Genomic DNA, 60,948 nt, shown 5'->3' with positions numbered 1-60,948 from the left:
TGTTCCGTTCCTCTTCAATAACGTTCAGGTCCCCTAAATGCCATTTTCTTTAGAAAATGAGACTTAACATTGCCTTATTTTCTAGAGTTGATCTTTGGTGCTGCAGGTCCACGGATTAAGCAGAATACCGGGGTGCGTGAAGGATGGGACAGAAGCTAATTCTCCAAATGCCACAATGTTGTTGCAGAAACCGGCGGGACCATCTCCGAAGGCCGCATTCAGCTCTGATCATTTTGACTCAGAGGTGGATAGGGCCGACACAGAAGGCTTTGAGCCAGGTGATGAAAGCATTTAGCGACTTGGAGATGAAAGATTGAAAAGAGTGGGGCAAATAGATGAAGGGAGCTTAAAAATAAACATTCAATATTGATTATTTACCCTTTCATGCAGAAGAAGAAAGGAACATCTATGTGGTTAAAACCATTTAAAGAGAGAAACCATGCACTAGAGAGAAATATTTTGACACAAGGCATAATTAACATGTGAAACTCTCTGCCAGAATGTCTCATCAAGGGCAAAAAGCGGAGAAGAAAGACAGAAGCAATTGCTATGAGAGAACCCCAGCTATGTAAGTCTAGATAATTTTATTTTTAGTCTGTTTTCATGGAAATAGGGCTTATGCAATCAGCTGTCTGGGTGCAGGAGGTAACGATAGTTGGTGTCTGCAAACTCAAAATTGAAATCACTTCTTGCAGCCAGACAACTTCTTTTTAAAGTCCCACCGCTGCAGATCTCTGCAGAGGCAGTAGCCGACAGCCCCTGGCTCTGGCGACTTGCACAGGAGAGCCGTAGGCCAGCACAGCTGGGGGAGCAGAGCCCAACCCGGCCCCGGGAGCACTGGCCACGGGAGCACCGGCCCCGGGGCGTCCCTCCCGTTGGGCGCAGGGCGAGGGACGGGGCTGCAGGCACAGGAGCCAGGGCAGGCTGGGGGCCTGGGCCGGGGGCGAGCACTGCGTGGGACCGGGGGGGCTGTGGGTGCTGTTTGGGGGAGCCAGGGCAGAGCCCAGCTGGGTTCCCAGTGGGGCAAGAAGGTGCCCCCGGGCTGGCAAGGGAGCTCCTAACCCAGGCGTTTCACTGTGCCTTGTGCTCAGTGGGGGAGCGTGGGAGAGGGTGAGAGAAGCTGAGGCTGCAGCCAGCTCTGGGTGAAATGCATCCCCCGGGGTCTCTAAGCTCTCCGGCGTGGAGCTGAGCATCCCTGGGGTCTGGTAGAGCTGTGCTGGGCGGCGGGCGGGCGTCAGGCACATGTTGAGCCCCTGCGCTCACCGAGAGGAAAACCCTGGGGCCGATGCTCCCCAGGGCCGGTTTGGGCTTTGCAAGAGCGCGCGGGCTCTGCCCTCCCAGGCGTGCTGACCTGCAGCTCTGCGGCGCAGTTTGCCAGGCCCTGCAGTGCCAAACTCCCCCCCTTTCGCTGGACCTTACTAATCCCCTCGTGTTTGCCTGTAATGCCGGCACGCGTGGGTGTGGTGCGACCTCCTCCCTGGGCAGAGATTATTTCTGCTCTTACCACTCTCTTTCCCTTCAGCCTGGTGTGGAAGTCACTCAGGCTGGGGGGAGAAGACGTCTGCCTGATCCAGGACCACAGAAAGGTCCCTGTCCTGGGTTGTGGGTCCTTGTGCAGGGCATGGCGCAGGATGCTCTGAGGGGGAAGGGGCCTTCAGGAATTTGAATTAAAAAGGTATCAGTGGGGACTGGTTTAGGAATTCCACTTTGAATGCTGAGCTACTCTCATAAAACAGTATATGCAAGGGTCAGTGCCAGCTCACCGCAGGGTGAGACTGATGGCTGATCTGTGTTTTCCTTGAAACCTCTAGCCACGGGACCCCTTTGCATAATTTTTATCAATGATGAGTGTCGCTTCCCAGACGGATGTTGCATAATGCCCTGTGGTTTTCTCTACACTTGCATGGGATCGTGGTGTTGGCAGTTTCTTTCTTTTCTTTCTGCCTGTGGTTTTCTTCTGGCTTACGCTGGTGCATGGTGAAGGCAGGAGGGCGGCTGTGGTCCCTTCAGTGCTGTGAAGCACAGGGCCCCGCGCGTCTGGCAGCCGCTCCTGAAAGGGGTGCAGAGAGCATCCCTCTGCCCTGCCGCAGGCTCGGAAATACAGCCTGCCTCCGCCAGCCAGCAGGGATTTGCCCTCAGGGTAGACTCTGCAGCTCCGGGAGGCTTTCCTGACGTCGGCTGCAGGCTGAGGCCCTTGTGTCCCAGCTTTCCTTAGCAGGCTGGGGGACCAGAAGCAATGCCGTCCTCTTCCAGTGACCGAGATCGTCCCTCCTCTTCTAGCCTAAATGAATCCCGTGACACTGTCTGGCTGCCCTGTCTGGACACAGGATTTTCTTACTGCTCTTTTCTCGCTCTTCTATCACTTATTTCTTGAAATGCGAGGCCCTAAGGGGCAAGTTCCTCACCAGCAGCAGTGACCCCAGTACTGAGCAAATCTGGGGGTCTGCTCCGACCGCGCTGTCCCGGCTGTTCCTGGCTGCTCTCCCAGTGCAGCTCTTCGCACGTCGCCATGCCTCGGCTTGTCCCCCTCTGCCTTGCCCGCTGCCTGCCCCCAGGCCGGTGACGATGGGATCCCTCTGCTCTTTTAACTCTGCTCTCAGGCCCTGGGGGCAATGTGGTTTTTAGACTTTAACTCCCCTGTTTTCTTAAGGAGACACATGCAATGCCGAAAGCATCTGGTAATGCAATACCAGCGTCATGTTTGCTCACCACTGGCTTTCTAGCACCTCTCCCCCTCCATGTGAGTTTGTCCTGCTGGTCAGCAGTGATTCAGAGATGGCCGCAGCCTGGCTCGGGAGGGAGCTAGGGGAACCTTGGGGGCCTTTTTGTTTGACTACATCTGCCTTATCTCCCTCTTCCTTACTTATTTGTTCTCTTTTCCCTTTTCTCACCTGTGTGCACTAAATTTTGATTGTGTTGAGTACTTGACCATAACCTCTTGTTTTGTTTATGCAAATACAAGCCCAAAAGAGGTGGCATCCTTGGCTACTTGCTCCCCTTCCTAACTAACGGGGTTTTACTTTCTTTGGTTTTTCAAATTTGTAATTGTAAAGCTGGGTTTTCTGGCCTCCTGTGCTTCCTCCCCTTCTCCTCTCCTCCCCCCGCCTTGAATTTCTCTTGTGTTTCTCTGCTGGATTAGAAAGTCATCTGCTTACAAGGCCTGCCACGGCAGGAGAAATAAAACCGTAAGTCATTTCTTCACTCTCCCTTTACATCAGTTCCTGATATTTAATTCCTTAAACACACTTGAACACAAAATATCTATTTTTGCTGAACTGCACTTTTGTGCAATTCATTGAAATATCCTTGATTCCGGTTAGAATGGAAAGTATTTCATCAGCATCCAGTAAGAAGTCCCATCCGGCTCTCATCTGAATGGAGAACTGAAAGCTTGGCCAACCGCTTCTGCAGCAAAGAGGAAACATTTTCGCCGTTTCCATCAGAAATAATCTTTGCAGTTGTGAGATTTTGTGGTTCCTACTGGCTGACAAGCTTTCCTCTGGTAATTGCTAAAGCCAGTGCCCATGGATCATCACGCTTCCGCTTGTCATTGCGATGATCTCAATTTCTAATATTTGCTGGGTGTTGGATATTTCTTATCGCCATCCTGGCATTCGTTGTTTCCTGTTGCTATTCTCTTGCCTATCCCACCCCTTTTCTCGCTGCTTGGGCAGGCAAAGGGGCTCCCCCCAAGCCAGCCTTGCCACTGCCATTGCTCATCCCCATGACTCGGTTCTCCTGCCCAAGCCCAGCTCAACCCTGGCTCAGGGCTGCTCTCCCCAGAAATATCCTGCCCTGGGGTTCGGGTGGCTCAGCGTCTTGTTCCTACAGTTGACCCAGAGAGCTGTTGCTGGTTGCCTTCATTGTAACAGCCTGTTGCATGCCGATGTCCTGCCTCACGCTTCTCCTTGTTAAACAAAGCAAAGCTGGCTCTGGTGAGGGCGGGAGGGCTGCTGGAATGGGGTGGCTGGGGGGCAGAGGCCTGGGGCAGGTCTTTGTGGGAGACACGGGGGTTTGCAGGCAGGGAGGTTCATAAAAACACAAAAGGCTTCTGCTGGCTGACCGCCGAACTTGGGATTCCTCTGCACACAGAGGACGCTTTGAGGTTAAGAGAAACCTCTTAGTGACTCTGCAATGGCATTAACAGAAAAACTCATGCAGATCTTCAGTCCTCTGAGGAACTGAGCCTTTTCCTTCTGCTTTTGTGTATCCAGTGACATTCGTCAAGCAGGAGCATTTACAGCAGGTGCTACCTCTCCTCCAAGCCCTTCTCAAATGCCCCGGATGAAGACCCTGGTCACCATTAATTACAAAGGATTTATTCATTTGTAGCCCCAGGCACAGAGCGGCTGAAGCAGAAATAGCTGAAACATAGGAAGTTGGAGAAGGGAGCTGGAGAGGTGGTTTCTGTTCATGCCACTGCCCTGAGGCCAGAGCAGCGCTGCCCAGCTCCTCCTGAAGGTCTCCAGTGAGATGATTTACACCCCTTCTCACCTCTACCCCATCTTTTCTAAAAGAAGCAATCAATCATAGCCTTTTCTCCTATTCCTACACCCCCTTTCGAACAAGTGCTGGCTCGGAGGGATGCGTCCTTCAGGCAGGGACCTGTTGGCAGGGGAAGGTTTTCTGGGCAAGGCCATTGCAGCCAGCGTGAGGTTTATCCCTGCGCGTGAATGGGGAGCATCGCCCCTGCCACGCGCTGGGGATGGGCGGACGGGCACAACCTTTGCTCAGCGTCCCGGTGAGTTAAACTTTTCCCTTGAATCAGGGCGGCAGGAATTAGTCATACCCGAGCAACGGTCAGGAGGGAGGCGGTGGGAGGCCAGAGGTTTGCATGGCAGCTGGCAGCCGGGTGGCAAACCTTTTGTAACACCACGGGGCAGCATCGGGGCAAGGCCAGAAAAAGGAAAAAAAGGGAGGAAGTAGCAGGACTGGCAGCTCGCTCTTCCTGGGTGTGCACCGGCGGGGGGTTTGGGAATTACCCTGGGGGACTGCAAGTGCTGCCTGCCCCTTTCAGGCATGCCACGATCTCCTCGAGGTTTCCTCTGCGAGGCTGCAATGAGCTGATCTCAGTGGGCACCAGCAGAACCCGCTCCTCCCTCCAGCTCCTGCTCTTAATGCCCTATCATCTCCTGACACAGATGTATTTGCTTTTTGGGGGCTAAGCCAGTAGAGAGAGCTTAAATTGGATGAAATTATCCTGCTTGGGAAGAAGTGGGCAAGCAGTAGTTGCAACAGCTTGACTGTCAAGAGGCTGCAGACTGCAGCCAAAACTAAAATCCTGAGAGAGGTGTCAATCCTCTGTTCACCCTGGGACAGGGAGGGTGGCAGGGTAGGCTGAGCCTGAGCCCACTGCTCCAGCCCTGGACCAGGCCAACAGAGTCCAGTCCCCCCAGGCCATCCAGCCCTCCATGTCTCTGCAACCTTTCCAGCATGAGAATGCTGCTTTTGACTGTATTACCAGCAAAAAGGGACAAATGTGAGAACCCCAGTGGCTTCTAGCTCAACACAACCTGTTGAGCTAGCTCCGGCTGGGGCGTCTGCACCATCTGCCCCAGCAGTGGCCGATGCCCCCACGCAGAGGGAGCTGCTGATGGGAGAGGCCGCGGGGCAGACCTCAGACTGCAGGACGGGCCTGGAAAAGCTGTGCCCGGGCGGAGGAGCCCCTGCAGCGGGTGGCTGAGCTGCGGAGGCGGTGAGAAGGCTGCGTAACATCAGGGAGGCTGAGAAGGAGTTCGATAGCTGGTTCCAAGTGCAGTCTGCAGTGGACCCACAGCCAAAAACTCCCCCGCTGGCACATACAGAAGGGAGGGGAGGCAATAATGCAGGAGAATGGACGGTTGCAATGGCAAGGACCAGCAGGAGGAAGAGACTTCCCCCAAAGCCTGAGGTGCCCTTGCAGAACCGCTTCACCGCTCTGCAGACTGAAGAGGAAAGTCCCAACACACCAGGAGAGATGCCGGAGCTGAGTGGGGCCGCCTGATCTGCTCCCTGTACAACAACCAGTGCAACTAAGAAAAGGCAACGGGTGATAGTAGTAGGCGACTCTCTTCTGAGGAAGAAGGAAGGAAGGAAGGAAGGAAGACCTGGGGAACTACAGGCCAGGCAGCCTCACCTCTGTGCCTGGCAAGATCATGGAGCAGATTCTCCTGGAAACTATGCTAAGGCACATGGAAAATAAGGATGTGATTGGTGACAGCCAACATGGCTTCACTAAGGGCAAATCGTGCCTGACAAATCTGGTGGCCTTCTATGATGGGATTACAGCATTGGTGGATAAGGGAAGAGCAACAGATGGCATCTACCCGGAGGCAGATGTGCAAAGCATTTGACGCTGTCCCACACGACATCCTGGTCTCTAAATTGGAGAGACAGGGATTTGACGGATGGACCACTCGGTGGATAAGGAATTGGCTGGATGGTTGCACTCAGAGTTGCAGTCAACAGCTCAGTGTCCAAGTGGAGATCAGCGATGAGTGGCGTTCCTCGGGGTCGGTATTGGGACTGGCGCTGTTTAACAGCTTTGTCAGGGACAGGGACAGTGGGACTGAGCGCACCCTCAGCAAGTTTGCCGATGACACCAAGCTGTGTGGTGTGGTCAACACGCTGGAGGGCAGGGATGCCATCCAGAGGGACCTTGACAGGCTGGAGAGGTGGGCACACGTGAACCTCATGAAGTTCAACAAAGCCACGTGCAAGGTCCTGCACATGGGTCAGCGCAATCCCAAACACAAATACAGGCTGGGCGGAGAATGGATTAAGAGCAGCCCCAAGGAGAAGGACTTGGGGGTGTTGGTTGAGGAGAAACTCAACATGACCCAGCAATGTGTGCTTGCAGCCCAGAAAGCCAACCATATCCTGGGCTGCATCAAAAGCAGCGTGACCAACAGGTCGAGGGAGGGGATTCTGCCCCTCTACTCAGCTCTCGTGAGACCCCACCTGGAGCACTGCGTCCAGCTTTGCGGCCCCCAACATAAGGAGGACATGGACCTGTTGGAGTGAGTCCAGAGGAGGCCACGAAGATGATCAGAGGGCTGGGGAGCCCTTCTCCTATGAGGACAGGCTGAGAGAGTTGGGGTTCTTCAGCTTGGAGAAGAGAAGGCTCTGGGGAGACCTTATAGCAGCCTTCCAGTGCCTGAAGGGGGCCCACAAGAAAGCCGGAGAGGGACTTTTTACAAGGGCACATAGCGATAGGACAAGGGGTAATGGCTTTAAACTGAAGGAGGGGAGATTTAGATTAGATACAAGGAGGAAATTCTTCACCATGAGGATGGTGAGCCACTGGCACAGGTTTCCCAGAGAAGCTGTAGATGCCCCATCCCTGGAAGTGTCCAAGGCCAGGCTGGATGGGGCTTTGAGCAACCTGGACTGGTGGAAGGTGCCCCTGCCCATGGTGGGGGGGCTGGAACCAGATGGTCTTTAAGGTCCCTTCCAACCCAAACCATTCTAGGATTCTATGTTTGACTCCTGGCAGTGGTTTTTTGCCAGCAATAGTGGCAGTGGCTGGGGATGTCCATGCCATGGCACCTGAGCTGCGCTGGGCTGCCGTCCGCAGTGCAGCTCCGTAGCCCCCCGACACAGGGGTGCTGCTGGGGCCGTTGCAAAGCAAAGCCCTGCCTGGAGCTTGCTGGTGTCGCTTCACGGCTGCCTGCTTGGGATTGCCGTCAGGGCTCTGGCCGTGGGGCTTCGTGCCCCAGCCTGGCTCACGGCCACTGGGGTTCTTGGAGCAGCGGCAGGGTCGGTGTCAGGGGGGTCTGGGCGCTGGCCGGTCCCTGCCAGGCACCCAAATGGAATCTGAAAGTCGCAGCCCCATGGCCGGTGCTTCTGCTTCTGCGGTTTCCTTGCCTTCTTCCAACTCAGCAAAACTGCGGGATCCTGACATCATTTCCTCGGTGTGATGCACTCCTTATTTCTTTCCTTGAAACCCTGTGCCCGCCCAGCGGCTGGGGGATAAAAGGAGGGCATCGCCACCGGGGCCGAGCATCGTGCAGAGGAGAGCCCTGCAGCCCCCAGCTCCAGCCCCGCTTGCAGATCCCTCGGCCCCCGCAGCACCATGAAGGTCCTCGCAGCCGCCCTGGTCGCTCTCCTCCTCGTGGCCACCTGCTCCCCGTCCGAGGCCCATCTCGGTGAGTCCGGTGTCGCTGTGTCCTCCCCAGGGCTGGGGGTGCCATCGCTCCGCCGGGGCAGCTGGAGAGCCCCATCCCCGTCAGCGGGGACCCTCGTGGCTGTGGCGAGGGCTGGGAGCAGGGACCACTGCCAGTGCTTTGACTCTGGCTTGTGGCCAGGGGTCTCCTGGGGGGACCACTGCCAGGGAATATGACATAAGGGGAGGGATGGGAGATGGCAAATCCCTGGGGAACCCCAAGTGCTGGTGGGGACAGAGCCTGTGCTGTAGCCTGGGGTCTCACCAGGGCCATGTGTCTGTCTCTCTGCCCTCACAGACGGCGTCCCCACCACCTGCTGCTTCAGCTACCAGCAACGCCCTGTACCGCGGGGCCTCATCGCCTCCATCTACATCACCAGCAGCAGCTGCACCCAGCCAGGAGTGATGTGAGTACCCACCGCTGCAGGGGGCTCGGGGTGCGATGGCCGGGGCAGTGCCCTGAGGGTGGCCGGGAGGGGGACATGGTCAGGGACACCTGGGGCGCTGCCGGCGGGACCAACGCAGTCACCCCACTGCCCTGGCCGAGCGCCCTAACACGGGTTTTCTCCTGGCAGCCTGGTCACCAAGAAGAAGAAGGAGCTGTGCGCGGACCCCCAGCTGCCCTGGGTGCAGGCGCATCTGAAGTACTTCCAGACCCTGAAGAACTGACCCTTCCCCGCCGCCATCCGCGATGCCCCCAGCGCTACGCCCCGCGGGCTTGGCTTCCAGCCCCAGGCATACAAGACAGTACTTGAACTGCAGCCTTCTTCAACGGGAAAAATTATTCTATTTAACTTATTTAAGTTAAACTAAATATTTTTTGCTAAGAGAAAGGAAAATACAAAACTAATTTAAACTATATCAAAATAATAATTTAAAACAAGATAATTTAAACTGTATCAATATTCCTGTTAACGAAGAGTCAGGAGTTTTGATGCCTAAATAAAGTGTTTGTGCTATCAAACCCTTTGGGTGTCTCTGAAGTCCCTGCTGGAGCCCCGTGGTGGGAGAAGGGACCCACGGGGACCCCCTTGCCCTCCCCACGCCCTGGGTTCGCTGCTCCCCCCTGGGCAGGGCGACCTTGGCCCCACGGCAGCTGCTGCGGTGCTTCCCCCTCCCCAGTCCCCGGGTTCAGCTCCGGTGCCACCCAGCACGTCCCCACGGGGCGACACCAGCATCTCACCTGGGGCTGCCAGTGCTGCTCCTATTTGGGAAATGGCCTGGCAGCACCCGCGGTGCCAACAGCAGGGTTGGGGCCACCGCGGAGGCTCTCGCCCTGCGATGCTCAGGCACATCAGCAAGCCCACGTGTGAAGTTCCAACATTTATTAGTGAGGATCTGCAAGGTTCTGGGATAGGGGCTGGGAGGGCAGCAGGGTGCCAGGGTGTCCTGCAAGGATCCTGGTCTCTTCTTCCTCAGCCAATCTTTCGTTATATTCCCACATTCCAGCCCCTCACTCAAGAGACCACTTCTGCTGGGACTGGCAAAGCCGGAGGTCTCCATTTGGTCTTGTGGGGTGTAGGGCAAGGTAATTTACAGAGGACCACAATAAACATACAGAAAAAGGAATAAACATATCCCTACAATAATGCTTTGAATCAGGCGTCCCACCCATCCTGTCAGGGAATTAAACCACAGCCAGCCGGGCACCACCAGTAGATTGTTTCATTTAACGTATTGTCCTGGAGATCTTGAATGTTGTCCTCTACGCTGGCTGATTCAACACTCGCCTTATGTTGACGCAACACATGCCTTCAAATTCAGAGCAGTGTTTATGGTGTTGAAGAAGGAGATAGTCCACCACCGATGGATTTTATAATATGTTCCTTGGTGTACAGCCATAACCTACTTGGAAAAATAACAATATGAGGAACATTAATATCAAAAGCACTTAGCGTAGTATAATTCTGTAATACAGCTACTGGGGTTGGCACGCCAATGAAACAGGTTGTCAAAAGAGCTGCAGCTGCTAATCCTCCCTCGATACAAAAGGCAGATGAGTTAGTTACAGCAGAGGCCTACCAGATCCAAGTATTTACATGTTGAGCTTGCAGAAACGTATCCAGGGCACGTGCTTGTAGTACAAGGCTACAAAGCACGGTGAGCCAACCCGTGATAAGGGAGGACAACAGGAGTGTCACCTCCTTCCAGTAATACATAGGCCGTTGCTCCAGCTCCTTCAGCTAGTACCACTCCGGGTTTGATAACCTGATGTGGGGTAATTGCCCACACAGATTGAAGAGCTATGGCTCGCGCTGTCTCAGATTGAACTTCAATTCAATGTTGGGTTCGTGACACCAATAACACCGTTCCTCTAGATAAGGCACAGGTGTTTGTCGAAGATACCTGAAATACAAGAACTTGAGAATCTGATATCAACAGAGGATGTAAAATAAGAAGAGAAGTCGGGGTACGGAACCATATGGCTTTCTCAGGGTTATTATATGAATCTTCACATCTAGACTAATAGGTCGTGTCCCACCACACGATCTGTTGGTGTAAACGATTCCGTTTCCCCTGTAGTTAGTATTTTGGGAGAGAGACCATCTGGAAGAATTTCAGTCCTCACCATGTTTTGTACTGGAGGTGGTGTAATACGATCACAGGGTGTTTGATTATGAATATTCTGGCTGTTTAACAAAAAAAACCCCTGCTTTAGAAAGATGTGAACTCCAACGTTGTAAAGTTTTAGTACGGCAGTAGTCGGTGGTGTGACTTCGTTCAGGCCCCAATAGTCTACTGTTAGTCTCTGCTCTCCATTAGACTTTGGCAGTGGCCATATGGGATGTTACGGGGTGAGCGAGCCTTGCTGGTCACTCCTTGGCTCTCCAGTCGATGAATCGGCTTATGGGTGGGAATCAGGGAGTCTCGGTTGGCGCGATGTTGCTGCCAGTGCACTGTTGTCGTAGTGATTGGCACCGGTTGTTCTTTGACCCTCAGCAACCCCACAAGAGAAGGGTCCTTCGAGAGACCGGGCAGGGTAGACAGCTCTTTAATTTCCTCCAAGGCAGCTATGCCAAAAGCCCCCCTGGTACCCTTTTGGGTCCCTGAAATACCCTCTCCGGAGGTAGTCTATGCCGAGGATGCATGGGGCCTCTGGGCCAGTCACAGTGGGGTGCTTCTGCCACTCATTCCCAGTTAAGCTCACTTCAGCCCCCAATGCAGTCAGCTCTTGGGATCCCCCTGTCAACCCAAAAATAGGGATGGGTTCTGCCCCTGTACAGCTTGATGGCATAAGGGTACACTGTGCACCGGTGTCTGCTAAAGCCTGATACTCCTGTGGGGCTGATGTGCCATCGAATCCACGCAGTCCAGTAAAGCCGGGTGTCCCTTTCCTCCACCTGGCTGGAGGCAGGGCCCCTCTAGTCCTGGTCATAGCATTCGTTACTCACATCTTGTAAATGCAAATGAAAAGTCTCTTTATTAAGATCGGAAGCAAAATCATTAACCTTAGACAAAACCAAAACAATATTCCCAAGAAATACAAATAGATGTATCTTAGATATCCAAGGATGTTCAAGATGATAGTGAAAAGTTGTTGTAATGAAGGAGGAAACATCATAGAAGAAGGTAGCGAAGGTGCCAACCTGTATAAAAAACCTCTCAGAGGAAGAGGTGTAATTGCTGAAGGCCTCCATGAGGTGGTACCCGAAGTACAGAAATGGCTTCAGTACAAACCCCCAGTAACCAGCTGCTGCTCAAGGCCAGTGCTTCAGTAACAAATCTCCCAGGCAAAACATCACCAGTCACTGCAGAGCACAGCAAACTGCACAAACCACCACCAGTCTTTAACCCGTACAGCAAAAACAAGAGCATGGTGCAGATCAGGTAAACTAATATCCAGAAGAGAAGGATCAATATTGTGACCGGCAAATGTTAACAGATATAAATTCCTTAATACACTTGGGTTAATCTGTCATTATCCCAAAACCTTCGTGCCCCATGTTGAGCACCAAAAAGGACTGTTGTGGTTTAACCCCAGCCAGCAACTGAGCACCACCCAGCCGCTCGCTCAGTCCCCCCGGTGGGATGGGAGAGAGAATCGGAAGGGTAAAAGTGAGAAAACCCATGGGCTGAGATGAGAACAGTTTAATAACTGAAATAAAATAAAGTAGAATAGTAGTAGTAGTTGGAATAATAATAATAATAATAATAATAATAATAATAATAATAATAATAATAATAATATACAAAGCAAGTGATGCCTGATGCCATTGCTCACCACCCGCCGACCGATGCCCAGCCCGTCCCCAAGCAGCAGTAGCCCCTTGGGGGCCCTTGGCCCTTGGGGTTTCCCTGCCCTCCCAGGGGCTCCTGGACTATTCCCAGGTCCCCGCGGCGATGCCCAGCCCTGCTGGGACCCACGGCTTCTCCCGCAGGTTTGCCCTTGTCTCACTCCAGCTGCAGGTCAGAACAGGGCCTTTTATTAAACCCATCGAGGGATGTAGAGTAGCGTGGCGAGGGCGACAGCAGGGGAGGGGACACAGCCAGCTCCATAACTTAATGAGACGAGAACATACAGACAATTATGGGATGCCAATAAATGGGGCTTATGGAGAAGGCAGCTTCACGTGGAGGCGCTGGTCGGTGCTTCCAGCAGAAGGACTTGTGGGATGGAGATGGCAGTTCAGCCCCAGCCTCGGCAGGCAGCTATGCTCAGTTGAACTCCCCGAAGAGTCCAGGGGCCGGAGTCTGGGCCGGCTGCAGCGGAGGGCACCGCAAGGGGCAGGGAGATGATGACCACAACAAGCCCATGCCGCGCTCCCTCCCTCCCTGGATCACAGCCCCGCGCCTGGCCCCAGGTCCCAGGTGCCGGCAGGTGCTGACTGGGCGTGGGGACGTTTGTGACACGGCTCCGCACACGCGGGACTGTGTTTGTGACCATATGCGTGTGCGGACCTGTGTCACAAACGCCCTGGGCTGGACAAATACCCCCGCGCAACTGCCCCCAGCTCTGTGGCGCGTTTGCCACGGATGCTGGAGGGTGGGAACGGTCTTTGACCACACCGCTGTCCCCACGCCCAGCCACCCCCTTCGCTGCAGCCACTTGCGGAGATGGAGCTGAGGTCACGGCGCTGCAAGGTGCCACAGTCCCGCCGTGCCCAGCGTCGGGCAGCGCCGCCGGAGGAGCAGGCAGGACCCTCCTGTGCGCCTCCCCCGTGCAAAAGGAAGCCTCAGGCCCCCCAGGAGGAAGGTGAGCACAGAGCATCCCCCCGGGCACCTGCCAGAGGGGATTTTGGCCGGTGCCCGGCTGTGCGAGCAGAGGCTCCCATGCCATGGGAAGGTGCTCCGGCCTCTCCCCCATCCCACTCCTGGCGTTACCCCAGCTGGCACCCCGGTGCGGTGCTGGGGGTGACGGTGCTGCTGTCCCCCGGCAGTGTGTGGGCTGTGTCAGCGGGCAGACTGCGACCCCCAAGTCGTTGGGCAGCTGTGCCGTCAGGGTGGGCTATGTGTCCATGAGAACTGCCTGGTGAGTCCCTGGGGCTCGACACCCCCCCGGTCCCCGACACCCCCGGGTCCCTAGCCCCGCACCGCCGGCAGCCCCTGGCACGCGCCTTCTTTTCCCCTCTCGCAGTACCACGCCGGCAGGCTGAGCCAGAGAGGGGCCGATGACGAAGGCTTCTATGGCTTCCTCTTCCCAGACATAGAGGAGGAGCTGAAGCGGGTGGCACAGAAGGTGAGGCCGGGGCGCACGTGTCCCCACCCTGGTCCCCATGCCCCGTGTCCGGCGCTGCACAGCCCAGCAACCCCCCAGGGATGCTCTGGCAGCTGGCTGCAAGCAACCCCCCAGATCCTCCTTCATGCAAGGAGGCCCATTTCTGCAGAAATTGGGGATTTGGAGAGGGCCGGTGGCTTTATAAGCAGCCTGGCGTCACCGGCCAGGCGGCCCACCGAAATGTTGCGGGGCTGTGCTGGGTGAGGGCGAACCAGGGTTCCCGGGGGCGTGCGGCGCTGACGCCGTCCACCTCCGTGCTGTCCCCAGAGGTGCTGTGTCTGCCGGCTGCGGGGCGCCTCGGTCACCTGCCGGGGCCGGCGCTGCTGCCGAGTATTCCACTTTCCCTGCGGCATCGAGCGAGGCTGCGTCTCCCAGTTCTTTGGGGAGTTCAAGTGAGTGTTGCCGCCCTGCGGGGCCGGGGCCGGGGCCGGGGCGGAGGAGGGCTGGGGCTGAACTGTCCCCTCCGTCCCGCAGGTCCTTCTGCTGGAAGCACCGGCCGACACAGCGGGTGCGGGCGGTCCAGCAGGACCAGACCGTCTGCCTCATCTGCCAGGAGGCGGTGGCGGAGCGGCCCTGCTATGGCACCCTGGTCTGTCCCACCTGCAACAGCGCTTGGTTCCACCGCCGCTGCATCCAGGTGGGCAGCATTGCCCCTGGCATGATCACCCCTGTCATCACCCCATTGCCCAGCTCCGGGGGGGGCGAGCGGTACCCCCCGCCGCTGATGCTGGTGCCGATGCCACCTCTGTGCCCCAGGGCCAGGCGTTGTGCTCTGGCCTGCACCACTTCCGCTGCCCGCTGTGCCAGGACATGGCGTCCTTCCAGGAGGAGATGTTTCGCCTGGGCATCAAAATCCCCGACAGGTCGGTGCTCTCCCCCCGCCTCCCTCCCCCTGTACGATGCTCCGGCCGATCCCCTCCTGTCCGCCTGCGTGCCGGCGGGGTGTCCCCCACGCTCCCGGGGCTGAATGCTCCCCGGCTCCCGCAGGGATGCTGCCTGGGAGGAGGAGGGGGCCTTCGCAGACCATTATCAGCGGCACAGCTCCTGTGACGCCAGCCAGTGCCTGTGCCCGGCGGGACGGGAGCAGGCGGAGGTGAATGGGTGAGTGCCAATGACCCTGGTGCCCACAGCCCCGGCGAGGAGACGATGCCTTCGTCTCCTCCTTTGGGCAGGGATGGAGGTTCCCTGGGATGCTGAGCCGGGCACGGAGGGGAGCAGGGTGGAGGTGGGCTCAGCACAGCGCCGGAGCTGGCAGCCCACAGCTCAGGGGCCTTTGGTGGCAGTGGGTCCTGTTGCTCCCCCAGGCCCTGGAGGCTTCTGCTTTGCAGCTCCTGCGGCTCCCGTGGGACGCACCAGCGCTGCTCTGCCCTAGGAGAAGGTGCCAGCTCCTGGGAGTGCAATGACTGCAGCGACACGGGCACTGGTGAGCACTGAGCACTGCAGGGCGAGAGCCTCCGCGGTGGCCCCAACCCTGCTGTTGGCACCGCGGGTGCTGCCAGGCCGTTTCCCAAATAGGAGCAGCACTGGCAGCCCCAGGTGAGATGCTGGTGTCACCCCGTGGGGACGTGCTGGGTGGCACCGGAGCTGAACCCGGGGACTGGGGAGGGGGAAGCACCGCAGCAGCTGCCGTGGGGCCAAGGTCGCCCTGCCCAGGGGGGAGCAGCGAACCCAGGGCGTGGGGAGGGCAAGGGGGTCCCCGTGGGTCCCTTCTCCCACCACGGGGCTCCAGCAGGGACTTCAGAGACACCCAAAGGGTTTGATAGCACAAACACTCTTTAGGCATCAAAACTCCTGACTCTTCATTAACAGGAGTATTGATAGAGTTTAAATTATTTTGTTTTAAATTATTATTTTGGTATAGTTTAAATTAGTTTTGTATTTTCCCTTTTCTTAGCAAAAAAACGCCGTTTAACTTGAATAAGTTAAACAGAATAATTTTTCCCGTTGAAGAAGGCTGCAGTTCAAGTGCTCCCAGCCCTCGCCACAGCCACGAGGGTCCCCGCTGACGGGGATGGGGCTCTCCAGCTGCCCCGGCGGAGCGATGGCACCCCCAGCCCTGGGGAGGACACAGCGACGCCGGCCTCACCGAGATGGGCCTCGGATGGGGAGCAGGTGGCCACGAGGAGGAGAGCGACCAGGGCGGCTGCGAGGACCTTCATGGCGCTGTGGGGGCCGAGGGATCTGCAAGCAGGGCTGGAGCTGGGGGGCTGCAGGGCTCTCCTCTGCACAATGCTCGGCCCCGGTGGCGATGCCCTCCTTTTATCCCCCAGCTGCTGGGCGGGCACAGGGTTTCAAGGAAAGAAATAAGGAGTGCATCACACCGAGGAAATGATGTCAGGATCCCACAGTTTTGCTGAGTTGGAAGAAGGCAAGGAAACCGCAGAAGCAGAAGCACCGGCCATGGGGCTGCGACTTTCAGATTCCATTTGGGTGCCTGGCAGGGACCGGCCAGCGCCCAGACCCCCCTGACACCGACCCTGCCGCTGCTGCAAGAACCCCAGTGGCCGTGAGCCAGGCTGGGGCACGAAGCCCCACGGCCAGAGCCCTGACGGCAATCCCAAGCAGGCAGCCGTGAAGCAACACCAGCAAGCTCCAGGCAGGGCTTTGCTTTGCAACGGCCCCAGCAGCACCCCTGTGTCGGGGGGCTGCGGAGTTGCGCCGTGGACAGGCAACTGTCATGGTTTAACCCCAACCAGCAACTGAGCACCACCCAGCCACTCGCTCAGTCCCCCACGGTGGGATGTGGGACACAATTGGAAGAGTAAAATTGAGAAAACCCGTAGGTTGACAAAGACAGTTTAATAACTGAAATAAAGTAAAATAGTAATAATAATAATACAAAGCAAGTGATGCCTGATGCCATTGCTCACCACCTGCCAACTGATGCCCAGCCCCAAGCAGCACTACCCCCTTCCTGGCCAGCTCCCCCAGTTTCCATACTGGGCACGATGCCATAGGTACGGAATGGCCCCGGGGCCAGGCTGGGTCAGCCCCCCTGGCTGTGCCCCCTCCCAGCTCCGTGTGCCCGGGCAGAGCAGGGGAGGCTGAGGCGGCCTTGACCAGTGTGAGCACTGCTCAGCGACAACTGGAACCTCCGGGGGTGATCAACAGGGTTCTCATCCTAACGCCAAACCACAGCACTAGAGCAGCTACTGGGGAGAAAATTAACTCTGTCCCAGCCGAAACCAGACAGGGATTTGCTTTGCAACAGCCCCAGCAGCATCACTGCGTTGGGGGCTGTGGAGCTGCGCTGTGGATGGGCCGCCCAAGTTTTAGCTCATGTTCAGCTGGAACATCCTGTGTTTCTGTTTGTGCCCGTTGTTCCTTAGCCTGTCGCTGGGCACCACTGAAGAGAGCCTGGCCCCATCCTCCTGACACCCGCCCCTGAGCTGTTTGTAAGCGTTGATAAGGTCCCCTCTCAGTCTCCTCCAGGCTAAAGAGAGCCAGCTCTCTCCGCCTTTCCTCATAAGAGAGGTGCTCCAGTCCCCTAACCATCTTGGTGGGCCTCGCTGGACTCTCTGCAGTAGTTCCTTGTCTTTCTTGAAGTGGGGAGCCCAGAACTGGACACAGCGCTCCAGACAGGGCCTCACCAGGGCAGGGCAGAGCAGAGGGGGAGGATGGCCTCCCTCGGCCTGCTGGCCACGCTCTTCCTGATGCAGCCCAGGATACCGTTGGCCTTCCTGGCGGCAAGGGCACGTTGCCGGCCTGCGGTTAACCTGTTGTCCACCAGGACTCCCAGGTCCTTCTCCACAGAGCTGCTTTCCAGCAGGTCAACCCTAACCTGTACTGGTGCATGGGGTTATTCCTCCCTAGGTGCAGGACCCTGCCCTTGCCTTTGTTGGACTCCATTAGGTTCCTCTCCCCCCAGCTCTCGGGCCTGCCCAGGTCTCGCTGAACAGCAGCACAGCCTTCTGGTGTATCGGCCAGGCCTCCCAGTTTTGCCTCATCAGCGAACTTGCTGAGGGTACGCTCTGTCCCCTTCAATTTCTTCTTGTCTTTAAGGAAATGATTGACACGAGCGAGAGGCCTGGTATGGTCCAATTTCCTTCGTTTGCCATCCCCATTGCTGCTGGACGGGCTCCAGGGCCTGCGTGAGGCTTTTCCCCATGAGACGAGGTGATTCCCGGGGACCTGGAGCCCCCCGGCACCAGCAGGGTCACCCCCATGGGCGCCCATCTCTAGGGTCTGGCCAGGGCTGAAGGACAGTGCTAAACCTCCAAGCACCTCTCCTTCTGCAGCCACCCCTGTTTAACCCCTTGATCCCTCTGGGATAAAAACCAACCCAACCCCCAAAACCCCCCAAACCCAACCTTTCTCCCACTGCAGGGCTGTGCCTGCCTTTATCCCTGCCTCAATCTGCATCCCAGCTGGCGGGCAGCTGCCCAGGCCGTCCTTAAACCCCACGCCCGGGCAGGGGCTGCTTCATCCTGGGGGGGAGCTGGGGGCACCAGCCTTGGCCCTGGGGGGCCGGGGCGCAGGAGGGCTGGGGCTGAACTGTCCCCTCCGTCCCGCAGGTCCTTCTGCTGGAAGCAGCGGGCAGGGAGATGATGACCACAACAAGCCCATGCCGCGCTCCCTCCCTCCCTGGATCACAGCCCCGCGCCTGGCCCCAGGTCCCAGGTGCCGGCAGGTGCTGACTGGGCGTGGGGACGTTTGTGACACGGCTCCGCACATGCGGGACTGTGTTTGTGACCATATGTGTGTGCGGACCTGTGTCACAAACGCCCTGGGCTGGATAAATACCCCCCCGTGCAACTGCCCCCAGCTCTGTGGCGCGTTTGCCACGGACGCTGGAGGGTGGGAACGGTCTTTGACCACACCGCTGTCCCCACGCCCAGCCACCCCCTTCGCTGCAGCCACTTGCGGAGATGGAGCTGAGGTCACGGCGCTGCAAGGTGCCACAGTCCCGCCGTGCCCAGCGTCGGGCAGCGCCGCCGGAGGAGCAGGCAGGACCCTCCTGTGCGCCTCCCCCGTGCAAAAGGAAGCCTCAGGCCCCCCAGGAGGAAGGTGAGCACAGAGCATCCCCCCGGGCACCTGCCAGAGGGGATTTTGGCCGGTGCCCGGCTGTGCGAGCAGAGGCTCCCATGCCATGGGAAGGTGCTCCGGCCTCTCCCCCATCCCGCTCCTGGCGTTACCCCAGCTGGCACCCCGGTGCGGTGCTGGGGGTGACGGTGCTGCTGTCCCCCGGCAGTGTGTGGGCTGTGTCAGCGGGCAGACTGCGACCCCCAAGTCGTTGGGCAGCTGTGCCGTCAGGGTGGGCTATGTGTCCATGAGAACTGCCTGGTGAGTCCCTGGGGCTCGACACCCCCCCGGTCCCCGACACCCCCGGGTCCCTAGCCCCGCACCGCCGGCAGCCCCTGGCACGCGCCTTCTTTTCCCCTCTCGCAGTACCACGCCGGCAGGCTGAGCCAGAGAGGGGCCGATGACGAAGGCTTCTATGGCTTCCTCTTCCCAGACATAGAGGAGGAGCTGAAGCGGGTGGCACAGAAGGTGAGGCCGGGGCGCACGTGTCCCCACCCTGGTCCCCATGCCCTGTGTCCGGCGCTGCACAGCCCAGCAACCCCCCAGGGATGCTCTGGCAGCTGGCTGCAAGCAACCCCCCAGATCCTCCTTCATGCAAGGAGGCCCATTTCTGCAGAAATTGGGGATTTGGAGAGGGCCGGTGGCTTTATAAGCAGCCTGGCGTCACCGGCCAGGCGGCCCACCGAAATGTTGCGGGGCTGTGCTGGGTGAGGGCGAACCAGGGTTCCCGGGGGCGTGCGGCGCTGACGCCGTCCACCTCCGTGCTGTCCCCAGAGGTGCTGTGTCTGCCGGCTGCGGGGCGCCTCGGTCACCTGCCGGGGCCGGCGCTGCCGCCGAGTATTCCACTTTCCCTGCGGCATCGAGCGAGGCTGCGTCTCCCAGTTCTTTGGGGAGTTCAAGTGAGTGTTGCCGCCCTGCGGGGCCGGGGCCGGGGCTGGGGCGGAGGAGGGCTGGGGCTGAACTGTCCCCTCCGTCCCGCAGGTCCTTCTGCTGGAAGCACCGGCCGACGCAGCGGGTGCGGGCGGTCCAGCAGGACCAGACCGTCTGCCTCATCTGCCAGGAGGCGGTGGCGGAGCGGCCCTGCTACGGCACCCTGGTCTGTCCCACCTGCAACAGCGCTTGGTTCCACCGCCGCTGCATCCAGGTGGGCAGCATTGCCCCTGGCATGATCACCCCTGTCATCACCCCATTGCCCAGCTCCGGGGGGGGCGAGCGGTACCCCCCGCCGCTGATGCTGATGCCGATGCCACCTCTGTGCCCCAGGGCCAGGCGTTGTGCTCTGGCCTGCACCACTTCCGCTGCCCGCTGTGCCAGGACATGGCGTCCTTCCAGGAGGAGATGTTTCGCCTGGGCATCAAAATCCCCGACAGGTCGGTGCTCTCCCCCCGCCTCCCTCCCCCTGTACGATGCTCCGGCCGATCCCCTCCTGTCCGCCTGCGTGCCGGCGGGGTGTCCCCCACGCCCCCGGGGCTGAGTGCTCCCCGGCTCCCGCAGGGATGCTGCCTGGGAGGAGGAGGGGGCCTTCGCAGACCATTATCAGCGGCACAGCTCCTGTGACGCCAGCCAGTGCCTGTGCCCGGCGGGACGGGAGCAGGCGGAGGTGAATGGGTGAGTGCCAATGACCCTGGTGCCCACAGCCCCGGCGAGGAGACGATGCCTTCGTCTCCTCCTTTGGGCAGGGATGGAGGTTCCCTGGGATGCTGAGCCGGGCACGGAGGGGAGCAGGGTGGAGGTGGGCTCAGCACAGCGCCGGAGCTGGCAGCCCACAGCTCAGGGGCCTTTGGTGGCAGTGGGTCCTGTTGCTCCCCCAGGCCCTGGAGGCTTCTGCTTTGCAGCTCCTGCGGCTCCCGTGGGACGCACCAGCGCTGCTCTGCCCTAGGAGAAGGTGCCAGCTCCTGGGAGTGCAATGACTGCAGCGACACGGGCACTGGTGAGCACTGAGCACCGCAGGGCGAGAGCCTCCGCGGTGGCCCCAACCCTGCTGTTGGCACCGCGGGTGCTGCCAGGCCGTTTCCCAAATAGGAGCAGCACTGGCAGCCCCAGGTGAGATGCTGGTGTCGCCCCGTGGGGACGTGCTGGGTGGCACCGGAGCTGAACCCGGGGACTGGGGAGGGGGAAGCACCGCAGCAGCTGCCGTGGGGCCAAGGTCGCCCTGCCCAGGGGGGAGCAGCGAACCCAGGGCGTGGGGAGGGCAAGGGGGTCCCCGTGGGTCCCTTCTCCCACCACGGGGCTCCAGCAGGGACTTCAGAGACACCCAAAGGGTTTGATAGCACAAACACTCTTTAGGCATCAAAACTCCTGACTCTTCATTAACAGGAGTATTGATAGAGTTTAAATTATTTTGTTTTAAATTATTATTTTGGTATAGTTTAAATTAGTTTTGTATTTTCCCTTTTCTTAGCAAAAAAACGCCGTTTAACTTGAATAAGTTAAACAGAATAATTTTTCCCGTTGAAGAAGGCTGCAGTTCAAGTGCTCCCAGCCCTCGCCACAGCCACGAGGGTCCCCGCTGACGGGGATGGGGCTCTCCAGCTGCCCCGGCGGAGCGATGGCACCCCCAGCCCTGGGGAGGACACAGCGACGCCGGCCTCACCGAGACGGGCCTCGGACGGGGAGCAGGTGGCCACGAGGAGGAGAGCGACCAGGGCGGCTGCGAGGACCTTCATGGTGCTGCGGGGGCTGAGGGATCTGCAAGCGGGGCTGGAGCTGGGGGCTGCAGGGCTCTCCTCTGCACAATGCTCGGCCCCGGTGGCGATGCCCTCCTTTTATCCCCCAGCTGCTGGGCGGGCACAGGGTTTCAAGGAAAGAAATAAGGAGTGCATCACACCGAGGAAATGATGTCAGGATCCCGCAGTTTTGCTGAGTTGGAAGAAGGCAAGGAAACCGCCACAGAGGAAGCATCGGCCATGGGGCTGCGACTTTCAGATTCCATTTGGGTGCCTGGCAGGGACCGGCCAGCGCCCAGACCCCCCTGACACCGACCCTGCCGCTGCTGCAAGAACCCCAGTGGCCGTGAGCCAGGCTGGGGCACGAAGCCCCACGGCCAGAGCCCTGACGGCAATCCCAAGCAGGCAGCCGTGAAGCAACACCAGCAAGCTCCAGGCAGGGCTTTGCTTTGCAACGGCCCCAGCAGCACCCCTGTGTCGGGGGGCTGCGGAGTTGCGCCGTGGACAGGCAACTGTCATGGTTTAACCCCAACCAGCAACTGAGCACCACCCAGCCGCTCGCTCAGTCCCCCACGGTGGGATGTGGGACACAATTGGAAGAGTAAAATTGAGAAAACCCGTGGGTTGACAAAGACAGTTTAATAACTGAAATAAAGTAAAATAGTAATAATAATAATACAAAGCAAGTGATGCCTGATGCCATTGCTCACCACCTGCCAACTGATGCCCAGCCCCAAGCAGCACTACCCCCTTCCTGGCCAACTCCCCCCAGTTTCCATACTGGGCACGATGCCATAGGTACGGAATGGCCCCGGGGCCAGGCTGGGTCAGCCCCCCTGGCTGTGCCCCCTCCCAGCTCCGTGTGCCCGGGCAGAGCAGGGGAGGCTGAGGCGGCCGTGACCAGTGTGAGCACTGCTCAGCGACAACTGGAACGTCAGGGGGTGATCAACAGGGTTCTCATCCTAACGCCAAACCACAGCACTAGAGCAGCTACTGGGGAGAAAATTAACTCTGTCCCAGCCGAAACCAGACAGGGATTTGCTTTGCAACAGCCCCAGCAGCATCACTGCGTTGGGGGCTGTGGAGCTGCGCTGTGGATGGGCCGCCCAAGTTTTAGCTCATGTTCAGCTGGAACATCCTGTGTTTCTGTTTGTGCCCGTTGTTCCTTAGCCTGTCGCTGGGCACCACTGAAGAGAGCCTGGCCCCATCCTCCTGACACCCGCCCCTGAGCTGTTTGTAAGCGTTGATAAGGTCCCCTCTCAGTCTCCTCCAGGCTAAAGAGAGCCAGCTCTCTCCGCCTTTCCTCATAAGAGAGGTGCTCCAGTCCCCTAACCATCTTGGTGGGCCTCGCTGGACTCTCTGCAGTAGTTCCTTGTCTTTCTTGAAGTGGGGAGCCCAGAACTGGACACAGCGCTCCAGACAGGGCCTCACCAGGGCAGGGCAGAGCAGAGGGGGAGGATGGCCTCCCTCGGCCTGCTGGCCACGCTCTTCCTGATGCAGCCCAGGATACCGTTGGCCTTCCTGGCGGCAAGGGCACGTTGCCGGCCTGCGGTTAACCTGTTGTCCACCAGGACTCCCAGGTCCTTCTCCACAGAGCTGCTTTCCAGCAGGTCAACCCTAACCTGTACTGGTGCATGGGGTTATTCCTCCCTAGGTGCAGGACCCTGCCCTTGCCTTTGTTGGACTCCATTAGGTTCCTCTCCCCCCAGCTCTCGGGCCTGCCCAGGTCTCGCTGAACAGCAGCACAGCCTTCTGGTGTATCGGCCAGGCCTCCCAGTTTTGCCTCATCAGCGAACTTGCTGAGGGTACGCTCTGTCCCCTTCAATTTCTTCTTGTCTTTAAGGAAATGATTGACACGAGCGAGAGGCCTGGTATGGTCCAATTTCCTTCGTTTGCCATCCCCATTGCTGCTGGACGGGCTCCAGGGCCTGCGGGAGGCTTTTCCCCATGAGACGAGGTGATTCCCGGGGACCTGGAGGCCCCCGGCACCAGCAGGGTCACCCCCATGGGCGCCCATCTCTAGGGTCTGGCCAGGGCTGAAGGACAGTGCTAAACCTCCAAGCACCTCTCCTTCTGCAGCCACCCCTGTTTAACCCCTTGATCCCTCTGGGATAAAAACCAACCCAACCCCCAAAACCCCCCAAACCCAACCTTTCTCCCACTGCAGGGCTGTGCCTGCCTTTATCCCTGCCTCAATCTGCATCCCAGCTGGCGGGCAGCTGCCCAGGCCGTCCTTAAACCCCACGCCCGGGCAGGGGCTGCTTCATCCTGGGGGGGAGCTGGGGGCACCAGCCTTGGCCCTGGGGGGCCGGGGCGCAGGAGGGCTGGGGCTGAACTGTCCCCTCCGTCCCGCAGGTCCTTCTGCTGGAAGCAGCGGGCAGGGAGATGATGACCACAACAAGCCCATGCCGCGCTCCCTCCCTCCCTGGATCACAGCCCCGCGCCTGGCCCCAGGTCCCAGGTGCCGGCAGGTGCTGACTGGGCGTGGGGACGTTTGTGACACGGCTCCGCACATGCGGGACTGTGTTTGTGACCATATGCGTGTGCGGACCTGTGTCACAAACGCCCTGGGCTGGACAAATACCCCCCCGTGCAACTGCCCCCAGCTCTGTGGTGCGTTTGCCACGGACGCTGGAGGGTGGGAACGGTCTTTGACCACACCGCTGTCCCCACGCCCAGCCACCCCCTTCGCTGCAGCCACTTGCGGAGATGGAGCTGAGGTCACGGCGCTGCAAGGTGCCACAGTCCCGCCGTGCCCAGCGTCGGGCAGCGCTGCCGGAGGAGCAGGCAGGACCCTCCTGTGCGCCTCCCCCGTGCAAAAGGAAGCCTCAGGCCCCCCAGGAGGAAGGTGAGCACAGAGCATCCCCCCGGGCACCTGCCAGAGGGGATTTTGGCCGGTGCCCGGCTGTGCGAGCAGAGGCTCCCATGCCATGGGAAGGTGCTCCGGCCTCTCCCCCATCCCGCTCCTGGCGTTACCCCAGCTGGCACCCCGGTGCGGTGCTGGGGGTGACGGTGCTGCTGTCCCCCGGCAGTGTGTGGGCTGTGTCAGCGGGCAGACTGCGACCCCCAAGTCGTTGGGCAGCTGTGCCGTCAGGGTGGGCTATGTGTCCATGAGAACTGCCTGGTGAGTCCCTGGGGCTCGACACCCCCCCGGTCCCCGACACCCCCGGGTCCCTAGCCCCGCACCGCCGGCAGCCCCTGGCACGCGCCTTCTTTTCCCCTCTCGCAGTACCACGCCGGCAGGCTGAGCCAGAGAGGGGCCGATGACGAAGGCTTCTATGGCTTCCTCTTCCCAGACATAGAGGAGGAGCTGAAGCGGGTGGCACAGAAGGTGAGGCCGGGGCGCACGTGTCCCCACCCTGGTCCCCATGCCCTGTGTCCGGCGCTGCACAGCCCAGCAACCCCCCAGGGATGCTCTGGCAGCTGGCTGCAAGCAACCCCCCAGATCCTCCTTCATGCAAGGAGGCCCATTTCTGCAGAAATTGGGGATTTGGAGAGGGCCGGTGGCTTTATAAGCAGCCTGGCGTCACCGGCCAGGCGGCCCACCGAAATGTTGCGGGGCTGTGCTGGGTGAGGGCGAACCAGGGTTCCCGGGGGCGTGCGGCGCTGACGCCGTCCACCTCCGTGCTGTCCCCAGAGGTGCTGTGTCTGCCGGCTGCGGGGCGCCTCGGTCACCTGCCGGGGCCGGCGCTGCCGCCGAGTGTTCCACTTTCCCTGCGGCATCGAGCGAGGCTGCGTCTCCCAGTTCTTTGGGGAGTTCAAGTGAGTGTTGCCGCCCTGCGGGGCCGGGGCCGGGGCTGGGGCGGAGGAGGGCTGGGGCTGAACTGTCCCCTCCGTCCCGCAGGTCCTTCTGCTGGAAGCACCGGCCGACGCAGCGGGTGCGGGCGGTCCAGCAGGACCAGACCGTCTGCCTCATCTGCCAGGAGGCGGTGGCGGAGCGGCCCTGCTACGGCACCCTGGTCTGTCCCACCTGCAACAGCGCTTGGTTCCACCGCCGCTGCATCCAGGTGGGCAGCATTGCCCCTGGCATGATCACCCCTGTCATCACCCCATTGCCCAGCTCCGGGGGGGGCGAGCGGTACCCCCCGCCGCTGATGCTGATGCCGATGCCACCTCTGTGCCCCAGGGCCAGGCGTTGTGCTCTGGCCTGCACCACTTCCGCTGCCCGCTGTGCCAGGACATGGCGTCCTTCCAGGAGGAGATGTTTCGCCTGGGCATCAAAATCCCCGACAGGTCGGTGCTCTCCCCCCGCCTCCCTCCCCCTGTACGATGCTCCGGCCGATCCCCTCCTGTCCGCCTGCGTGCCGGCGGGGTGTCCCCCACGCCCCCGGGGCTGAGTGCTCCCCGGCTCCCGCAGGGATGCTGCCTGGGAGGAGGAGGGGGCCTTCGCAGACCATTATCAGCGGCACAGCTCCTGTGACGCCAGCCAGTGCCTGTGCCCGGCGGGACGGGAGCAGGCGGAGGTGAATGGGTGAGTGCCAATGACCCTGGTGCCCACAGCCCCGGCGAGGAGACGATGCCTTCGTCTCCTCCTTTGGGCAGGGATGGAGGTTCCCTGGGATGCTGAGCCGGGCACGGAGGGGAGCAGGGTGGAGGTGGGCTCAGCACAGCGCCGGAGCTGGCAGCCCACAGCTCAGGGGCCTTTGGTGGCAGTGGGTCCTGTTGCTCCCCCAGGCCCTGGAGGCTTCTGCTTTGCAGCTCCTGCGGCTCCCGTGGGACGCACCAGCGCTGCTCTGCCCTAGGAGAAGGTGCCAGCTCCTGGGAGTGCAATGACTGCAGCGACACGGGCACTGGTGAGCACTGAGCACTGCAGGGCGAGAGCCTCCGCGGTGGCCCCAACCCTGCTGTTGGCACCGCGGGTGCTGCCAGGCCGTTTCCCAAATAGGAGCAGCACTGGCAGCCCCAGGTGAGATGCTGGTGTCGCCCCGTGGGGACGTGCTGGGTGGCACCGGAGCTGAACGCGGGGACTGGGGAGGGGGAAGCACCGCAGCAGCTGCCGTGGGGCCAAGGTCGCCCTGCCCAGGGGGGAGCAGCGAACCCAGGGCGTGGGGAGGGCAAGGGGGTCCCCATGGGTCCCTTCTCCCACCACGGGGCTCCAGCAGGGACTTCAGAGACACCCAAAGGGTTTGATAGCACAAACACTCTTTAGGCATCAAAACTCCTGACTCTTCATTAACAGGAGTATTGATAGAGTTTAAATTATTTTGTTTTAAATTATTATTTTGGTATAGTTTAAATTAGTTTTGTATTTTCCCTTTTCTTAGCAAAAAAACGCCGTTTAACTTGAATAAGTTAAACAGAATAATTTTTCCCGTTGAAGAAGGCTGCAGTTCAAGTGCTCCCAGCCCTCGCCACAGCCACGAGGGTCCCCGCTGACGGGGATGGGGCTCTCCAGCTGCCCCGGCGGAGCGATGGCACCCCCAGCCCTGGGGAGGACACAGCGACGCCGGCCTCACCGAGACGGGCCTCGGACGGGGAGCAGGTGGCCACGAGGAGGAGAGCGACCAGGGCGGCTGCGAGGACCTTCATGGTGCTGCGGGGGCTGAGGGATCTGCAAGCGGGGCTGGAGCTGGGGGCTGCAGGGCTCTCCTCTGCACGATGCTCGGCCCCGGTGGCGATGCCCTCCTTTTATCCCCCAGCTGCTGGGCGGGCACAGGGTTTCAAGGAAAGAAATAAGGAGTGCATCACACCGAGGAAATGATGTCAGGATCCCGCAGTTTTGCTGAGTTGGAAGAAGGCAAGGAAACCGCCACAGAGGAAGCATCGGCCATGGGGCTGCGACTTTCAGATTCCATTTGGGTGCCTGGCAGGGACCGGCCAGCGCCCAGACCCCCCTGACACCGACCCTGCCGCTGCTGCAAGAACCCCAGTGGCCGTGAGCCAGGCTGGGGCACGAAGCCCCACGGCCAGAGCCCTGACGGCAATCCCAAGCAGGCAGCCGTGAAGCAACACCAGCAAGCTCCAGGCAGGGCTTTGCTTTGCAACGGCCCCAGCAGCACCCCTGTGTCGGGGGGCTGCGGAGTTGCGCCGTGGACAGGCAACTGTCATGGTTTAACCCCAACCAGCAACTGAGCACCACCCAGCCGCTCGCTCAGTCCCCCACGGTGGGATGTGGGACACAATTGGAAGAGTAAAATTGAGAAAACCCGTGGGTTGACAAAGACAGTTTAATAACTGAAATAAAGTAAAATAGTAATAATAATAATACAAAGCAAGTGATGCCTGATGCCATTGCTCACCACCTGCCAACTGATGCCCAGCCCCAAGCAGCACTACCCCCTTCCTGGCCAACTCCCCCCAGTTTCCATACTGGGCACGATGCCATAGGTACGGAATGGCCCCGGGGCCAGGCTGGGTCAGCCCCCCTGGCTGTGCCCCCTCCCAGCTCCGTGTGCCCGGGCAGAGCAGGGGAGGCTGAGGCGGCCGTGACCAGTGTGAGCACTGCTCAGCGACAACTGGAACCTCCGGGGGTGATCAACAGGGTTCTCATCCTGACGCCAAACCACAGCACTAGAGCAGCTACTGGGGAGAAAATTAACTCTGTCCCAGCCGAAACCAGACAGGGATTTGCTTTGCAACAGCCCCAGCAGCATCACTGCGTTGGGGGCTGTGGAGCTGCGCTGTGGATGGGCCGCCCAAGTTTTAGCTCATGTTCAGCTGGAACATCCTGTGTTTCTGTTTGTGCCCGTTGTTCCTTAGCCTGTCGCTGGGCACCACTGAAGAGAGCCTGGCCCCATCCTCCTGACACCCGCCCCTGAGCTGTTTGTAAGCGTTGATAAGGTCCCCTCTCAGTCTCCTCCAGGCTAAAGAGAGCCAGCTCTCTCCGCCTTTCCTCATAAGAGAGGTGCTCCAGTCCCCTAACCATCTTGGTGGGCCTCGCTGGACTCTCTGCAGTAGTTCCTTGTCTTTCTTGAAGTGGGGAGCCCAGAACTGGACACAGCGCTCCAGACAGGGCCTCACCAGGGCAGGGCAGAGCAGAGGGGGAGGATGGCCTCCCTCGGCCTGCTGGCCACGCTCTTCCTGATGCAGCCCAGGATACCGTTGGCCTTCCTGGCGGCAAGGGCACGTTGCCGGCCTGCGGTTAACCTGTTGTCCACCAGGACTCCCAGGTCCTTCTCCACAGAGCTGCTTTCCAGCAGGTCAACCCTAACCTGTACTGGTGCATGGGGTTATTCCTCCCTAGGTGCAGGACCCTGCCCTTGCCTTTGTTGGACTCCATTAGGTTCCTCTCCCCCCAGCTCTCGGGCCTGCCCAGGTCTCGCTGAACAGCAGCACAGCCTTCTGGTGTATCGGCCAGGCCTCCCAGTTTTGCCTCATCAGCGAACTTGCTGAGGGTACGCTCTGTCCCCTTCAATTTCTTCTTGTCTTTAAGGAAATGATTGACACGAGCGAGAGGCCTGGTATGGTCCAATTTCCTTCGTTTGCCATCCCCATTGCTGCTGGACGGGCTCCAGGGCCTGCGGGAGGCTTTTCCCCATGAGACGAGGTGATTCCCGGGGACCTGGAGGCCCCCGGCACCAGCAGGGTCACCCCCATGGGCGCCCATCTCTAGGGTCTGGCCAGGGCTGAAGGACAGTGCTAAACCTCCAAGCACCTCTCCTTCTGCAGCCACCCCTGTTTAACCCCTTGATCCCTCTGGGATAAAAACCAACCCAACCCCCAAAACCCCCCAAACCCAACCTTTCTCCCACTGCAGGGCTGTGCCTGCCTTTATCCCTGCCTCAATCTGCATCCCAGCTGGCGGGCAGCTGCCCAGGCCGTCCTTAAACCCCACGCCCGGGCAGGGGCTGCTTCATCCTGGGGGGGAGCTGGGGGCACCAGCCTTGGCCCTGGGGGGCCGGGGCGCAGGAGGGCTGGGGCTGAACTGTCCCCTCCGTCCCGCAGGTCCTTCTGCTGGAAGCAGCGGGCAGGGAGATGATGACCACAACAAGCCCATGCCGCGCTCCCTCCCTCCCTGGATCACAGCCCCGCGCCTGGCCCCAGGTCCCAGGTGCCGGCAGGTGCTGACTGGGCGTGGGGACGTTTGTGACACGGCTCCGCACATGCGGGACTGTGTTTGTGACCATATGCGTGTGCGGACCTGTGTCACAAACGCCCTGGGCTGGATAAATACCCCCCCGTGCAACTGCCCCCAGCTCTGTGGCGCGTTTGCCACGGACGCTGGAGGGTGGGAACGGTCTTTGACCACACCGCTGTCCCCACGCCCAGCCACCCCCTTCGCTGCAGCCACTTGCGGAGATGGAGCTGAGGTCACGGCGCTGCAAGGTGCCACAGTCCCGCCGTGCCCAGCGTCGGGCAGCGCCGCCGGAGGAGCAGGCAGGACCCTCCTGTGCGCCTCCCCCGTGCAAAAGGAAGCCTCAGGCCCCCCAGGAGGAAGGTGAGCACAGAGCATCCCCCCGGGCACCTGCCAGAGGGGATTTTGGCCGGTGCCCGGCTGTGCGAGCAGAGGCTCCCATGCCATGGGAAGGTGCTCCGGCCTCTCCCCCATCCCGCTCCTGGCGTTACCCCAGCTGGCACCCCGGTGCGGTGCTGGGGGTGACGGTGCTGCTGTCCCCCGGCAGTGTGTGGGCTGTGTCAGCGGGCAGACTGCGACCCCCAAGTCGTTGGGCAGCTGTGCCGTCAGGGTGGGCTATGTGTCCATGAGAACTGCCTGGTGAGTCCCTGGGGCTCGACACCCCCCCGGTCCCCGACACCCCCGGGTCCCTAGCCCCGCACCGCCGGCAGCCCCTGGCACGCGCCTTCTTTTCCCCTCTCGCAGTACCACGCCGGCAGGCTGAGCCAGAGAGGGGCCGATGACGAAGGCTTCTATGGCTTCCTCTTCCCAGACATAGAGGAGGAGCTGAAGCGGGTGGCACAGAAGGTGAGGCCGGGGCGCACGTGTCCCCACCCTGGTCCCCATGCCCTGTGTCCGGCGCTGCACAGCCCAGCAACCCCCCAGGGATGCTCTGGCAGCTGGCTGCAAGCAACCCCCCAGATCCTCCTTCATGCAAGGAGGCCCATTTCTGCAGAAATTGGGGATTTGGAGAGGGCCGGTGGCTTTATAAGCAGCCTGGCGTCACCGGCCAGGCGGCCCACCGAAATGTTGCGGGGCTGTGCTGGGTGAGGGCGAACCAGGGTTCCCGGGGGCGTGCGGCGCTGACGCCGTCCACCTCCGTGCTGTCCCCAGAGGTGCTGTGTCTGCCGGCTGCGGGGCGCCTCGGTCACCTGCCGGGGCCGGCGCTGCCGCCGAGTGTTCCACTTTCCCTGCGGCATCGAGCGAGGCTGCGTCTCCCAGTTCTTTGGGGAGTTCAAGTGAGTGTTGCCGCCCTGCGGGGCCGGGGCCGGGGCTGGGGCGGAGGAGGGCTGGGGCTGAACTGTCCCCTCCGTCCCGCAGGTCCTTCTGCTGGAAGCACCGGCCGACGCAGCGGGTGCGGGCGGTCCAGCAGGACCAGACCGTCTGCCTCATCTGCCAGGAGGCGGTGGCGGAGCGGCCCTGCTACGGCACCCTGGTCTGTCCCACCTGCAACAGCGCTTGGTTCCACCGCCGCTGCATCCAGGTGGGCAGCATTGCCCCTGGCATGATCACCCCTGTCATCACCCCATTGCCCAGCTCCGGGGGGGGCGAGCGGTACCCCCCGCCGCTGATGCTGGTGCCGATGCCACCTCTGTGCCCCAGGGCCAGGCGTTGTGCTCTGGCCTGCACCACTTCCGCTGCCCGCTGTGCCAGGACATGGCGTCCTTCCAGGAGGAGATGTTTCGCCTGGGCATCAAAATCCCCGACAGGTCGGTGCTCTCCCCCCGCCTCCCTCCCCCTGTACGATGCTCCGGCCGATCCCCTCCTGTCCGCCTGCGTGCCGGCGGGGTGTCCCCCACGCCCCCGGGGCTGAGTGCTCCCCGGCTCCCGCAGGGATGCTGCCTGGGAGGAGGAGGGGGCCTTCGCAGACCATTATCAGCGGCACAGCTCCTGTGACGCCAGCCAGTGCCTGTGCCCGGCGGGACGGGAGCAGGCGGAGGTGAATGGGTGAGTGCCAATGACCCTGGTGCCCACAGCCCCGGCGAGGAGACGATGCCTTCGTCTCCTCCTTTGGGCAGGGATGGAGGTTCCCTGGGATGCTGAGCCGGGCACGGAGGGGAGCAGGGTGGAGGTGGGCTCAGCACAGCGCCGGAGCTGGCAGCCCACAGCTCAGGGGCCTTTGGTGGCAGTGGGTCCTGTTGCTCCCCCAGGCCCTGGAGGCTTCTGCTTTGCAGCTCCTGCGGCTCCCGTGGGACGCACCAGCGCTGCTCTGCCCTAGGAGAAGGTGCCAGCTCCTGGGAGTGCAATGACTGCAGCGACACGGGCACTGGTGAGCACTGAGCACCGCAGGGCGAGAGCCTCCGCGGTGGCCCCAACCCTGCTGTTGGCACCGCGGGTGCTGCCAGGCCGTTTCCCAAATAGGAGCAGCACTGGCAGCCCCAGGTGAGATGCTGGTGTCGCCCCGTGGGGACGTGCTGGGTGGCACCGGAGCTGAACGCGGGGACTGGGGAGGGGGAAGCACCGCAGCAGCTGCCGTGGGGCCAAGGTCGCCCTGCCCAGGGGGGAGCAGCGAACCCAGGGCGTGGGGAGGGCAAGAGGGTCCCCGTGGGTCCCTTCTCCCACCACGGGGCTCCAGCAGGGACTTCAGAGACACCCAAAGGGTTTGATAGCACAAACACTCTTTAGGCATCAAAACTCCTGACTCTTCATTAACAGGAGTATTGATAGAGTTTAAATTATTTTGTTTTAAATTATTATTTTGGTATAGTTTAAATTAGTTTTGTATTTTCCCTTTTCTTAGCAAAAAAACGCCGTTTAACTTGAATAAGTTAAACAGAATAATTTTTCCCGTTGAAGAAGGCTGCAGTTCAAGTGCTCCCAGCCCTCGCCACAGCCACGAGGGTCCCCGCTGACGGGGATGGGGCTCTCCAGCTGCCCCGGCGGAGCGATGGCACCCCCAGCCCTGGGGAGGACACAGCGACGCCGGCCTCACCGAGACGGGCCTCGGACGGGGAGCAGGTGGCCACGAGGAGGAGAGCGACCAGGGCGGCTGCGAGGACCTTCATGGTGCTGCGGGGGCTGAGGGATCTGCAAGCGGGGCTGGAGCTGGGGGCTGCAGGGCTCTCCTCTGCACAATGCTCGGCCCCGGTGGCGATGCCCTCCTTTTATCCCCCAGCTGCTGGGCGGGCACAGGGTTTCAAGGAAAGAAATAAGGAGTGCATCACACCGAGGAAATGATGTCAGGATCCCGCAGTTTTGCTGAGTTGGAAGAAGGCAAGGAAACCGCCACAGAGGAAGCATCGGCCATGGGGCTGCGACTTTCAGATTCCATTTGGGTGCCTGGCAGGGACCGGCCAGCGCCCAGACCCCCCTGACACCGACCCTGCCGCTGCTGCAAGAACCCCAGTGGCCGTGAGCCAGGCTGGGGCACGAAGCCCCACGGCCAGAGCCCTGACGGCAATCCCAAGCAGGCAGCCGTGAAGCAACACCAGCAAGCTCCAGGCAGGGCTTTGCTTTGCAACGGCCCCAGCAGCACCCCTGTGTCGGGGGGCTGCGGAGTTGCGCCGTGGACAGGCAACTGTCATGGTTTAACCCCAACCAGCAACTGAGCACCACCCAGCCGCTCGCTCAGTCCCCCACGGTGGGATGTGGGACACAATTGGAAGAGTAAAATTGAGAAAACCTGTGGGTTGACAAAGACAGTTTAATAACTGAAATAAAGTAAAATAGTAATAATAATAATACAAAGCAAGTGATGCCTGATGCCATTGCTCACCACCTGCCAACTGATGCCCAGCCCCAAGCAGCACTACCCCCTTCCTGGCCAGCTCCCCCCAGTTTCCATACTGGGCACGATGCCATAGGTACGGAATGGCCCCGGGGCCAGGCTGGGTCAGCCCCCCTGGCTGTGCCCCCTCCCAGCTCCGTGTGCCCGGGCAGAGCAGGGGAGGCTGAGGCGGCCTTGACCAGTGTGAGCACTGCTCAGCGACAACTGGAACCTCCGGGGGTGATCAACAGGGTTCTCATCCTAACGCCAAACCACAGCACTAGAGCAGCTACTGGGGAGAAAATTAACTCTGTCCCAGCCGAAACCAGACAGGGATTTGCTTTGCAACAGCCCCAGCAGCATCACTGCGTTGGGGGCTGTGGAGCTGCGCTGTGGATGGGCCGCCCAAGTTTTAGCTCATGTTCAGCTGGAACATCCTGTGTTTCTGTTTGTGCCCGTTGTTCCTTAGCCTGTCGCTGGGCACCACTGAAGAGAGCCTGGCCCCATCCTCCTGACACCCGCCCCTGAGCTGTTTGTAAGCGTTGATAAGGTCCCCTCTCAGTCTCCTCCAGGCTAAAGAGAGCCAGCTCTCTCCGCCTTTCCTCATAAGAGAGGTGCTGCAGTCCCCTAACCATCTTGGTGGGCCTCGCTGGACTCTCTGCAGTAGTTCCTTGTCTTTCTTGAAGTGGGGAGCCCAGAACTGGACACAGCGCTCCAGACAGGGCCTCACCAGGGCAGAGCAGAGGGGGAGGATGGCCTCCCTCGGCCTGCTGGCCACGCTCTTCCTGATGCAGCCCAGGATACCGTTGGCCTTCCTGGCGGCAAGGGCACGTTGCCGGCCTGCGGTTAACCTGTTGTCCACCAGGACTCCCAGGTCCTTCTCCACAGAGCTGCTTTCCAGCAGGTCAACCCTAACCTGTACTGGTGCATGGGGTTATTCCTCCCTAGGTGCAGGACCCTGCCCTTGCCTTTGTTGGACTCCATTAGGTTCCTCTCCCCCCAGCTCTCGGGCCTGCCCAGGTCTCGCTGAACAGCAGCACAGCCTTCTGGTGTATCGGCCAGGCCTCCCAGTTTTGCCTCATCAGCGAACTTGCTGAGGGTACGCTCTGTCCCCTTCAATTTCTTCTTGTCTTTAAGGAAATGATTGACACGAGCGAGAGGCCTGGTATGGTCCAATTTCCTTCGTTTGCCATCCCCATTGCTGCTGGACGGGCTCCAGGGCCTGCGGGAGGCTTTTCCCCATGAGACGAGGTGATTCCCGGGGACCTGGAGCCCCCCGGCACCAGCAGGGTCACCCCCATGGGCGCCCATCTCTAGGGTCTGGCCAGGGCTGAAGGACAGTGCTAAACCTCCAAGCACCTCTCCTTCTGCAGCCACCCCTGTTTAACCCCTTGATCCCTCTGGGATAAAAACCAACCCAACCCCCAAAACCCCCCAAACCCAACCTTTCTCCCACTGCAGGGCTGTGCCTGCCTTTATCCCTGCCTCAATCTGCATCCCAGCTGGCGGGCAGCTGCCCAGGCCGTCCTTAAACCCCACGCCCGGGCAGGGGCTGCTTCATCCTGGGGGGGAGCTGGGGGCACCAGCCTTGGCCCTGGGGGGCCGGGGCGCAGGAGGGCTGGGGCTGAACTGTCCCCTCCGTCCCGCAGGTCCTTCTGCTGGAAGCAGCGGGCAGGGAGATGATGACCACAACAAGCCCATGCCACGCTCCCTCCCTCCCTGGATCACAGCCCCGCGCCTGGCCCCAGGTCCCAGGTGCCGGCAGGTGCTGACTGGGCGTGGGGACGTTTGTGACACGGCTCCGCACACGCGGGACTGTGTTTGTGACCATATGCGTGTGCGGACCTGTGTCACAAACGCCCTGGGCTGGATAAATACCCCCCGTGCAACTGCCCCCAGCTCTGTGGCGCGTTTGCCACGGACGCTGGAGGGTGGGAACGGTCTTTGACCACACCGCTGTCCCCACGCCCAGCCACCCCCTTCGCTGCAGCCACTTGCGGAGATGGAGCTGAGGTCACGGCGCTGCAAGGTGCCACAGTCCCGCCGTGCCCAGCGTCGGGCAGCGCCGCCGGAGGAGCAGGCAGGACCCTCCTGTGCGCCTCCCCCGTGCAAAAGGAAGCCTCAGGCCCCCCAGGAGGAAGGTGAGCACAGAGCATCCCCCCGGGCACCTGCCAGAGGGGATTTTGGCCGGTGCCCGGCTGTGCGAGCAGAGGCTCCCATGCCATGGGAAGGTGCTCCGGCCTCTCCCCCATCCCGCTCCTGGCGTTACCCCAGCTGGCACCCCGGTGCGGTGCTGGGGGTGACGGTGCTGCTGTCCCCCGGCAGTGTGTGGGCTGTGTCAGCGGGCAGACTGCGACCCCCAAGTCGTTGGGCAGCTGTGCCGTCAGGGTGGGCTATGTGTCCATGAGAACTGCCTGGTGAGTCCCTGGGGCTCGACACCCCCCCGGTCCCCGACACCCCCGGGTCCCTAGCCCCGCACCGCCGGCAGCCCCTGGCACGCGCCTTCTTTTCCCCTCTCGCAGTACCACGCCGGCAGGCTGAGCCAGAGAGGGGCCGATGACGAAGGCTTCTATGGCTTCCTCTTCCCAGACATAGAGGAGGAGCTGAAGCGGGTGGCACAGAAGGTGAGGCCGGGGCGCACGTGTCCCCACCCTGGTCCCCATGCCCTGTGTCCGGCGCTGCACAGCCCAGCAACCCCCCAGGGATGCTCTGGCAGCTGGCTGCAAGCAACCCCCCAGATCCTCCTTCATGCAAGGAGGCCCATTTCTGCAGAAATTGGGGATTTGGAGAGGGCCGGTGGCTTTATAAGCAGCCTGGCGTCACCGGCCAGGCGGCCCACCGAAATGTTGCGGGGCTGTGCTGGGTGAGGGCGAACCAGGGTTCCCGGGGGCGTGCGGCGCTGACGCCGTCCACCTCCGTGCTGTCCCCAGAGGTGCTGTGTCTGCCGGCTGCGGGGCGCCTCGGTCACCTGCCGGGGCCGGCGCTGCCGCCGAGTGTTCCACTTTCCCTGCGGCATCGAGCGAGGCTGCGTCTCCCAGTTCTTTGGGGAGTTCAAGTGAGTGTTGCCGCCCTGCGGGGCCGGGGCCGGGGCGGAGGAGGGCTGGGGCTGAACTGTCCCCTCCGTCCCGCAGGTCCTTCTGCTGGAAGCACCGGCCGACGCAGCGGGTGCGGGCGGTCCAGCAGGACCAGACCGTCTGCCTCATCTGCCAGGAGGCGGTGGCGGAGCGGCCCTGCTACGGCACCCTGGTCTGTCCCACCTGCAACAGCGCTTGGTTCCACCGCCGCTGCATCCAGGTGGGCAGCATTGCCCCTGGCATGATCACCCCTGTCATCACCCCATTGCCCAGCTCCGGGGGGGGCGAGCGGTACCCCCCGCCGCTGATGCTGATGCCGATGCCACCTCTGTGCCCCAGGGCCAGGCGTTGTGCTCTGGCCTGCACCACTTCCGCTGCCCGCTGTGCCAGGACATGGCGTCCTTCCAGGAGGAGATGTTTCGCCTGGGCATCAAAATCCCCGACAGGTCGGTGCTCTCCCCCCGCCTCCCTCCCCCTGTACGATGCTCCGGCCGATCCCCTCCTGTCCGCCTGCGTGCCGGCGGGGTGTCCCCCACGCCCCCGGGGCTGAGTGCTCCCCGGCTCCCGCAGGGATGCTGCCTGGGAGGAGGAGGGGGCCTTCGCAGACCATTATCAGCGGCACAGCTCCTGTGACGCCAGCCAGTGCCTGTGCCCGGCGGGACGGGAGCAGGCGGAGGTGAATGGGTGAGTGCCAATGACCCTGGTGCCCACAGCCCCGGCGAGGAGACGATGCCTTCGTCTCCTCCTTTGGGCAGGGATGGAGGTTCCCTGGGATGCTGAGCCGGGCACGGAGGGGAGCAGGGTGGAGGTGGGCTCAGCACAGCGCCGGAGCTGGCAGCCCACAGCTCAGGGGCCTTTGGTGGCAGTGGGTCCTGTTGCTCCCCCAGGCCCTGGAGGCTTCTGCTTTGCAGCTCCTGCGGCTCCCGTGGGACGCACCAGCGCTGCTCTGCCCTAGGAGAAGGTGCCAGCTCCTGGGAGTGCAATGACTGCAGCGACACGGGCACTGGTGAGCACTGAGCACTGCAGGGCGAGAGCCTCCGCGGTGGCCCCAACCCTGCTGTTGGCACCGCGGGTGCTGCCAGGCCGTTTCCCAAATAGGAGCAGCACTGGCAGCCCCAGGTGAGATGCTGGTGTCGCCCCGTGGGGACGTGCTGGGTGGCACCGGAGCTGAACCCGGGGACTGGGGAGGGGGAAGCACCGCAGCAGCTGCCGTGGGGCCAAGGTCGCCCTGCCCAGGGGGGAGCAGCGAACCCAGGGCGTGGGGAGGGCAAGGGGGTCCCCGTGGGTCCCTTCTCCCACCACGGGGCTCCAGCAGGGACTTCAGAGACACCCAAAGGGTTTGATAGCACAAACACTCTTTAGGCATCAAAACTCCTGACTCTTCATTAACAGGAGTATTGATAGAGTTTAAATTATTTTGTTTTAAATTATTATTTTGGTATAGTTTAAATTAGTTTTGTATTTTCCCTTTTCTTAGCAAAAAAACGCCGTTTAACTTGAATAAGTTAAACAGAATAATTTTTCCCGTTGAAGAAGGCTGCAGTTCAAGTGCTCCCAGCCCTCGCCACAGCCACGAGGGTCCCCGCTGACGGGGATGGGGCTCTCCAGCTGCCCCGGCGGAGCGATGGCACCCCCAGCCCTGGGGAGGACACAGCGACGCCGGCCTCACCGAGACGGGCCTCGGACGGGGAGCAGGTGGCCACGAGGAGGAGAGCGACCAGGGCGGCTGCGAGGACCTTCATGGTGCTGCGGGGGCTGAGGGATCTGCAAGCGGGGCTGGAGCTGGGGGCTGCAGGGCTCTCCTCTGCACGATGCTCGGCCCCGGTGGCGATGCCCTCCTTTTATCCCCCAGCTGCTGGGCGGGCACAGGGTTTCAAGGAAAGAAATAAGGAGTGCATCACACCGAGGAAATGATGTCAGGATCCCGCAGTTTTGCTGAGTTGGAAGAAGGCAAGGAAACCGCCACAGAGGAAGCATCGGCCATGGGGCTGCGACTTTCAGATTCCATTTGGGTGCCTGGCAGGGACCGGCCAGCGCCCAGACCCCCCTGACACCGACCCTGCCGCTGCTGCAAGAACCCCAGTGGCCGTGAGCCAGGCTGGGGCACGAAGCCCCACGGCCAGAGCCCTGACGGCAATCCCAAGCAGGCAGCCGTGAAGCAACACCAGCAAGCTCCAGGCAGGGCTTTGCTTTGCAACGGCCCCAGCAGCACCCCTGTGTCGGGGGGCTGCGGAGTTGCGCCGTGGACAGGCAACTGTCATGGTTTAACCCCAACCAGCAACTGAGCACCACCCAGCCGCTCGCTCAGTCCCCCACGGTGGGATGTGGGACACAATTGGAAGAGTAAAATTGAGAAAACCCGTGGGTTGACAAAGACAGTTTAATAACTGAAATAAAGTAAAATAGTAATAATAATAATACAAAGCAAGTGATGCCTGATGCCATTGCTCACCACCTGCCAACTGATGCCCAGCCCCAAGCAGCACTACCCCCTTCCTGGCCAGCTCCCCCCAGTTTCCATACTGGGCACGATGCCATAGGTACGGAATGGCCCCGGGGCCAGTCTGGGTCAGCCCCCCTGGCTGTGCCCCCTCCCAGCTCCGTGTGCCCGGGCAGAGCAGGGGAGGCTGAGGCGGCCGTGACCAGTGTGAGCACTGCTCAGCGACAACTGGAACCTCCGGGGGTGATCAACAGGGTTCTCATCCTAACGCCAAACCACAGCACTAGAGCAGCTACTGGGGAGAAAATTAACTCTGTCCCAGCCGAAACCAGACAGGGATTTGCTTTGCAACAGCCCCAGCAGCATCACTGCGTTGGGGGCTGTGGAGCTGCGCTGTGGATGGGCCGCCCAAGTTTTAGCTCATGTTCAGCTGGAACATCCTGTGTTTCTGTTTGTGCCCGTTGTTCCTTAGCCTGTCGCTGGGCACCACTGAAGAGAGCCTGGCCCCATCCTCCTGACACCCGCCCCTGAGCTGTTTGTAAGCGTTGATAAGGTCCCCTCTCAGTCTCCTCCAGGCTAAAGAGAGCCAGCTCTCTCCGCCTTTCCTCATAAGAGAGGTGCTCCAGTCCCCTAACCATCTTGGTGGGCCTCGCTGGACTCTCTGCAGTAGTTCCTTGTCTTTCTTGAAGTGGGGAGCCCAGAACTGGACACAGCGCTCCAGACAGGGCCTCACCAGGGCAGAGCAGAGGGGGAGGATGGCCTCCCTCGGCCTGCTGGCCACGCTCTTCCTGATGCAGCCCAGGATACCGTTGGCCTTCCTGGCGGCAAGGGCACGTTGCCGGCCTGCGGTTAACCTGTTGTCCACCAGGACTCCCAGGTCCTTCTCCACAGAGCTGCCTTCCAGCAGGTCAACCCTAACCTGTACTGGTGCATGGGGTTATTCCTCCCTAGGTGCAGGACCCTGCCCTTGCCTTTGTTGGACTCCATTAGGTTCCTCTCCCCCCAGCTCTCGGGCCTGCCCAGGTCTCGCTGAACAGCAGCACAGCCTTCTGGTGTATCGGCCAGGCCTCCCAGTTTTGCCTCATCAGCGAACTTGCTGAGGGTACGCTCTGTCCCCTTCAATTTCTTCTTGTCTTTAAGGAAATGATTGACACGAGCGAGAGGCCTGGTATGGTCCAATTTCCTTCGTTTGCCATCCCCATTGCTGCTGGACGGGCTCCAGGGCCTGCGGGAGGCTTTTCCCCATGAGACGAGGTGATTCCCGGGGACCTGGAGCCCCCCGGCACCAGCAGGGTCACCCCCATGGGCGCCCATCTCTAGGGTCTGGCCAGGGCTGAAGGACAGTGCTAAACCTCCAAGCACCTCTCCTTCTGCAGCCACCCCTGTTTAACCCCTTGATCCCTCTGGGATAAAAACCAACCCAACCCCCAAAACCCCCCAAACCCAACCTTTCTCCCACTGCAGGGCTGTGCCTGCCTTTATCCCTGCCTCAATCTGCATCCCAGCTGGCGGGCAGCTGCCCAGGCCGTCCTTAAACCCCACGCCCGGGCAGGGGCTGCTTCATCCTGGGCGGGAGCTGGGGGCACCAGCCTTGGCCCTGGGGGGCCGGGGCGCAGGAGGGCTGGGGCTGAACTGTCCCCTCCGTCCCGCAGGTCCTTCTGCTGGAAGCAGCGGGCAGGGAGATGATGACCACAACAAGCCCATGCCGCGCTCCCTCCCTCCCTGGATCACAGCCCCGCGCCTGGCCCCAGGTCCCAGGTGCCGGCAGGTGCTGACTGGGCGTGGGGACGTTTGTGACACGGCTCCGCACATGCGGGACTGTGTTTGTGACCATATGCGTGTGCGGACCTGTGTCACAAACGCCCTGGGCTGGACAAATACCCCCGCGCAACTGCCCCCAGCTCTGTGGCGCGTTTGCCACGGACGCTGGAGGGTGGGAACGGTCTTTGACCACACCGCTGTCCCCACGCCCAGCCACCCCCTTCGCTGCAGCCACTTGCGGAGATGGAGCTGAGGTCACGGCGCTGCAAGGTGCCACAGTCCCGCCGTGCCCAGCGTCGGGCAGCGCCGCCGGAGGAGCAGGCAGGACCCTCCTGTGCGCCTCCCCCGTGCAAAAGGAAGCCTCAGGCCCCCCAGGAGGAAGGTGAGCACAGAGCATCCCCCCGGGCACCTGCCAGAGGGGATTTTGGCCGGTGCCCGGCTGTGCGAGCAGAGGCTCCCATGCCATGGGAAGGTGCTCCGGCCTCTCCCCCATCCCGCTCCTGGCGTTACCCCAGCTGGCACCCCGGTGCGGTGCTGGGGGTGACGGTGCTGCTGTCCCCCGGCAGTGTGTGGGCTGTGTCAGCGGGCAGACTGCGACCCCCAAGTCGTTGGGCAGCTGTGCCGTCAGGGTGGGCTATGTGTCCATGAGAACTGCCTGGTGAGTCCCTGGGGCTCGACACCCCCCCGGTCCCCGACACCCCCGGGTCCCTAGCCCCGCACCGCCGGCAGCCCCTGGCACGCACCTTCTTTTCCCCTCTTGCAGTACCACGCCGGCAGGCTGAGCCAGAGAGGGGCCGATGACGAAGGCTTCTATGGCTTCCTCTTCCCAGACATAGAGGAGGAGCTGAAGCGGGTGGCACAGAAGGTGAGGCCGGGGCGCACGTGTCCCCACCCTGGTCCCCATGCCCTGTGTCCGGCGCTGCACAGCCCAGCAACCCCCCAGGGATGCTCTGGCAGCTGGCTGCAAGCAACCCCCCAGATCCTCCTTCATGCAAGGAGGCCCATTTCTGCAGAAATTGGGGATTTGGAGAGGGCCGGTGGCTTTATAAGCAGCCTGGCGTCACCGGCCAGGCGGCCCACCGAAATGTTGCGGGGCTGTGCTGGGTGAGGGCGAACCAGGGTTCCCGGGGGCGTGCGGCGCTGACGCCGTCCACCTCTGTGCTGTCCCCAGAGGTGCTGTGTCTGCCGGCTGCGGGGCGCCTCGGTCACCTGCCGGGGCCGGCGCTGCCGCCGAGTGTTCCACTTTCCCTGCGGCATCGAGCGAGGCTGCGTCTCCCAGTTCTTTGGGGAGTTCAAGTGAGTGTTGCCGCCCTGCGGGGCCGGGGCCGGGGCCGGGGCGGAGGAGGGCTGGGGCTGAACTGTCCCCTCCGTCCCGCAGGTCCTTCTGCTGGAAGCACCGGCCGACGCAGCGGGTGCGGGCGGTCCAGCGGGACCAGACCGTCTGCCTCATCTGCCAGGAGGCGGTGGCGGAGCGGCCCTGCTATGGCACCCTGGTCTGTCCCACCTGCAACAGCGCTTGGTTCCACCGCCGCTGCATCCAGGTGGGCAGCATTGCCCCTGGCATGATCACCCCTGTCATCACCCCATTGCCCAGCTCCGGGGGGGGCGAGCGGTACCCCCCGCCGCTGATGCTGATGCCGATGCCACCTCTGTGCCCCAGGGCCAGGCGTTGTGCTCTGGCCTGCACCACTTCCGCTGCCCGCTGTGCCAGGACATGGCGTTACCCCAGCTGGCACCCCGGTGCGGTGCTGGGGGTGACGGTGCTGCTGTCCCCCGGCAGTGTGTGGGCTGTGTCAGCGGGCAGACTGCGACCCCCAAGTCGTTGGGCAGCTGTGCCGTCAGGGTGGGCTATGTGTCCATGAGAACTGCCTGGTGAGTCCCTGGGGCTCGACACCCCCCCGGTCCCCGACACCCCCGGGTCCCTAGCCCCGCACCGCCGGCAGCCCCTGGCACGCACCTTCTTTTCCCCTCTTGCAGTACCACGCCGGCAGGCTGAGCCAGAGAGGGGCCGATGACGAAGGCTTCTATGGCTTCCTCTTCCCAGACATAGAGGAGGAGCTGAAGCGGGTGGCACAGAAGGTGAGGCCGGGGCGCACGTGTCCCCACCCTGGTCCCCATGCCCTGTGTCCGGCGCTGCACAGCCCAGCAACCCCCCAGGGATGCTCTGGCAGCTGGCTGCAAGCAACCCCCCAGATCCTCCTTCATGCAAGGAGGCCCATTTCTGCAGAAATTGGGGATTTGGAGAGGGCCGGTGGCTTTATAAGCAGCCTGGCGTCACCGGCCAGGCGGCCCACCGAAATGTTGCGGGGCTGTGCTGGGTGAGGGCGAACCAGGGTTCCCGGGGGCGTGCGGCGCTGACGCCGTCCACCTCTGTGCTGTCCCCAGAGGTGCTGTGTCTGCCGGCTGCGGGGCGCCTCGGTCACCTGCCGGGGCCGGCGCTGCCGCCGAGTGTTCCACTTTCCCTGCGGCATCGAGCGAGGCTGCGTCTCCCAGTTCTTTGGGGAGTTCAAGTGAGTGTTGCCGCCCTGCGGGGCCGGGGCCGGGGCCGGGGCGGAGGAGGGCTGGGGCTGAACTGTCCCCTCCGTCCCGCAGGTCCTTCTGCTGGAAGCACCGGCCGACGCAGCGGGTGCGGGCGGTCCAGCGGGACCAGACCGTCTGCCTCATCTGCCAGGAGGCGGTGGCGGAGCGGCCCTGCTATGGCACCCTGGTCTGTCCCACCTGCAACAGCGCTTGGTTCCACCGCCGCTGCATCCAGGTGGGCAGCATTGCCCCTGGCATGATCACCCCTGTCATCACCCCATTGCCCAGCTCCGGGGGGGGCGAGCGGTACCCCCCGCCGCTGATGCTGATGCCGATGCCACCTCTGTGCCCCAGGGCCAGGCGTTGTGCTCTGGCCTGCACCACTTCCGCTGCCCGCTGTGCCAGGACATGGCGTCCTTCCAGGAGGAGATGTTTCGCCTGGGCATCAAAATCCCCGACAGGTCGGTGCTCTCCCCCCGCCTCCCTCCCCCTGTACGATGCTCCGGCCGATCCCCTCCTGTCCGCCTGCGTGCCGGCGGGGTGTCCCCCACGCCCCCGGGGCTGAGTGCTCCCCGGCTCCCGCAGGGATGCTGCCTGGGAGGAGGAGGGGGCCTTCGCAGACCATTATCAGCGGCACAGCTCCTGTGACGCCAGCCAGTGCCTGTGCCCGGCGGGACGGGAGCAGGCGGAGGTGAATGGGTGAGTGCCAATGACCCTGGTGCCCACAGCCCCGGCGAGGAGACGATGCCTTCGTCTCCTCCTTTGGGCAGGGATGGAGGTTCCCTGGGATGCTGAGCCGGGCACGGAGGGGAGCAGGGTGGAGGTGGGCTCAGCACAGCGCCGGAGCTGGCAGCCCACAGCTCAGGGGCCTTTGGTGGCAGTGGGTCCTGTTGCTCCCCCAGGCCCTGGAGGCTTCTGCTTTGCAGCTCCTGCGGCTCCCGTGGGACGCACCAGCGCTGCTCTGCCCTAGGAGAAGGTGCCAGCTCCTGGGAGTGCAATGACTGCAGCGACACGGGCACTGGTGAGCACTGAGCACCGCAGGGCGAGAGCCTCCGCGGTGGCCCCAACCCTGCTGTTGGCACCGCGGGTGCTGCCAGGCCGTTTCCCAAATAGGAGCAGCACTGGCAGCCCCAGGTGAGATGCTGGTGTCGCCCCGTGGGGACGTGCTGGGTGGCACCGGAGCTGAACGCGGGGACTGGGGAGGGGGAAGCACCGCAGCAGCTGCCGTGGGGCCAAGGTCGCCCTGCCCAGGGGGGAGCAGCGAACCCAGGGCGTGGGGAGGGCAAGGGGGTCCCCGTGGGTCCCTTCTCCCACCACGGGGCTCCAGCAGGGACTTCAGAGACACCCAAAGGGTTTGATAGCACAAACACTCTTTAGGCATCAAAACTCCTGACTCTTCATTAACAGGAGTATTGATAGAGTTTAAATTATTTTGTTTTAAATTATTATTTTGGTATAGTTTAAATTAGTTTTGTATTTTCCCTTTTCTTAGCAAAAAAACGCCGTTTAACTTGAATAAGTTAAACAGAATAATTTTTCCCGTTGAAGAAGGCTGCAGTTCAAGTGCTCCCAGCCCTCGCCACAGCCACGAGGGTCCCCGCTGACGGGGATGGGGCTCTCCAGCTGCCCTGGTGGAGCGATGGCACCCCCAGCCCTGGGGAGGACACAGCGACGCCGGCCTCACCGAGATGGGCCTCGGACGGGGAGTGGGTGGCCGCGAGGAGGAGAGCGACCAGGGCGGCTGCGAGGACCTTCATGGCGCTGTGGGGGCCGAGGGATCTGCAAGCGGGGCTGGAGCTGGGGGCTGCAGGGCTCTCCTCTGCACAATGCTCGGCCCCGGTGGCGATGCCCTCCTTTTATCCCCCAGCCGCTGGGCGGGCACAGGGTTTCTAGGAAAGAAATAAGGAGTGCATCACACCGAGGAAATGATGTCAGGATCCCGCAGTTTTGCTGAGTTGGAAGAAGGCAAGGAAACCGCAGAAGCAGAAGCACCGGCCATGGGGCTGCGACTTTCAGATTCCATTTGGGTGCCTGGCAGGGACCAGCCAGCGCCCAGACCCCCCTGACACCGACCCTGCCGCTGCTGCAAGGACCCCAGTGGCCGTGAGCCAGGCTGGGGCACGAAGCCCCACGGCCAGAGCCCTGACGGCAATCCCAAGCAGGCAGCCGTGAAGCGACACCAGCAAGCTCCAGGCAGGGCTTTGCTTTGCAACGGCCCCAGCAGCACCCCTGTGTCGGGGGGCTGCGGAGTTGCGCCGTGGACAGGCAACTGTCATGGTTTAACCCCAACCAGCAACTGAGCACCACCCAGCCGCTCGCTCAGTCCCCCACAGTGGGATGTGGGACACAATTGGAAGAGTAAAATTGAGAAAACCCGTGGGTTGACAAAGACAGTTTAATAACTGAAATAAAGTAAAATAGTAATAATAATAATACAAAGCAAGTGATGCCTGATGCCATTGCTCACCACCTGCCAACTGATGCCCAGCCCCAAGCAGCACTACCCCCTTCCTGGCCAACTCCCCCCAGTTTCCATACTGGGCACGATGCCATAGGTACGGAATGGCCCCGGGGCCAGTCTGGGTCAGCCCCCCTGGCTGTGCCCCCTCCCAGCTCCGTGTGCCCGGGCAGAGCAGGGGAGGCTGAGGCGGCCGTGACCAGTGTGAGCACTGCTCAGCGACAACTGGAACCTCCGGGGGTGATCAACAGGGTTCTCATCCTGACGCCAAACCACAGCACTAGAGCAGCTACTGGGGAGAAAATTAACTCTGTCCCAGCCGAAACCAGACAGGGATTTGCTTTGCAACAGCCCCAGCAGCATCACTGCGTTGGGGGCTGTGGAGCTGCGCTGTGGATGGGCCGCCCAAGTTTTAGCTCATGTTCAGCTGGAACGTCCTGTGTTTCTGTTTGTGCCCGTTGTTCCTTAGCCTGTCGCTGGGCACCACTGAAGAGAGCCTGGCCCCATCCTCCTGACACCCGCCCCTGAGCTGTTTGTAAGCGTTGATAAGGTCCCCTCTCAGTCTCCTCCAGGCTAAAGAGAGCCAGCTCTCTCCGCCTTTCCTCATAAGAGAGGTGCTCCAGTCCCCTAACCATCTTGGTGGGCCTCGCTGGACTCTCTGCAGTAGTTCCTTGTCTTTCTTGAAGTGGGGAGCCCAGAACTGGACACAGCGCTCCAGACAGGGCCTCACCAGGGCAGAGCAGAGGGGGAGGATGGCCTCCCTCGGCCTGCTGGCCACGCTCTTCCTGATGCAGCCCAGGATACCGTTGGCCTTCCTGGCGGCAAGGGCACGTTGCCGGCCTGCGGTTAACCTGTTGTCCACCAGGACTCCCAGGTCCTTCTCCACAGAGCTGCTTTCCAGCAGGTCAACCCTAACCTGTACTGGTGCATGGGGTTATTCCTCCCTAGGTGCAGGACCCTGCCCTTGCCTTTGTTGGACTCCATTAGGTTCCTCTCCCCCCAGCTCTCGGGCCTGCCCAGGTCTCGCTGAACAGCAGCACAGCCTTCTGGTGTATCGGCCAGGCCTCCCAGTTTTGCCTCATCAGCGAACTTGCTGAGGGTACGCTCTGTCCCCTTCAATTTCTTCTTGTCTTTAAGGAAATGATTGACACGAGCGAGAGGCCTGGTATGGTCCAATTTCCTTCGTTTGCCATCCCCATTGCTGCTGGACGGGCTCCAGGGCCTGCGGGAGGCTTTTCCCCATGAGACGAGGTGATTCCCGGGGACCTGGAGCCCCCCGGCACCAGCAGGGTCACCCCCATGGGCGCCCATCTCTAGGGTCTGGCCAGGGCTGAAGGACAGTGCTAAACCTCCAAGCACCTCTCCTTCTGCAGCCACCCCTGTTTAACCCCTTGATCCCTCTGGGATAAAAACCAACCCAACCCCCAAAACCCCCCAAACCCAACCTTTCTCCCACTGCAGGGCTGTGCCTGCCTTTATCCCTGCCTCAATCTGCATCCCAGCTGGCGGGCAGCTGCCCAGGCCGTCCTTAAACCCCACGCCCGGGCAGGGGCTGCTTCATCCTGGGCGGGAGCTGGGGGCACCAGCCTTGGCCCTGGGGGGCCGGGGCGCAGGAGGGCTGGGGCTGAACTGTCCCCTCCGTCCCGCAGGTCCTTCTGCTGGAAGCAGCGGGCAGGGAGATGATGACCACAACAAGCCCATGCCGCGCTCCCTCCCTCCCTGGATCACAGCCCCGCGCCTGGCCCCAGGTCCCAGGTGCCGGCAGGTGCTGACTGGGCGTGGGGACGTTTGTGACACGGCTCCGCACATGCGGGACTGTGTTTGTGACCATATGCGTGTGCGGACCTGTGTCACAAACGCCCTGGGCTGGACAAATACCCCCGCGCAACTGCCCCCAGCTCTGTGGCGCGTTTGCCACGGACGCTGGAGGGTGGGAACGGTCTTTGACCACACCGCTGTCCCCACGCCCAGCCACCCCCTTCGCTGCAGCCACTTGCGGAGATGGAGCTGAGGTCACGGCGCTGCAAGGTGCCACAGTCCCGCCGTGCCCAGCGTCGGGCAGCGCCGCCGGAGGAGCAGGCAGGACCCTCCTGTGCGCCTCCCCCGTGCAAAAGGAAGCCTCAGGCCCCCCAGGAGGAAGGTGAGCACAGAGCATCCCCCCGGGCACCTGCCAGAGGGGATTTTGGCCGGTGCCCGGCTGTGCGAGCAGAGGCTCCCATGCCATGGGAAGGTGCTCCGGCCTCTCCCCCATCCCGCTCCTGGCGTTACCCCAGCTGGCACCCCGGTGCGGTGCTGGGGGTGACGGTGCTGCTGTCCCCCGGCAGTGTGTGGGCTGTGTCAGCGGGCAGACTGCGACCCCCAAGTCGTTGGGCAGCTGTGCCGTCAGGGTGGGCTATGTGTCCATGAGAACTGCCTGGTGAGTCCCTGGGGCTCGACACCCCCCCGGTCCCCGACACCCCCGGGTCCCTAGCCCCGCACCGCCGGCAGCCCCTGGCACGCGCCTTCTTTTCCCCTCTCGCAGTACCACGCCGGCAGGCTGAGCCAGAGAGGGGCCGATGACGAAGGCTTCTATGGCTTCCTCTTCCCAGACATAGAGGAGGAGCTGAAGCGGGTGGCACAGAAGGTGAGGCCGGGGCGCACGTGTCCCCACCCTGGTCCCCATGCCCCGTGTCCGGCGCTGCACAGCCCAGCAACCCCCCAGGGATGCTCTGGCAGCTGGCTGCAAGCAACCCCCCAGATCCTCCTTCATGCAAGGAGGCCCATTTCTGCAGAAATTGGGGATTTGGAGAGGGCCGGTGGCTTTATAAGCAGCCTGGCGTCACCGGCCAGGCGGCCCACCGAAATGTTGCGGGGCTGTGCTGGGTGAGGGCGAACCAGGGTTCCCGGGGGCGTGCGGCGCTGACGCCGTCCACCTCCGTGCTGTCCCCAGAGGTGCTGTGTCTGCCGGCTGCGGGGCGCCTCGGTCACCTGCCGGGGCCGGCGCTGCCGCCGAGTGTTCCACTTTCCCTGCGGCATCGAGCGAGGCTGCGTCTCCCAGTTCTTTGGGGAGTTCAAGTGAGTGTTGCCGCCCTGCGGGGCCGGGGCCGGGGCGGAGGAGGGCTGGGGCTGAACTGTCCCCTCCGTCCCGCAGGTCCTTCTGCTGGAAGCACCGGCCGACGCAGCGGGTGCGGGCGGTCCAGCAGGACCAGACCGTCTGCCTCATCTGCCAGGAGGCGGTGGCGGAGCGGCCCTGCTACGGCACCCTGGTCTGTCCCACCTGCAACAGCGCTTGGTTCCACCGCCGCTGCATCCAGGTGGGCAGCATTGCCCCTGGCATGATCACCCCTGTCATCACCCCATTGCCCAGCTCCGGGGGGGGCGAGCGGTACCCCCCGCCGCTGATGCTGATGCCGATGCCACCTCTGTGCCCCAGGGCCAGGCGTTGTGCTCTGGCCTGCACCACTTCCGCTGCCCGCTGTGCCAGGACATGGCGTCCTTCCAGGAGGAGATGTTTCGCCTGGGCATCAAAATCCCCGACAGGTCGGTGCTCTCCCCCCGCCTCCCTCCCCCTGTACGATGCTCCGGCCGATCCCCTCCTGTCCGCCTGCGTGCCGGCGGGGTGTCCCCCACGCCCCCGGGGCTGAGTGCTCCCCGGCTCCCGCAGGGATGCTGCCTGGGAGGAGGAGGGGGCCTTCGCAGACCATTATCAGCGGCACAGCTCCTGTGACGCCAGCCAGTGCCTGTGCCCGGCGGGACGGGAGCAGGCGGAGGTGAATGGGTGAGTGCCAATGACCCTGGTGCCCACAGCCCCGGCGAGGAGACGATGCCTTCGTCTCCTCCTTTGGGCAGGGATGGAGGTTCCCTGGGATGCTGAGCCGGGCACGGAGGGGAGCAGGGTGGAGGTGGGCTCAGCACAGCGCCGGAGCTGGCAGCCCACAGCTCAGGGGCCTTTGGTGGCAGTGGGTCCTGTTGCTCCCCCAGGCCCTGGAGGCTTCTGCTTTGCAGCTCCTGCGGCTCCCGTGGGACGCACCAGCGCTGCTCTGCCCTAGGAGAAGGTGCCAGCTCCTGGGAGTGCAATGACTGCAGCGACACGGGCACTGGTGAGCACTGAGCACCGCAGGGCGAGAGCCTCCGCGGTGGCCCCAACCCTGCTGTTGGCACCGCGGGTGCTGCCAGGCCGTTTCCCAAATAGGAGCAGCACTGGCAGCCCCAGGTGAGATGCTGGTGTCGCCCCGTGGGGACGTGCTGGGTGGCACCGGAGCTGAACCCGGGGACTGGGGAGGGGGAAGCACCGCAGCAGCTGCCGTGGGGCCAAGGTCGCCCTGCCCAGGGGGGAGCAGCGAACCCAGGGCGTGGGGAGGGCAAGGGGGTCCCCGTGGGTCCCTTCTCCCACCACGGGGCTCCAGCAGGGACTTCAGAGACACCCAAAGGGTTTGATAGCACAAACACTCTTTAGGCATCAAAACTCCTGACTCTTCATTAACAGGAGTATTGATAGAGTTTAAATTATTTTGTTTTAAATTATTATTTTGGTATAGTTTAAATTAGTTTTGTATTTTCCCTTTTCTTAGCAAAAAAACGCCGTTTAACTTGAATAAGTTAAACAGAATAATTTTTCCCGTTGAAGAAGGCTGCAGTTCAAGTGCTCCCAGCCCTCGCCACAGCCACGAGGGTCCCCGCTGACGGGGATGGGGCTCTCCAGCTGCCCCGGCGGAGCGATGGCACCCCCAGCCCTGGGGAGGACACAGCGACGCCGGCCTCACCGAGATGGGCCTCGGACGGGGAGTGGGTGGCCGCGAGGAGGAGAGCGACCAGGGCGGCTGCGAGGACCTTCATGGTGCTGCGGGGGCTGAGGGATCTGCAAGCGGGGCTGGAGCTGGGGGCTGCAGGGCTCTCCTCTGCACAATGCTCGGCCCCGGTGGCGATGCCCTCCTTTTATCCCCCAGCCGCTGGGCGGGCACAGGGTTTCTAGGAAAGAAATAAGGAGTGCATCACACCGAGGAAATGATGTCAGGATCCCGCAGTTTTGCTGAGTTGGAAGAAGGCAAGGAAACCGCCACAGAGGAAGCATCGGCCATGGGGCTGCGACTTTCAGATTCCATTTGGGTGCCTGGCAGGGACCAGCCAGCGCCCAGACCTCCCTGACACCGACCCTGCTGCTGCTGCAAGAACCCCAGCGGCCGTGAGCCAGGCTGGGGCACGAAGCCCCACGGCCAGAGCCCTGACGGCAATCCCAAGCAGGCAGCCGTGAAGCAACACCAGCAAGCTCCAGGCAGGGCTTTGCTTTGCAACGGCCCCAGCAGCACCCCTGTGTCGGGGGGCTGCGGAGTTGCGCCGTGGACAGGCAACTGTCATGGTTTAACCCCAACCAGCAACTGAGCACCACCCAGCCGCTCGCTCAGTCCCCCACGGTGGGATGTGGGACACAATTGGAAGAGTAAAATTGAGAAAACCCGTGGGTTGACAAAGACAGTTTAATAACTGAAATAAAGTAAAATAGTAATAATAATAATACAAAGCAAGTGATGCCTGATGCCATTGCTCACCACCTGCCAACTGATGCCCAGCCCCAAGCAGCACTACCCCCTTCCTGGCCAACTCCCCCCAGTTTCCATACTGGGCACGATGCCATAGGTACGGAATGGCCCCGGGGCCAGTCTGGGTCAGCCCCCCTGGCTGTGCCCCCTCCCAGCTCCGTGTGCCCGGGCAGAGCAGGGGAGGCTGAGGCGGCCGTGACCAGTGTGAGCACTGCTCAGCGACAACTGGAACCTCCGGGGGTGATCAACAGGGTTCTCATCCTAACGCCAAACCACAGCACTAGAGCAGCTACTGGGGAGAAAATTAACTCTGTCCCAGCCGAAACCAGACAGGGATTTGCTTTGCAACAGCCCCAGCAGCATCACTGCGTTGGGGGCTGTGGAGCTGCGCTGTGGATGGGCCGCCCAAGTTTTAGCTCATGTTCAGCTGGAACGTCCTGTGTTTCTGTTTGTGCCCGTTGTTCCTTAGCCTGTCGCTGGGCACCACTGAAGAGAGCCTGGCCCCATCCTCCTGACACCCGCCCCTGAGCTGTTTGTAAGCGTTGATAAGGTCCCCTCTCAGTCTCCTCCAGGCTAAAGAGAGCCAGCTCTCTCCGCCTTTCCTCATAAGAGAGGTGCTCCAGTCCCCTAACCATCTTGGTGGGCCTCGCTGGACTCTCTGCAGTAGTTCCTTGTCTTTCTTGAAGTGGGGAGCCCAGAACTGGACACAGCGCTCCAGACAGGGCCTCACCAGGGCAGAGCAGAGGGGGAGGATGGCCTCCCTCGGCCTGCTGGCCACGCTCTTCCTGATGCAGCCCAGGATACCGTTGGCCTTCCTGGCGGCAAGGGCACGTTGCCGGCCTGCGGTTAACCTGTTGTCCACCAGGACTCCCAGGTCCTTCTCCACAGAGCTGCCTTCCAGCAGGTCAACCCTAACCTGTACTGGTGCATGGGGTTATTCCTCCCTAGGTGCAGGACCCTGCCCTTGCCTTTGTTGGACTCCATTAGGTTCCTCTCCCCCCAGCTCTCGGGCCTGCCCAGGTCTCGCTGAACAGCAGCACAGCCTTCTGGTGTATCGGCCAGGCCTCCCAGTTTTGCCTCATCAGCGAACTTGCTGAGGGTACGCTCTGTCCCCTTCAATTTCTTCTTGTCTTTAAGGAAATGATTGACACGAGCGAGAGGCCTGGTATGGTCCAATTTCCTTCGTTTGCCATCCCCATTGCTGCTGGACGGGCTCCAGGGCCTGCGGGAGGCTTTTCCCCATGAGACGAGGTGATTCCCGGGGACCTGGAGCCCCCCGGCACCAGCAGGGTCACCCCCATGGGCGCCCATCTCTAGGGTCTGGCCAGGGCTGAAGGACAGTGCTAAACCTCCAAGCACCTCTCCTTCTGCAGCCACCCCTGTTTAACCCCTTGATCCCTCTGGGATAAAAACCAACCCAACCCCCAAAACCCCCCAAACCCAACCTTTCTCCCACTGCAGGGCTGTGCCTGCCTTTATCCCTGCCTCAATCTGCATCCCAGCTGGCGGGCAGCTGCCCAGGCCGTCCTTAAACCCCACGCCCGGGCAGGGGCTGCTTCATCCTGGGCGGGAGCTGGGGGCACCAGCCTTGGCCCTGGGGGGCCGGGGCGCAGGAGGGCTGGGGCTGAACTGTCCCCTCCGTCCCGCAGGTCCTTCTGCTGGAAGCACCGGCCGACGCAGCGGGTGCGGGCGGTCCAGCAGGACCAGACCGTCTGCCTCATCTGCCAGGAGGCGGTGGCGGAGCGGCCCTGCTATGGCACCCTGGTCTGTCCCACCTGCAACAGCGCTTGGTTCCACCGCCGCTGCATCCAGGTGGGCAGCATTGCCCCTGGCATGATCACCCCTGTCATCACCCCATTGCCCAGCTCTGGGGGGGGCGAGCGGTACCCCCCGCCGCTGATGCTGATGCCACCTCTGTGCCCCAGGGCCAGGCGTTGTGCTCTGGCCTGCACCACTTCTGCTGCCCGCTGTGCCAGGACATGGCGTCCTTCCAGGAGGAGAGTGCAGCTTTCCCATGGTGGAGAGTTCCTCGTGAAAATTTTCTTTTATCATTCTCAAACGTATGATGACAGGATTCCTCATGCTGCATTCTCTCTTAGATACTGATCTAACATCCCTTGGACAAATGCTGAGTATTTTAAATTTTCAGTTTCCTAAAAAATTAGTTCCCTCAGTTTCATGAGGGAAATGTACACTGCTCAGAGGGAGCATTTTCCCCTTAACAACATTACACAGAACCACGTATATAAGATACACAGAAATTTGGGTTTCGAGTGTGACAGGCATCATCCATTTACTGCTGTAGGTAAGGGAATCCCTCCTGTTGGTTTTAAATTAGGAGGTCATATAATATCTGTAGTTTGAAAGAATATTCAGAGATTTCAATATGCAAATAAAAACCCAGACTGAACATAGTACGGGAAAAATTCCTCCCTTTTCAAGTTGCTCTGCTGTCCCGCGGTCTGCTGCAGCTCACTTCAAACTTTCAAGTGGCAGAAGTCAAAAATCAAAGTACTCAGAAATCAAAGTACAAACTCCAGTGTATTTTTAAACGACTAAAGTTCAGTTTTACATTAATCACTTCACTCTGAAAACTTTGCAAGCAAAACAAATGAACCTCTGAAAACTTTACTTACCGCCTTTGTGCAGCAGCCTCCAAAAATCCGCAAGCTTTTGCCATCTGGAAAAAAAAAGTTGCACGTGCAACGCTAGTTCCAATGGGAACAGCGTAGGCATAAAGATAACATCCTTACGACTACGTTTTATAGGCTTGTTTCCTAACAAAAAAAGAATATTCCTCTAACAGTAACGTGGCTGGAAATGTTAGCATTTTGTCCATTTTATCTGCACGTTTTAAACCAGCCACGTGGCCTGTCCTCTGGTAGGCGAGTAAGGAGGACATTTTAAGAGTGCGTTTCTTGGAGTTCTGTACTGCCCCGAAGCAACAGAATTTCTGGAGGAGATCAGTAGATTAAACGTAGCTGATCTTCCAGAAACGATGGACTTGTTATAAAACCGGTGCAGAAGTCTTTTCCAAATGTGGAATCAGTTTGGACTGAGACATTGCACGGTCGGTTGGAGAAGAGCTACTCATTTCAGTAAGCAATTTGGTGCTTATGATATAAAACAAGTACTCTGTACTTCAAAATGAGGCAGAAATGATTATTTGACATTTTGATCTCTTTATGACCTATATTAAGAGGTTGCTGCTTTTCTAACTGTACAAAATATTTTAAATTGAATTCAATATAACTGATTTTAAAAATCACTTTATTAGAGCTAGGATGTGCCAACAGAAATGAAAATAAGACAAGTAAATCCACGAACAGCAGAACTGACGCAGTCTGTTTTTCTGCGGAGGTGTTATAATGTCCAAAGCCCCAGCTGAGCTCACGTTAGAGCCCCTCTCAGTGGGACGGCAGGAGGGTTTGTCTCTAGGCAGCGTCTTTGCCTAGAGAGCAGCTTGCCTTGAACCCACAATTAATACCTCGGGGGAAGAATTTTTCATTCTGCTTACCTGGCGCTGTTATTGCTCGTCTGTGACATGGCTCGAAGGGCTCATTTTTGCCATGGATTTTTGCATTTCTGTTTTTATCATTGCTGCCATCAGTGAGTCATCAATCCTCCAGGTTTCTCAAGACGACCTCATGTTCCAGACCTGAACTGCTCATGCTCCAACATCACAGATTCAGTGATGTACAATGTGAGTAAACAACCTTTTGAAGATAATTAATGGTGAAGCAAGGATTTGTTTTGTCATGTAAGGGAGCTTTTACCATATAGGCAATTCGGTTCCAGTTCCATTAGAAGGTAGCTTTGGGGTCAATGTTCTCATCATGTTTTTTTTCCCCAGATAGACAGATAAATGCTTGAGCTGAGAAGGATAAAAAGAGGATGGTCTTAGAATCATAGAATGATAGAATTGTCAAGGTTGGAAAAGACCCTTAAGACCATCGAGTCCAACTGTCAACCTATCACTGCCAAGTCCATCTGTACCATGTCCTCAAGCACCGTATCTATCCGTTCTTTAAATACCTCCAGGGATGGAGACTCAACCACTTCCCTGGGCAGCCTGTGCCAATGCTTGACCACCCTCTCGGTGAAGAAGTTTTTCCTAATATCCAACCTAAACCTCCCCTGGCACAGCTTGAGGCCGTTTCCTCTCATTCTATCACTCGTTACTAGGGAGAAGAGACCGTCCCCCACCTTGCTACAACCTCCTTTCAGGTAGTCTTGTGTTTGTATTCACAGAACATGCATTTAACTTTGTACTAGATAAGCCGTTGTTGATCACCTCCAGAGCAGAAGGAAATGGAGAGACTCAACCCTAAAATCCTAAACTGCTTTGTTTTTTTTCTTTCTGCATATTGGACCGAGACTAGAGCTTGGACTTTGTTTTGTTTTTCATAGCAACCGTACAATGAGCCAAGTAGGTTTCAGTCAACCTCTGCACCTAATTCTTCATTCATTAAAAAAAAAAAGTTGTATCAGAGTGAAACCAGTTACTGAACACAGGCTCCAGGAGCGCGGCGCCGAGCTGCGCGGTTGCATCAGCACCCTGGAGAGGAGCCCAGCTCCCGCGGCTGCACGTTTCGTCCAGAAGTTGCAGTTCTGCCTGGTGTTACGCGCTGCCTTTTCAGGACGTGGCTGAAACAAAAGCCCCAATGGCTTAGCACTGTCAAGCTAGTTTAGGTTCACTGCTACGACAATTGTATTATTAGGCACTCGCACGACAGCACGCTCTATACGGACTTACCTGAAACCTGACTGATTTTTTTTTCTTTTCCTTTTTTCTTTTTTTTTCTTTTTTTTTTTTTAAGTGATTTGCTATTTTCATTTGTTGAACTATTTTCAGCATCTTAGTTAGCAATTTTCTATAATACTATCTTTTCCTATGCAGTATGATTTTTTTTTTTTTCTTTCCCTGGGAATTGGGTTACAAAAACCATCTAAAAAGGATTTATGCTTAGTTTTTCTTAATAAAATAGGGTTGCTTTTTTTAGACAAGGTTTTAGTGGTTGTGGAATACTACCATTACTATATCAAAACATAACAAGTCACTCCCCGGTAAACACAGACTTTGGGCTAAAAGCAGAGATCAAACAGATCCCACGTGTCTGCATTGCTATTCTGGAATGCGATTTCTCTCCCAAGACTGACTTCAGAGGAGAGAATCCTAAAAAAGGATTGGTCACAGGAATAAATTACTATGTAGGTTTGCCAGAGTTAAGTCAAACATCTCAATTCTTGGCCATCAAAACTAGGAACAAAATTGGAAGTCAGGATTATAGTATAACAACTAAGAACATTCTCTAGGAAAAGTTGGAATTTTTTTCTGCTTTTAAATATCAGGCGAGTCAAACCGTCAGGGTATCAGCGTTAACGTACACGACTGAGCCAGGAATTTTCCGTGCTGTTGTGAAACCAGGCCATCACTGCCTCAGTTTCTCCTTTTATAGGGACCAGGCTGCCGTCGCTGCTCTCGTCTGTCTAAAAACTGTTTCTGGAACCTTATTTTCTTCTGAGACATTTTGACAGTGTGTGCTAAAATTATAGTGGATTTATGTATAAAACACAGATATATTATCTGACAAACAGAAATAGGTGAGATGATGTTTTCTGCCTTAAGCAAATTAAGCTGTTGCAAGTTGAAAATTGCATTAAAAAATGACACATAGCTGCAGTAGTCATTTACAGATAGTAGCTAAGTGACAATAAAATCAACTTTGCGACATGTCTTTGTAAATGCTACATTTAGGAAAGCCACAGACACCAGGATACCAAAAGGTCTTTCCAGGTCCACGGAATAATGTAATGTTTCTGTTATCATCAGTTGTTTAATCTCTATGTCTGGATTTCAACCCCCTTTTCCAACTGCCACAGAGAACTTTGGACTTTTTTTAATATTAAATGAAGTATGCACCATCTTGCCAAAAAAAAAGGTCTCTCCTTTAATCTTTGCGATATTATAAAGGCACTTGATTCTTTGGAGGACTGAGAGATTCCATTTAAAATTGACAACAAGATATCTCCTGTAGATAAAGAACTCGCATGTTCATGTCTATGACTTTATTCAGAGTTGCTTCTGAGGGCTTAAGGGTGGAAACCATCATCTTTTAATTAAAAGTTGTCTATCCCAGTCACCTGTAGTGTTTTCCACACTGGATACCTGTAACCGACAAAAATATAACGTTTAACTGGGTATGTATGTCTTCCACCTACTTAAGCTTTAATTTTACACCCATGGGTTTCAGAGGATACTAGAAGCTATAGGCTGGGTTCTGGCATTTTTAGTCACCTGGATTAGCACTGCACTGGCAATAACGCTTTTTAGAAAGTGGCATGGCTTACAGAGACAGGTACAATATAACATCGTTAGAAGTGGCGTGGAGACACAGCGATTAAATGGAGCTGCTTTGCTGGGACGTGACGGCACCAAGACTCCATTAGACACAGGAGAAAATAAGGCCTTGTCCAAAGCGCCGTTAGGCCTTGAAGGCGGACACTGAGGAAGCGAGGTGCTGCGCAGGGTTTCTCTATGGCACCCCAGTACAGCGCACGGGCATCAGAAAGAAGAGCAGATCCAGCAAGGCTTCACGATTGAAAACCGATCCAGCGGAGCAGTATTTCATACCCAATGCCAGGAACCCAAGACATCCCCTTTTGTTCATCCATTTACCCATCTGCTTTAGAATGGAGTGCAAACTTGTATTGACATGGATAATGACATCTTAAAGGATTTTCCCCGTAGAACGCAAGACAGAATTCTGCAGGCTGGAGAGTATCCTGCTTCAAATACGGTTAAATAACAGAGAACAGAGTATGCATTATGTTATATTTATAACAAGCCAGGACAAAGTCTGCAATTTTTTTACTCCAGTGTTATAATTGTAATTCAATAGAAACAAGATCATAGTTATCAGTGACTGAAACAATTGTCAGAACATATTTAATTAAAGGCTTAACTGTTCACCAAGTTCTATTTTTTGAGGTCAAGAAACTGGCAGTAATGTGCATTTCAAAAGCCAGCCTATGACAGCCGTGGTAGAACAATCTTCATCTGAAAGCTGTCAAACACCATTCAATGGAGCTGTAAATTTGGTGAAATGGTGTAAAAAGACTCAAAATTCTGTGGCTTCTTGCAGGCTCCGGAATGTGTGCTTATGTGACTATGGTACTCCTCTAGCTTCAGACAGCCATGAGAAAGCAAAAGCATTCAAGATTAAATGTCAACTGTCAGAAAGCATTTTATGTTTTTCTTTAATAAGTTGGTTAAAAATACATCAGCCTTCTATTCTTAGGACACCTGGAAGGCAGATGAATTTGAGGTCAGCCATTTGCTGGAGAACCCGAGAACATTGAACCTCAGAACAACGGTCTAGAAGGAAGATCTTCACAAAGGTATTGCTTGCCATTTGAAGCCCTTTTTAAGGTGCTCTAAGGAAAGAACTCTGCAGCGAGCCAGGACGTATGGGGCCTGATCTGAAGGAACTCTTATCTCGTTGCATGCCAAGCAGGCCAAAACCAAACTCATTGCCCAGTAATGAAGCAATGTAAAACTTCCCAAGTCTGAGATCCATAGGCAAGCTTGCAGAACAATAAACTGCATGTTACCTATTTTATAAAGGTTGCAAATATGAATAATTTCACTTATTTTCCATTATATTTTGGATTACCATTACAGTTATTTAATTTTCCAATAATAGTCCAATAATGTAGTTTGATCTCCTTTTAATTTTATTTTTAGGCTCTTCTACTGTGGCACTGAGTAGAAAGGTGTAGGGAAAACACCGGGAAGAATTAGGTATAAAACTAAGGAAATCATTGGCATGAATTTGGAATTAATGAAAAATGTATCCCCTTCATTTTATAATAGGTTTTGACTGTGTTCAGCAAGTAAGAAACAAATAGTTAATTTGGGGCTGAAACTAATACATACGCTCACATAGACTACAGGTGAGGGCATTTTTCTTAAGAAGAATAGACCAACAGCTCTGCCAACTGGCATGGCAGCGTATTCCTTACATAAGAATGTATTTTTTGATTTTGGAAAAAATAGGGAAGCTTCCTGGCACTACAGCTGAGAACAGAGGCTTGAGAAGGCGACCTTTCCCTCCAATATAGCCTAAAGGCTCAAGAGCCAGACGAGCCACACACAGAGGTACTGTGAGTACATTTTTGATGTCTAGGTTTAGTTTGGATTTGTCCATACCAGACGAGCAGGTAGGGTTTTTGCGTAGATTTTGTAACTGGCACAAATGTTAATGCTGCACCTTTTTTTTTTTTTGCTATTTCCAAACACGAGAAGAGACTCAGAGACCGAGTTCTTGTGTAGGGAATGAGGTAAAAACCTCAGGTCTTTCCAGAAGTTTTGAAAGGGGGGGGCTGGCATAACGGTCTAGAGAAAGCAAGCTGATGGCAGACAAGCAAGAGCACGCACCTTGCTCGTCCCTAAAATGCTGAATGGGCCAAATGCTGGAGCCTGAGCTGTAAGCTCAGAGCCGAAGGAGCTTTAGACTTAACCTGGGGCCTTGGCAAACCCGAGTTCTCAAAACCAAGTAATGCTAATGGTGTGGAGAGCCAGACTCCAAATGTTGGGCTTGTAGGTGCTACTTTAATGCTAGCGATACCAGAGCATGAAAATACAGACTGACGTACGATACCGATTCAGCCTCAAGACTCACTTTCTCCAAGTATAAACTGGATGAGCAGCTGAAGTTTATACAAACCTGCCAGTTCACGTCAGCTAAGGATCAAAACTATGAAATCCCAGCAATTAAAGTTCTGATAAAAATGAGTAATGTCAATTAAATCATTTGGGCTAAATAGAAAACCCAAACAATTTCTTTCTAGTTTTTATATCGCCATCTCAACTGCCTGACTTAAGAGAATTGCAGGGGGGGAGGAACCCAAGACATTCTCCTATTCTTGCACAGGATCGTCTAACTATACTAGGAATAGCACTGCAGTTACTTTTATAGATAAAGAAAAGCAAGCTGGAAATGCATGGCCTCCAATAATGAAGATATGATTGGTGAGATTCCTTCCTATGGCAAGTAAAACTCTAAATACTCTGTACACTCACCCACAACCTCACCCAGGCACGATGAAAATAACTTTAATTCTTGGTCATTGCAAAGGTGGTGCACAAATAGTTACAGTTTCATAGATGCCTACATAAATATTTGGCAAGAATATAAACCCTCTCTTTAGCTGCATGCTAGCCAACCTGTCAGTGCTTATAGTCAAGATTATACAGCATTCAGGCAAACAAAAGTGCCGAATTCCTTAGGGAGCAAATCTAAATATACCTCGTGTAGGCAAGGCCCATAACCTTTGAATGCCAGGCCTGTGGCAGGGTATGTTTGAATTATGTCTAACATGCAAAGTTAAGTAATATGAAGTATCCTAGAGCTCATGAATAATTACACAACAGTACAAAGCACACCTTGACATGGTACTTGCATTATATTAAATTTTGGGTTTTTTCTGTATTGCAAAGTTAAAATTTTAATTAAAAGTATTTTGAGACTAATTGCCATAAACCCACAGTTTCTCTGGGATGGTTTCTTCAAGCTCTCTTGGTTCCCTGCTCATATCTTACAATTAATATTATCTCTGTTTGTTAGCTTTTTTCCCTAGCTCAGTGAAAACAGCCTACTGTTTTTTCTAGGCCACTTTATGTGTTAAAAAACAACAACCACCCCCAAACAAACAAAACCCAACAAACAAAAAACCCAAGTTTTTTTTTTTATGTACAGTTTTATATAGAACACTGCAACTAAAAAAAAAGTGAAACTGTAACCCTCACTATAATTATAATTTCTGATGTGCCTGATCTTGCAGTCCTCCAGTTTAACCATTGCAAAAAGA

The 60,948-nt window shown here is 58.8% G+C and overlaps 7 protein-coding genes across 7 annotated transcripts; all 7 read left to right on the top strand.

Annotated features, from left to right (window-relative positions):
• Window positions 1–8,053: 8,053 nt before the first annotated feature.
• On the top strand, window positions 8,054–8,812 carry LOC309598273 (C-C motif chemokine 5-like; the record flags this gene model as incomplete). The annotated part of the gene is made up of 3 exons (XM_082328699.1): window positions 8,054–8,126; window positions 8,442–8,550; window positions 8,719–8,812. The coding sequence occupies 3 exons, from the start codon at window positions 8,054–8,056 to the stop codon at window positions 8,810–8,812; spliced, it is 276 nt and encodes a 91-aa protein (XP_082184825.1).
• A 4,386-nt stretch (window positions 8,813–13,198) lies between these two features.
• Window positions 13,199–17,872, top strand: LOC309598041 (PHD finger protein 7-like; the record flags this gene model as incomplete). Its single annotated transcript, XM_082328128.1, has 9 exons — window positions 13,199–13,337; window positions 13,522–13,613; window positions 13,719–13,820; window positions 14,127–14,251; window positions 14,334–14,496; window positions 14,616–14,722; window positions 14,847–14,960; window positions 15,188–15,282; window positions 17,862–17,872. The coding sequence occupies 9 exons, from the start codon at window positions 13,199–13,201 to the stop codon at window positions 17,870–17,872; spliced, it is 948 nt and encodes a 315-aa protein (XP_082184254.1).
• An 855-nt stretch (window positions 17,873–18,727) lies between these two features.
• Window positions 18,728–23,401, top strand: LOC309598040 (PHD finger protein 7-like; the record flags this gene model as incomplete). Its single annotated transcript, XM_082328127.1, has 9 exons — window positions 18,728–18,866; window positions 19,051–19,142; window positions 19,248–19,349; window positions 19,656–19,780; window positions 19,863–20,025; window positions 20,145–20,251; window positions 20,376–20,489; window positions 20,717–20,811; window positions 23,391–23,401. The coding sequence occupies 9 exons, from the start codon at window positions 18,728–18,730 to the stop codon at window positions 23,399–23,401; spliced, it is 948 nt and encodes a 315-aa protein (XP_082184253.1).
• An 855-nt stretch (window positions 23,402–24,256) lies between these two features.
• Window positions 24,257–28,930, top strand: LOC309598039 (PHD finger protein 7-like; the record flags this gene model as incomplete). Its single annotated transcript, XM_082328126.1, has 9 exons — window positions 24,257–24,395; window positions 24,580–24,671; window positions 24,777–24,878; window positions 25,185–25,309; window positions 25,392–25,554; window positions 25,674–25,780; window positions 25,905–26,018; window positions 26,246–26,340; window positions 28,920–28,930. 9 exons carry the CDS (start codon window positions 24,257–24,259, stop codon window positions 28,928–28,930), a joined length of 948 nt encoding a protein of 315 aa, XP_082184252.1.
• Window positions 28,931–29,785: 855 nt separating this feature from the next.
• Window positions 29,786–34,454, top strand: LOC309598038 (PHD finger protein 7-like; the record flags this gene model as incomplete). The annotated part of the gene is made up of 9 exons (XM_082328125.1): window positions 29,786–29,924; window positions 30,109–30,200; window positions 30,306–30,407; window positions 30,714–30,838; window positions 30,921–31,083; window positions 31,203–31,309; window positions 31,434–31,547; window positions 31,775–31,869; window positions 34,444–34,454. The coding sequence occupies 9 exons, from the start codon at window positions 29,786–29,788 to the stop codon at window positions 34,452–34,454; spliced, it is 948 nt and encodes a 315-aa protein (XP_082184251.1).
• Window positions 34,455–35,308: 854 nt separating this feature from the next.
• Window positions 35,309–39,971, top strand: LOC309598037 (PHD finger protein 7-like; the record flags this gene model as incomplete). The annotated part of the gene is made up of 9 exons (XM_082328124.1): window positions 35,309–35,447; window positions 35,632–35,723; window positions 35,829–35,930; window positions 36,237–36,361; window positions 36,438–36,600; window positions 36,720–36,826; window positions 36,951–37,064; window positions 37,292–37,386; window positions 39,961–39,971. 9 exons carry the CDS (start codon window positions 35,309–35,311, stop codon window positions 39,969–39,971), a joined length of 948 nt encoding a protein of 315 aa, XP_082184250.1.
• Window positions 39,972–47,560: 7,589 nt separating this feature from the next.
• LOC309598036 (PHD finger protein 7-like) lies at window positions 47,561–54,050 on the top strand (the record flags this gene model as incomplete). The annotated part of the gene is made up of 11 exons (XM_082328123.1): window positions 47,561–47,699; window positions 47,884–47,975; window positions 48,081–48,182; window positions 48,489–48,613; window positions 48,690–48,852; window positions 48,972–49,078; window positions 49,203–49,316; window positions 49,520–49,638; window positions 51,106–51,172; window positions 52,725–52,887; window positions 53,961–54,050. 11 exons carry the CDS (start codon window positions 47,561–47,563, stop codon window positions 54,048–54,050), a joined length of 1,281 nt encoding a protein of 426 aa, XP_082184249.1.
• Between the last annotated feature and the right edge of the window lie 6,898 nt (window positions 54,051–60,948).

Source organism: Platalea leucorodia (genome assembly GCF_965183815.1).
Source record: "Platalea leucorodia genome assembly, chromosome: 16".
Taxonomy (NCBI): domain Eukaryota; kingdom Metazoa; phylum Chordata; class Aves; order Pelecaniformes; family Threskiornithidae; genus Platalea; species Platalea leucorodia.
The sequence above is the reverse complement of the archived record's forward strand: the minus strand, read 5'-3'. Positions and strand labels throughout refer to the sequence as shown.